Raw genomic sequence first — 64,278 nt, forward strand, 5'->3', positions numbered from 1 at the left:
AACCACCCCACGTATGGTTTTTACTAACAATGTAACCACCCCACGTACGGTTTTTACTAACAATGTAACCATCCTACGTATGGTTTTTACTAACAATGTAACCATCCTACGTACGGTTTTTACTAACAATGTAACCACTAACCACCCTACGTACGGTTTTTACTAACAATGTAACCACCCCACGTACGGTTTTTACTAACAATGTAACCACCCCACGTACGGTTTTTACTAACAATGTAACCACTCTACGTACGGTTTTTACTAACAATGTAACCACCCCACGTACGGTTTTTACTAACAATGTAACCACCCCACGTACGGTTTTTACTAACAATGTAACCATCCTACGTACGGTTTTTACTAACAATGTAACCATCCTACGTACGGTTTTTACCAACAATGTAACCACCCTACGTACGGTTTTTACTAACAATGTAACCATCCCACGTACGGTTTTTACTAACAATGTAACCACTAACCATCCCACGTACGGTTTTTACTAACAATGTAACCACTAACCACCCTACGTACGGTTTTTACTAACAATGTAACCACCCCACGTACGGTTTTTACTAACAATGTAACCACCCCACGTACGGTTTTTACTAACAATGTAACCACTCTACGTACGGTTTTTACTAACAATGTAACCACCCTACGTACGGTTTTTACTAACAATGTAACCACCCCACGTACGGTTTTTACTAACAATGTAACCACCCTATGTACGGTTTTTACTAACAATGTAACCACCCCACGTACGGTTTTTACTAACAATGTAACCACCCTATGTACGGTTTTTACTAACAATGTAACCACCCCACGTACGGTTTTTACTAACAATGTAACCACTCTACGTACGGTTTTTACTAACAATGTAACCACCCCACGTACGGTTTTTACTAACAATGTAACCACTCTACGTACGGTTTTTACTAACAATGTAACCACCCTATGTACGGTTTTTACTAACAATGTAACCATCCTACGTACGGTTTTTACTAACAATGTAACCATCCTACGTACGGTTTTTACCAACAATGTAACCACCCTACGTACGGTTTTTACTAACAATGTAACCATCCCACGTACGGTTTTTACTAACAATGTAACCATCCTACGTACGGTTTTTACTAACAATGTAACCACCCTATGTACGGTTTTTACTAACAATGTAACCACCCCACGTACGGTTTTTACTAACAATGTAACCACTCTACGTACGGTTTTTACTAACAATGTAACCATCCTACATACGGTTTTTACATGTTCAAGTTGACTCGTAATTTAAGGTTGATGGGTTTTTTTCCATTATCACGATTTCCGTGACATTTGTCGGTTACTGACGAAACAAAAGCCTACAACACAAGGTTTCGAGAGATGCTGGTTGATGAAGGTCATGAGAAAGTTGTATAGTCGACATCATTATATCGTCGGGAAATATTATATTTCCTTGTGTGATATTAAATCAGACGTGTTTGATGATTGTTGATAAGCCCGGTTTTATCACCACCCTATTTGTCATTTTGAGAATGTGACTTATTTTACCCAGATTTGATTACGAGTGTTGCTGACAAACAGAAGACTTTTACCCATTCCGGAACACCGGATCTTATTCTCGTTGCCCTTTTTTTCGTTCAAATTTTATCCTCGTTTTGTCGATGTTGAGTTAGAATTACAATTTGATTTTAACATCGGTATTCTCTGTTGTGTTTTTTTAGTATCTTAATGGGGATATGGAACACCTGTATACGCAATGAATGACAATGTAACAGTTTGAATGTTGTTTAAAGAGGTCTAAGTTCGTATTTCAATCTTAATGCTCTCACATTAATTCTACAATATTATTGTTCTACATTATCCTGTATAGCCGTCAGTGTTACCACAATAAAATACATAATGTAATATCTATTAACAAGGAGGCAAGGCGGACAAGGCCGCTGAGATTTCACGGGTTTTTTTTCCATTGAATATGCATTTTTAGAAAAGTTTATGATAACAGTAAAAGTAGAAACCGTCAGTGTACGTGACGAGACAATTCAGTCATTGAAGTATTCCACAGCGGTCTGTACTGCTAGTCGAAGCTGACAAACTGACCGCTGTCCACTATCGTAATCAGATAGGAAAGTTAAATGTCCGTAATCTCAATTATAACAACCCCATTCTCTGCATGAAAGATTTTAAAGAATCTCATTTCACCGACATACCCGTCAAAGGAATGACCTGACCGAATACTTTAGCCCTATTTAATACGAGAGTTTAATGTCTGTATTGTGTGGTATGTTACACGACAGAAGTCGTGGCCTTTTTTTTTTTTTTTACAAATGTTCAAAATTAAAGCAACAAGTATTTTATCCCTTTTATTTCGTAACATATCCTTCTTACGGACCTGCTTTATCTTACCAGGTCAATGAATGAAGTAGTTCCCTCATGTATGGAACGAATTTTATGAAGAGCTTGCCGATCGCCATGTTTTCACTTCATTTTGATAAGTTTACAACGTCTCCCTTCACTTTTTCCTTATTCCATCCCATTCATGGTTTTATACAACATTTCTTAATTTCTTATTATTGTAGTCATTTGTATTACAAAGGTATTAAACGTTGTCAAGTTCAAGCAATTAGTCCTAAACTATAAACCGTTACACCTTTCGTGGAAGTGAATCCGATATGAAGTAATTTGTTCTCACCTCCACTTGTACTCACAATTGGTATACCAGATCATACTATCTCCCTCAGAATTGAGCGTTTGCTTTTTCATATTCTTCATAATGAAAGGGGTTTTCCGTTTTTTAGCGAATTATGTGACGCCGTAATTGTATTTCTGTGTCCGATCGCCGCTCTTACACATAACCGCCTTGTCTCAACGGAGGATCAAAGTCCTCATATCATTATTCAATATCACATGAGCGGGAAGTACATTTTTTAAATAAATTTTTAATATTGATATATTTTCTGGAGATCGTGGAACTCGTGTCAGCGTTATTGGTCGAAACTTTACATTTTATCTTCCATTACAATACGGGGGCGTTTGAGGTGTGAGAGTGATTGACTTTTTCACCTGAAATAAATCCTTAAGTGTCAACGAGGAAATCCGTAATTTAATAACCTGGACTGGTAATAGTGGTCTGGCCTCCGGACGTGTGCTTTATAGTCTTAGATTCTACCAGGCCATGACATCAATAAAACTTAGTTATATACAAAATGACATTTAACAGTTTGGCGATGAAATATGCCTTTACATATTAAACATGTCGTGTTCCTGTCGATATTCTTTGTATATAGTGTTCTGCCGTTATTACCTGGTCTGAGGAGTTATAGCATTACCTTACCTGTCGATATTTTACCTGTATTCCAAGCATGTTTGAAGTGTTTTACATGACAATCAAAACAGTGTTGTAATTTCTCACCCTGGTTGGAATGCTGAGCAGTTCAACTTCAGATATATAAAGTCAACAATGTGGAGTCAGCGTGTCATTCTGGTACACCTTTATAAACAATATCTGGTACACCTTTATAAACAATGTCTGATACACCTTTATAAACAATATATGGTACACCTTTATAAACATGTCTGGTACACCTTTATGTGGTACACCTTTATAAACAATGTCTGGTACACCTTTATAAACAATGTCTGGTACACCTTTATAAACAATGTCTGGTACACCTTTATCAACAATGTCTGGTACACCTTTATAAACAATGTCTGGTACACCTTTATAAACAATATCTGGTACACCTTTATAAACAATGTCTGGTACACCTTTATAAACAATGTCTGGTACACCTTTATAAACAATGTCTGCTACACCTTTATCTGGTACACCTTTATAAACAATGTCTGGTACACCTTTATAAACAATGTTTGGTACACCTTTATAAACAATATCTGGTACACCTTTATAAACAATATCTGGTACACCTTTATAAACAATGTCTGGTACACCTTTATAAACAATGTCTGGTACACCTTTATCAACAATGTCTGGTACACCTTTATAAACAATGTCTGGTACACCTTTATAAACAATATCTGGTACACCTTTATAAACAATGTCTGGTACACCTTTATAAACAATGTCTGGTACACCTTTATAAACAATGTCTGGTACACCTTTATCTGGTACACCTTTATAAACAATGCCTGGTACACCTTTATCAACAATGTCTGGTACACCTTTATAAACAATGTCTGGTACACCTTTATCTGGTACACCTTTATAAACAATGTCTGGTACACCTTTATAAACAATGTCTGGTACACCTTTATAAACAATGTCTGGTACACCTTTATGTGGTACACCTATATAAACAATGTCTGGTACACCTTTATAAACAATGTCTGGTACACCTTTATCTGGTACACCTTTATCTGGTACACCTTTATAAACAATGTCTGGTACACCTATATAAACAATGTCTGGTACACCTTTATCAACAATATCTGGTACACCTTTATCTGGTACACCTTTATAAACAATGTCTGGTACACCTTTATAAACAATGTCTGGTACACCTTTATAAACAATGTTTGGTACACCTTTATCAACAATGTCTGGTACACCTTTATCTGGTACACCTTTATCATGTACACCTTTATAAACAATGTCTGCTACACCTTTATAAACATGTCTGGTACACCTTTATAAACAATGTTTGGTACACCTTTATTAACAATATCTGGTACACCTTTATCTGGTACACCTTTATCTGGTAATCTTTATAAACAGTGTCTGGTATACCTTTATAAACAATGTTTGGTACACCTTTATAAACAATGTTTGGTACACCTTTATCTGGTAATCTTTATAAACAATATCTGGTACACCTTTATAAACAATGTCTGGTACACCTTTATAAACAATGTCTGGTACACCTTTATAAACAATGTCTGGTACACCTTTATAAACAATGTCTGGTACACCTTTATAAACAATGTCTGGTACACCTTTATCTGGAACACCTTTATAAACAATGTCTGGTACACCTTTATCTGGTACACCTTTATAAACAATGTCTGGTACACCTATATAAACAATGTCTGGTACACCTTTATAAACAATGTTTGGTACACCTTTATAAACAATGTCTGGTACACCTTTATAAACAATATCTGGTACACCTTTATAAACAATGTCTGGTACACCTTTATAAACAATGTCTGGTACACCTTTATAAACAATGTCTGGTACACCTTTATAAACAATATCTGGCACACCTTCATAAACAATATATGGTACACCTTTATAAACAATGTCTGGTACACCTTTATAAACAATGTCTGGTACACCTTTATAAACAATATCTGGCACACCTTTATAAACAATGTATGATACACCTTTATAAACAATGTCTGGTACACCTTTATCTGGTACACCTTTATCTGGTACACCTTTATCTGGTACACCTTTATCTGGTACACCTTTATAAACAATGTCTGGTACACCTTTATAAACAATATCTGGCACACCTTCATAAACAATGTCTGGTACACCTTTATAAACAATATCTGGTACACCTTTATAAACAATGTCTGATACACCTTTATAAACAATGTCTGGTACACCTTTATCTGGTACACCTTTATCTGGTACACCTTTATCTGGTACACCTTTATCTGGTACACCTTTATAAACAATGTCTGGTACACCTTTATAAACAATATCTGGCACACCTTCATAAACAATGTCTGGTACACCTTTATAAACAATGTCTGGCACACCTTTATAAACAATGTCTGATACACCTTTATAAACAATGTCTGGTACACCTTTATCTGGTACACCTTTATCTGGTACACCTTTATCTGGTACACCTTTATAAACAATGTCTGGTATACCTTTATCTGGTACACCTTTATAAACAATGTCTGGTACACCTTTATCTGGTACACCTTTATAAACAATGTCTGGCACACCTTTATAAACATGTCTGGTACACCTTTATAAACAATATTTGGTACACCTTTATTAACAATATATGGTACACCTTTATAAACAATGTCTGGTACACCTTTATAAACAATGTCTGGCACACCTTTATAAACATGTCTGGTACACCTTTATAAACAATATTTGGTACACCTTTATTAACAATATATGGTACACCTTTATCAACAATGTCTGGTACACCTTTATAAACAATGTTTGGTACACCTTTATCTGGTACACCTTTATAAACAATATCTGGTACACCTTTATAAACAATGTCTGGTACACCTTTATAAACAATGTCTGGTACACCTTTATAAACAATGTCTGGTACACCTTTATAAACAATGTCTGGTACACCTTTATCTGGTACACCTTTATCTGGTACACCTTTATAAACAATGTCTGATACACCTTTATAAACAATGTCTGGTACACCTTTATCTGGTACACCTTTATAAACAATGTCTGGTACACCTTTATAAACAATGTCTGGTACACCTTTATAAACAATGTCTGGTACACCTTTATAAACAATGTCTGGTACACCTTTATCTGGTACACCTTTATCTGGTACACCTTTATAAACAATGTCTGGTACACCTTTATAAACAATGTCTGGTACACCTTTATAAACAATGTCTGGTACACCTTTATAAACATGTCTGGTACACCTTTATAAACAATGTCTGGTACACCTTTATAAACAATGTCTGGTACACCTTTATAAACAATGTCTGGTACACCTTTATAAACATGTCTGGTACACCTTTATAAACAATGTCTGGTACACCTTTATAAACAATGTCTGGTACACCTTTATAAACAATGTCTGGTACACCTTTATAAACAATGTCTGGTACACCTTTATAAACAATGCCTGGTACACCTTTATCTGGTACACCTTTATAAACAATGTCTGGTACACCTTTATAAACAATGTCTGGTACACCTTTATCTGGTACACCTTTATAAACAATATCTGGTACACCTTTATAAACAATGTCTGGTACACCTTTATAAACAATATCTGGTACACCTTCATAAACAATGTCTGGTACACCTTTATAAACAATGTCTGGTACACCTTTATAAACAATGTCTGGTACACCTTTATAAACAATGTCTGGTACACCTTTATAAACAATATCTGGTACACCTTTATAAACAATGTCTGGTACACCTTTATAAACAATATCTGGTACACCTTCATAAACAATGTCTGGTACACCTTTATAAACAATGTCTGGTACACCTTTATAAACAATGTCTGGTACACCTTTATAAACAATGTCTGGTACACCTTTATCTGGTACACCTTTATAAACAATGTCTGGTACACCTTTATCTGGTACACCTTTATAAACAATGTCTGGTACACCTTTATAAACAATATCTGGTACACCTTTATAAACAATATCTGGTACACATTTATCTGGTACACCTTCATAAACAATGTCTGGTACACCTTTATAAACAATGTCTGGCACACCTTTATCTGGTACACCTTCATAAACAATGTCTGGTACACCTTTATAAACAATATCTGGTACACCTTTATAAACAATGTCTGGTACACCTTTATCTGGTACACCTTTATAAACAATATCTGGTACACCTTTATAAACAATGTCTGCTACACCTTTATAAACAATGTCTTGTACACCTTTATAAACAATGTCTGGTACACCTTTATCTGGTACACCTTTATAAACAATGTCTGGTACACCTTTATAAACAATGTCTGGTACACCTTTATAAATAATGTCTGGTACACCTTTATAAACAATGTCTGGTACACCTTTATCTGGTACACCTTTATAAACAATGTCTGGTACACCTTTATAAACAATGTCTGGTACACCTTTATAAACAATGTCTGGTACACCTTTATAAACAATATCTGGTACACCTTTATAAACATGTCTGGTACACCTTTATAAACAATGTCTGGTACACCTTTATAAACAATGTCTGGTACACCTTTATAAACAATGTCTGGTACACCTTTATAAACAATGTCTGGTACACCTTTATCTGGTACACCTTTATAAACAATGTCTGGTACACCTTTATAAACAATATCTGGTACACCTTTATAAACAATGTCTGGTACACCTTTATAAACAATGTCTGGTACACCTTTATTAACAATATCTGGTACACCTTTATCTGGTACACCTTTATAAACAATGTCTGGTACACCTTTATAAACAATGTCTGGTACACCTTTATAAACAATATCTGGTACACCTTTATAAACAATGTCTGGTACACCTTTATAAACAATGTCTGGTACACCTTTATAAACAATGTCTGGTACACCTTTATAAACAATGTCTGGTACACCTTTATAAACAATATCTGGTACACCTTTATAAACAATGTCTGGTACACCTTTATCTGGTACACCTTTATAAACAATATCTGGTACACCTTTATAAACAGTGTCTGGTACACCTTTATAAACAGTGTCTGGTACACCTTTATAAACAATGTTTGGTACACCTTTATAAACAATGTCTGGTACACCTTTATCTGGTACACCTTTATCTGGTACACCTTTATAAACAATGTCTGGTACACCTTTATAAACAATATATGGTACACCTTTATAAACAATGTCTGGTACACCTTTATCTGGTACACCTTTATCTGGTACACCTTTATCTGGTACACCTTTATCTGGTACACCTTTATAAACAATGTCTGGTACACCTTTATAAACAATATATGGTACACCTATATAAACAATGTCTGGTACACCTTTATAAACAATGTCTGGTACACCTTTATAAACAATGTCTGATACACCTTTATAAACAATGTATGGTACACCTTTATCTGGTACACCTTTATAAACAATATCTGGTACACCTTTATAAACAATATCTGGTACACCTTTATAAACAATGTCTGGTACACCTTTATAAACAATATATGGTACACCTTTATAAACAATGTCTGATACACCTTTATAAACAATGTCTGGTACACCTTTATCTGGTACACCTTTATAAACAATGTCTGGTACACCTTTATAAACAATGTCTGGTACACCTTTATAAACAATGTCTGGTACACCTTTATAAACAATGTCTGGTACACCTTTATAAACAATGTCTGGTACACCTTTATAAACAATATCTGATACACCTTTATAAACAATATCTGGTACACATTTATCTGGTACACCTTTATAAACAATGTCTGGTACACCTTTATCTGGTACACCTTTATAAACAATATTTGGTACACCTTTATAAACAATATCTGGTACACCTTTATAAATAATGTCTGGTACACCTTTATAAACAATGTCTGGTACACCTTTATCTGGTACACCTTTATAAACAATATCTGGTACACCTTTATAAACAATGTCTGGTACACCTTTATAAACAATGTCTGGTACACCTTTATAAACAATGTCTGGTACACCTTTATAAACAATGTCTGGTACACCTTTATAAACAATGTCTGGTACACCTTTATAAACAATGTCTGGTACACCTTTATCTGGTACATCTTTATAAACAATATCTGGTACACCTTTATCTGGTACACCTTTATAAACAATGTCTGGTACACCTTTATAAACAATGTCTGGTACATCTTTATAAACAATGTCTGGTACACCTTTATAAACAATGTCTGGTACACCTTTATAAACAATGTCTGGTACACCTTTATAAACAATGTCTGGTACACCTTTATAAACAATGTCTGGTACACCTTTATAAACAATGTCTGGTACACCTTTATAAATAATGTCTGGTACACCTTTATGTGGTACACTTTTATAAACAATGTCTGGTACACCTTTATCTGGTACACCTTTATAAACAATGTCTGGTACACCTTTATAAACAATGTCTGGTACACCTTTATAAACAATGTCTGGTACACCTTTATAAATAATGTCTGGTACACCTTTATGTGGTACACCTTTATAAACAATGTCTGGTATACCTTTATAAACAATATCTGGTACACCTTTATCTGGTACACCTTTATAAACAATGTCTGGTACACCTTTATAAACAATGTCTAAAACTGTTGTTAAGGTGTGCATAGTCATTTCTTCTGTAAATAAGGATTCTTCAAACCGTCATTCTATGAACTCCTGATGTTGATATGTTATCAGAAATGTTAGGACGTCAAGCAAAACGAAGAATAAGCATATATATCTAAACAATACGTGAATAGCAAATGCCGAGCAAAACTGATATTACATGTACTTCACTTTATACTCTGGTTGAGGAACCTTGAAAACGAACAGGGTATCGTTTCGCAAAGCTTCGTAACTTACCATATTTGCGTTAGCCAGATTTACGAATTACGTACTTTTTACCTCCAAGTTAGAGAGTGGTATATTTTTGACCGGGAGTACGTACGATTTTGACATAAGATACGAAAAAAGTTACGAACACCTTTGTGAAACGCACTAACGAACTTTGCGTAACTGTTTAGTAAATATTTACGAACGTTCGTAAGTAACGAAACTTTGTGAAACGATACCCAGGTATTTCTGAAGGGCAAGCGTTCGCTGCTTCATCGGCGACTCATTTTCAGATAAATCTAGATCATATCCTCAAACTAGGAACTATGGGTGTGACAATTGAGCCACAAGGACATACCAGTGAGACATAGCGAAATAAAATGTTTACCGATGATATCATGATGTCGACCATGCTTTTTTCAGATAGATATATTGCCAATGCAAATGACTTTGGTTTAATTCTTTTAAGATTGAATATATATTGCTAGTGTCAATATGGTCTAATTGTTCTGCAAGTAACTATACCCTATATTGCCACTGCGTCTATTGTTCAGCAATTGTACTAAAATTTAGTGTATATTGCCGGTGTCTATGGTTAAATTGTACTAAAATTTAGTGTATATTGCCAGTGTCTATGGTTAAATTGTACTAAAATTTAGTGTATATTGCCAGTGTCTATGGTTAAATTGTACTAAAATTTAGTGTATATTGCCAGTGTCTATGGTTAAATTGTACTAAAATTTAGTGTATATTGCCAGTGTCTATGGTTAAATTGTACTAAAATTTATTGTATATTGCCGGTGTCTATGGTTAAATTGTAAGAAAACTGACTACAGTGTATCTGTATATTGTGTGTCGGTGTCTATGGTTAAATTGTACGAAAACTGACTACAGTGTATCTGTATATGCCATTTAATGTGTCATTTAAACGTCATTGGAATATAACAATATTCGTGACCTCAATTTCTTCTTAAAGTAAAGATGTTGACATTACTCTACTCTGTGTCCTGGGCCGCGATAGCTCAGTGGGTTGGAGTGCTGACCATGTAACCTCGAGTGAAGATCCGATGTGTGTGATTCGACGCTCCCTACCCCTGTCGGTTTGTGTTTCTCGGGAAGCTGAGAAACGGGTCAGTATTGTGTCCTTGGGCAAGACACTTTACCCTAATGCTCTGAATGGAAGGGGACAGGTTTCCCGAATGTTGTTGAGTGTGGTAGTCACTAACTACTACAAGGAGACCCCGCCTCAAAATGGCCCTAGCTGTTCATGTGGTGATAAACTAAGCAAACAAACAAACTACATGCGTTGTGTCCTGAAAGCTAGATTATAATGTTATAGTGTTCATGTCCTCAATTACTGTTATAATCCACCGTACAGTTGTAGTAACAGCGAAGTAAAGGGGTTAGGTATACACAGCTGTCTACTACGATTTAGGCCGCTCAATTGAATTTGACGTTTGAAATACACTTGTGTAGTATTTATTTAATTATTAGTTGATACTCTTTGTACTGAAGTATGTAATGTGTGTTTGTGCTGGGTAAACTCCTGGAATGGTCAGGGCGTTCAATATTGTGTTAAATACAACACATTCTGTCTAAAATCACATTGTATTAATCAGAAGTAAAACATTGACACAGGGTTAGGGGCACTTGAGTTTTCTTTCATTCTATTTATAGTGAAGCCATGTATCTACAGCGAAGAATTCATATCACACAAAAAACGCCTTCTTTTTAGTCAGTTTCCATTTACTACACTATACTTCATTCATTTATATCGAGTCATAAGTCTCTCACAACAGGACAGATCACTGTGTCCTTAGATGATGTCGTCCATACAAGCGCCATTTACCTTGACACATTTTGGCTATATGACGTCGCAAGACCTATAAATACATCAGGAGACAGAAAGATAAATATTATTAGTGTCAAATGATAAAATAAGGACAAGCAGGTCGAATAAAACTAAAGAAATATCCTTTAAAAATGCATTAAGACAGGCATGGACGAAATGAAGCAGAATTGGCAGATGGAGAATAATTTCTCCTTAATTAATACGTATTTAAAACACAGCTGTGATTCCCTCCATTTGTATTTGGACGCTTAACAGACAGTTTTAGGCTTATATGCAACAACTTTTGTCTAATCCTAAGTTGTACGAAAATGTTTTAATTAAGACATCCCCGCCACGATTGAAACTTTTGTTAGCCTGGGTTTTTTTTCTCACAATACATTAAATAAACTTTGAACTTTAGTAAAAGAAATACCTTATTAATCTATCCATAAAAGAACATTATACACTGCATTGGTTATCATAAACAACGAGAATGGATTCAGAAACAAGTTGTGAAACCTTGTCAATCTGTTTCCTTAACTTGCACTTTGATAAGGAAATAAATGAGTTTATTTGCAGTAAGTGTTATATGAATAATGAATGTTGTGGATTGGATAGGGGTGAGGTATTTTTTATTGTGTCTAATCTTACTTTGCTTCGCCAGTTTCATTATAGTTATCACAGGGCCAAGAACCGGACCCTTTGTCATTGATCTTCCTCTTCTATACAGAAGAAACAAACTTTGTTGACTTTGCGTCCTTTACGATCACCAACTTTCCTGTTATGTGGTTATATTGGCATTTGTAGGACGTAGAACGTTGATATTTAAAGCTCGGACCTTTGTATTTAAGACCGTAAAGCACGGCTATAAGTGGGTTATAAGGGGTTGTTCCTCGGTCGTAGGCCGCCCCCTATCTAAACACAACAGCAGTTGACCGTAATTGACGACTTTTGTTGCTTATTGTTCCTGTCTACTGACATGACGTCATCAACCACACCCCGACTGACAGTAAAGGAGGGCGTTGGCTAAATACCGCTATATAGAAACTTCCTGATACCTGTGAAAGTATGCAGCCTTAAAAATTACACGAGTGATGTCTTGTGTCGGTGAAGCATTAAAGTGGGGGATAACAAGCTCCACAAAAACAGAAAAAGACGTCTGGTCTGTCAAGCCAAAAGTTTGTCATATACATGTATTTTTTTTCATGACAAAACGGCGTCTTGTCTCAACTCTGTTAGGGACGTGTGCATTACGCGAAAAAAGGCGGGAAACTTTTAGGCATTGATTATAGGTCATTTCTGTCTGTTATTTGGACGTTTTCTCAATCACCTATAGTCATTTGAGTTAATTTTTATGAGGCGAAGTTAAAAAAAAAGTTCCATCGGACGGACCGATGCTCTTTTAACAATTTGCTTCCCTTTTTTATTATTAAGCTCAAATCTCACTTCTGCTCGTACTAAATATGTCTTAGTAATTAAAGTTGTAACATTGACTTTGTGAACACATGCATCAGAGTATCCTCTATCAAAGCATTTCATTCTTCCTCTGTACATTGTCATGTTCTCTTCCAGGTAAGCATCCATTCTCTTGTTGATTTTTTTCCAAAAAAAAGTAAATAGCCATACGAGCTGTTCTGAGGCATATTTCGTGAAAAACACGACTAAAACTAGTTTGAAATACACCGAGGATGAAATCGTTATAGAATGTTGTCTTGATAGGTTTATTAGTAAACTGTCCAGAGACTCTTCCCAAACATGTAGGAGAAGGCGTGTGGTATCGGTGGTTTATTAAATGAATTATTTGTAGCATGCAAAGATACTTTGGCTCCTTGTTTAAAAGAGCTATTTAACGGGGTTTTTAGCTCTGGTTTCTTTCCGGATAATTGGAATATTGGAACCATTATACCATTATTTAAAAAGGGAGATGTAAATATAACGGATAATTATAGGGGAATTACACTGGTAAGTTGTCTTGGGAAAATTTTCACATCTATTCTTAATGAGAGATTAATTAAAATTGATAAAGCTTACTCCATGATTACAGATGCTCAGTTTGGTTTTAGAAAAGACCTTTCGACAGTGGATGCTATTCTTGTTTTACAATCTTTGATTAATAGAACTTTAAGAAAACTATATTGTTGTTTTATCGACTACAAGAAAGCCTTTGACTTTGTTAATTGCCAAGACTTGTGGTATAAAATGATTAAGGAAGGGATTTAGGGGAAATTTTTAAAAATTACAAGAAGTCTGCATGACAATGTAAGAAGCTGTATTAAATTCAAAGGTACCAGTGATTTCTTCAAATGTGATTGTGGATTGTTTCAAGGTGAAATTTTGTCACCTCTTCTCTGTTTACCTTTTTCGTTAATGATTTAGAAATTGAATTTATAAAAAGTAACTGTTCGTCGATAGAACTTCAAACTATTAATCTTTTCCTACTTATGTATGCAGATGACATGGTGATTCTATCTGAAACACCGGAAGATTTTCAGAAATCGTTAAATTCATTAGAAGAGTATAGTAGAAAATGGAACTTAACTGTTAATGTTAGTAAAACGAAAATTATCATCTTCAGGAATGGTGGATTAATACGTAATAACGAGAAATGGGTCTATGCGAATGAGGAAATTGAAATTGTTGATGAATTTAATTACCTTGGTCTTACATTAAATTTCAACGGTAAATTTACAAAAGCTCAAAATAAACTTGCAGAACAAGGACGAAAAGCTTTATATTCCGTTAATAATATTTGCAGAAAAAACTTTTTTAATGTTGAATCTCGCCTTTTTGTTTTTGACACTTATGTAAATAGTATTTTGATGTATGGTTCTGAAATCTGGGGACATCATAAAGTCCCTGCTATTGAGAAACTTCATATTTCATTTCTCAAGTCATTACTTGGACTCAGAAAATCAACAAATAATGTTTTTTTGTACATTGAATTTGGAAGATTTCCCTTGTATATATTAAGAAAAATAAGAATTTTTAAATATTGGTTGAAATTAAAGCGTTCAGATAATTGTGTACTCAAAGCTTGTTATGATGAGATGTTGGAAAATAATGACCAATGGATTCTTAATTTAAAACAGGAACTTTTCTCTGTCGGTCTTGGGTATATGTTTGAAGAAACCAGTAACGGTTCAGATCCATTTTATAGTAATGTATTTAAACAGCGTCTCTTCGATAATTTCCAGCAAGAATGTTTGATGAAAGTAAATTTGTCGTCAAAAGGAATTTTATACAAAAATCTAGTTGTTGATATTAAACTTCAGTCGTATCTTTATAAACCAGTTAATTCTAATTACCAAAAACTTATTTCAAAGATTCGTTTGTCTGCACATGATCTAGCTATTGAACGTGGAAGATATATTAATATTCCAAGGCATGAAAGAAAATGCATTTTATGTGATGAAAATGATATAGAAGACGAATACCATTTTATTTTTAAATGCAAGTGTTACGCAGACATTCGTCTTAATTTGATTAAACCATATTATTTCAAAAACCCTAGTATGTTTAAACTTATTCAATTACTCAAAGTAGAAAATACAAAAGAACTAAACAATTTAGGAAAATACCTATCACTAGCAAATAAACGCAGGAAAGATTTGTTATCAAATCTTAATTAAAATATGTTCATTTTCAACTTATTTGATTAATGATATATTTTTGTTTTGTTCTTTAAAATTGTTGTAAGATTTATTGTTGTTGACTGTAGATGTATGTGAAGAGAGTAAGAAGAATTTTGTAGAATGAATGATGAATTAAGTGGGTGCCTTTGTCCTTAAATGTGCATTGTATGTACAAATTATATTATGTTATCCAATAAGTTGTAAAACTTAAGGAATAAATTTGAATTGAAAAAAAAAGTTCGAACGTGATTTCTTGGTTGTATTGTTTTCCTCCGTCAAAAGGCTGCATTCATCAAAGAGCTTAAACTGTTTAGCGGATTCCTTCATTTTCACCATCGGATCTTCTAATGATTTAACGATGTGTCGTCTAAAGATAACAATAAATCTATTGACCATGACTCTCTCGGTATACCTTATAGAACGTGAAATCGATGACACTGCAGACTTACAAGTCAGCTGCTTTTCCATCTTTACTTTCAACGTTGCCAACAAGGACAGCTTATAATTAACACTGAATTTAATTTAATTTTGATAAATTCTATTGCATAAATAATGCACAGAAGGATTGGACACAAGCTTTCACAACTTATCAAGGTCCTCTCATAACAATAATACAATTATACGATATGCAAAACTTAGCAAAGCTTAGTGATACGCATATAATAATTCTAACATAGTAACTTAAACAGTGTAAAAATGAACAGGCAAAAAGGGGAAATAAAAGACAGAAGGATAGGGAAAGAGAGTTTGATTTTATATCTATGGAATTATCACCGTACATAAGGCTTCATGTGGTGTAGTATTTCTATACTATACTCAATGTCTAAGTATTGTATTTCTTACCAATATTAATTACAACTAATCCGTATGTATGTGATTTAGTTTTCCCATTGAAATGTAAATTTTCCATTTCTAGATAATAGCTTCCCTGCGTTCCCCAGATCGACTGAGCTTACATGGTACAAATGATTCGGAACACGTTGATTTGTTTCCAGTTTTAGGAATTCTGAAGTAGATATCAATTGCCGAATAGAAACTTACAACACAGGATTTCGAGATAATTATAGCATGGTCGACATCGACGCCTCATGAAATTTTAGTTTTGTGCGATAGCTAATTTTATTTTCATTTTGAGAACTGGTATTACCTAGATTTTACCTTGATTATGAAATAACGCTTACTGTTCATTGTTTAAATCTATATTTAGTGCGTATTTTATATTCATTTTATCGATTATCAGTCAGTATTACGATTTCATAACACGTCCTCTCTTGATGTTTTTGTCTATAGTGGACTGGTTTCAAATTTTGTGATTGTTGTGCATGAAGGGAGATAACTCGTACAGTAATATATATACGGCTAAGTTTGTATAAGCCACTCAGTGTAACAAAACATAACTGTTATATATTTTTTTATATTAAACGGTATCATGTGGCGTGTACTATCTCATAGAACGAAGGTAAAGATGTCTTAAGGACGATTAGACGGACGAGTAACCGACTGGACAAAACCTTCTTGACTCAGTGAGTGGAATAGGGGCGACAACCTCTAATGAATGGAGAGTAGAGACAAGACAGTGAATGCATAATTAATAAAAAAGATAGAATATTTTAGAGGAGATACAAAATCGTATTTAGCAAATGACACAACATTAATAAATGATGCACGTGTACGTACATGTAGTGTATCCAACGTTGTACAATGAAAAAAATATATATCATTCGAACAATATTCGTTAAATGTTAACTAGATATGCCATGAACTTTGTGAGACATTGTCAAAACCTTGCCCAAGAGCACAAAAAGTTTATTTTTTATCGGTGAAATGTTATGTAACGGGATTGGGCATGGTCGATGATGGCGTATATTCGGAGAGTAACGTGTTCGATTCTCGACCTGCACTTGATGCGATATAACCGTGTTTTTTGGGACGTGGTTTGTAAGGTATCCAGACGTTTCGCTCCCAACACGTTTCGCACCAAGTCGGTTCGCACCCAACAGGGACGGTTCGCACCACAAAAATAAAATAAAAAGGACGGTTCGCCCCAGTGTAACATTTTTATTGAAATAAAAATGAAATAAAGTGATACCTTATTGTTAACGTTATATTTTGTTTTAACGTGTTTTTATTGTTTTTGTACCTTCGTTATTGGTGTAAATACTTTGCTATGTTTGTGTTGTAGCCTCCCTTTGTATAGTCGTTAATGTTTGTGCGAAGCCACATCCAGTTGTTATTAGACCTGTACCTTACATACACTGCTTGTCAATAATTGATGGACATAACATTTAATTGTTTTGATTGCTTAAAAAAAATCACTTTATAACGCCGTGCCTTTTGTTTACACAGCAGCGATCTTCTGTAAACTTTCCACACGCGTTTCCACGCTCGCCGTAACGATTGTTGTAATAGCAATTATTGGGGGAAAAACGTTTTGGTAATGATCTTCTCCATAACAGAGTATTATTGTTTTAAGTTAAACAACTTTGCTATAAATCATGGCCAGTTCAATACTGAAATCATTCACTTCCAACGATGTCTTGCATCACGTGTGGCCTTACCGTTGGGGCGAGACAGCATGCTATCGCCTGCGATACGTGCCATGGATGGAACCACCGGACTTGCAACACTGGTAAGTACTTATGATTTTATAAATGTATTAATCCATCAAATTTTATGACAGATTATAATATAGTCTAGCTGTATATACTTTTTAGTAGATCTAGCATCTTGGAACTTATTTTTATTTTCCTTAATTTTAATTAAATAGAAAAAAAAATCTTAAATCATTCATCACCTTAATTTGGGTTATTATAGTAATTAAACAACCTAACTATTTACTTTAATTAATATACCATATTATAGATAACTACTTGACAATATTATATATATGTATATTTATACATGTATTGGTACTTTAATTTGGGTTACTAACTTATTATAGTAATTAAACAACCTAATTATTTACTTTAATTAATATACCATATTATAGATAACTACTTGACAATTATATATATATATATTTATACATGTATTGGTACTTTAATTTGGGTTATTAACTTATTATAGTAATTAAACAACCTAATTATTTACTTTAATTAATATACCATATAATAGATAACTTCTTGACAATATTATATATATATCTTTATACATGTATTGGTACTGCAAAATTCATTTCTTTTTTTTACAATTATAATTAACCTGAGGTAGGTTGATCACTAGTTATTTTTGTCTTGTATATATGTTATTGGACTCTGTATGTTTTGTAGGGATATCTATTCATCAGTACAGATTGATGGTGAAAGATGAATTGGAAATTACGTGGCATTGTGGTACATGTGAGACAGACAAAGGTATGAACTATGTTATGTACTATGTTATGTACTAATTATATTCTCTTTAGTAATTGTCCTAGTACTATTATATGATTATAATCTTTCACATTTCAAGAAAGGGAACAAAAGATATTATACATAACATTACATTACAGTATACAAATATTTTCAAATCAGATATCTACATAATTAAAATAGTATAGGGACATATATATGCTTGTTATTATTAAAAATGTATATTTCATGCTTCTCGTTTTTACTTCAGCGCACCAGAAAGGACAAGGTTAACTGGCAGTGTACTGACCGAGGGAAGATAGACCCATGTAGAGCCAGTGTCGTTCTGCAAGGAGATACGTTTACCCCAGGACAAACAGCCCACAACCATGCACCGAAGCCAGGGATTTCCATTGCTGTCGAAATACAGGCTAAGGTACTTAAAAAAAATGGTCACATTAAGTCATTTCATCGACTAAATTCTTGAAAAAAGTTTTTTTTACTTGGAAAAAATGTATATTTACAAGTTTTATTTTGAAGAGCTAAACTCTATTTCCTGTTTTAGATTCTACGAGCCGTTGCCCGTGCCTTGCCATCAATGAGACTGGAGAAGGTTGTTGTTGATTTCGAACCTGCAATGTGGATGGCCATCGAGGCTGTGTTCCCAGAGGTCCACATCCAGAGGTGTGTGTTTCACTGGGCACAGGCAGTGAATCGCAAAGGAAGTGAGATCGGGTTACAGATACTTAGCATAATATGATTTGTTGATATATATATATATATACATAAACAGGATATTCACATTACACAAGAGGATAAGATTTGAATTGATATATGTTACTCTTGTCAATATATCTTACATTAATTGATATTAAATGTATTCATGTTTTTTATTTTCTTCTTATTTTTAATTTTTCTATGTTTTTGAATTGCAGACAGCGTACAGACAAGAGAGAGTCGTCCACGACTTTGTGAGGCAGTTGATAGCTTTGCCCTTCTTGCCAGCTATGGACATCCCAGCCGCATTTCGCATGCTGCAACGACGTGCCTGGTGTCCTCTTCTTGCCCAGCTATGTGATTACATCGAGGGTACTTGGCTGAAACACTCCATCTGGGGCCCCGAGAATTGGAGTGTCTTTGGCCAAGTGGTTCGGACGAACAATGACCTTGAAGGCTGGCATCGTAGACTAAACCTGAAGGCCAATGACTCCAAGGTACAGTGTATGCATTGAGTTTCCAAAAAATATTAAATGATATTTTAAAATAATTAAGTGGATTTTCAATAATATCAAATTGGTCATTAGTAGATGAGCAAATACATAGTATTTAAAATCATATAATATAAATTAATGTGCATTTATACTAACTTTATATTTTCTTACTTGCAGCCATCCATGTATGTGCTCATCCGTATCCTACAGAAGGAAGCTTCCCTCCTACCACTACACATACAGATGGTTTCCGAGGCCAAACTGATGAGGAGACATAGGGAGGAAACAAAGACAACACAGGCCCAGCTGTTCTCTTTGTGGGACCAGTGGGAGAAGGATGAGTTGACCGCCTCCCAGTTTCTGAAGCTTGTTGGGAAAAGCTACGGCTTTTAGTGTAAACTGTGTTGTGTTAGTGTAGTGTTGGTTCTGGAGCACATGTTTATGGAGGACTGGTACCACTTTCAGTGGGGCCGCGGTGGCCGAGTGGTTAAGGTGTCCCGACACTTTATCACTAACCCTCCACCTCCGGGTTGCGAGTTCGAAACCTACGTGGGGCAGTTGCCAGGTACTGACCGTAGGTCGGTGGTTTTTCTCCGGGTACTCCGGCTTTCCTCCACCTCTTAACCTGGCACGTCCTTAAATGACCCTGGCTGTTAATAGGACGTTAAACAAAAACAAACCAAACAAACCAAACCACTTTCAGTGACATGTGTAAAAGTTTTTAAACATTTAGCTTTTATAAGTGAATTAAAATGTGTGTTGTGTAGATCGAGATTTAGTGCTTCAAAAATTGTGTTGATTAGTGCTGTTTTATGTTATAACTCAGTTTTAATAGTGACTTGTGTTATATATAATATGTTAATTCATATTCTGGTTTGTTTAGGGTGTAGCTTTAAGCTGAGGCTTTGTAAACCTAACAAAATTGTAGCTATCAATCTTTTGTTCGAAAATGTTAGTCATGTTAAATGTTTTGTGTTTATTTGATGCTAATGATAAATAGTGACTTATGTTATATATAATATTTATAATATGTTAATTCATATTCTGGTTTGTTTAGGGTGTAGCTTTAAGCGGAGGCTTTGTAAACCTTACAAAATTGTAGCTATTAATCTTTTGTTCGAAAATGTTAGTCATGTTAAATGATTTGTGTGTTCTTTGATCCTTATGGTATTTATAAAATAAAACATTGAAAATATTTCTCATCTTTGGGTTATTTTTATGCAAATTTGAGATATTCACTGCATAAAAAACAGTAAAAACAAATCAACGAGAAAGTGGAGTATATGTATATCTCCAAGATATATTAATATGCATATATCAGTTATCAGAGAAACAAAGCTCAACAAGGTTATTATGGTCTGCACAAAAATACGAAATTATTTATATGTAGTAAGAGAGATAACTCCTACACACAATACGCAGCAACTCGCCCAATTTTCCTGTAAAAAGAAAATCCCACAATAAAAGGATAACAATATTTACGACTATAGTATCAAACAAACACAACATTAACTATTATTAAGGTTTATAACAAGTGAAAAAAATAGGGTGCGAAACGTCTTTTCATAGGGTGCGAAACGACGTGGTGCGAAACGTTGGTATCATGAACTGTTCACATCTGGTTAAATGGCTAATGTTTAATCAAACATAAATACCAGTTTATTTATTTATTTATTTATTTTCAAATGAGTGTCTCGTACAATGCGTATTTATAAACAAGACTCTTCCGAGTAAACATCCGGATGTTGAAACGACCGACAACCCACCGGAAGTTATAGAACACCAATTGTGAAGAAAAATGGCGGATGGCGTGGACATAGATTTGTATGATAATTTAGAAGACGGTTTTGATCCAGTAGTAAGTTGATATGCCACCAAACTGTTCAGATTTTTGCTTCATTTTTATTCGTTTACGACGATTTGCTCTAATGTGGCATCTCTTTCCTTTATGCAATGCCTTGATTTTTTCTTTGCTTGCGTTCGTCCATGAGCCGCCATTTTTGTTTGGGACTCAAAAGCAAATGTTGATGCCGTCGAAATCACTATTGGTTTAAGTCATTTTATTGTTGTTTTTCTCTCTTATATGTATAATTTAGGTTTCGATATAGATGTTTATAAGAGTTGTCACGGAAACGGTCGTAAAATACGTTGGATCTAGACATATGATTATCGGGATAAGAGCACAATTTGCTTCGCGTGCACATGTGCAACCTTTATCACTGATGAATATTCAAATAACACGCAAAATAAGCTTGAGTTTGATGGTTTATAATATCTATATGTTTTATACTCGCAAAAATAGAAACCGCGTGTTCGTACTGTTTTATTTATCATAGGAAATTATATATAATACCTCGAAAACTGATCGATGAGATTTCGTTGTAAAGGGAGGTAACTCTTTTTCAGCACCAGTGTCCATTTAGGGCGAATTAGTGATTGCTCTTCCTTTTTTTCCGTATGAATTCGACATATATTTTTGTGTGATAATTACTGTCACATGTCTATTTGATTTTTACATAAACTATGACACCTGAAATGGATGATATCTTTTTCAACTTCACTCGTACAAATCTATATTAGTAATTTATATATAATGATCCCCACTTCTTTTCAGGACAATGATGCTGTGCCAGATGATGACCTGTACAATGATGTGATAACAGCATCTTCCAGTTCAGAAAGAATAGATTTACCAGTAAGATTGTGTTAGATATATATTCTTATTAAGTTAGTGTTGGGGACTTGATCATCCATCTCTGTATAATACAAGACATATTTCTCTTAAACCATTTAACATTTCTTCTTGAAATTGCAAGTGAAAATTAAATTAATCATATGTATTTTACCCAAATTGATAAAATGTGTATATTGGTGAGACTTAAAAAAATAAGAATTTCTGATGGTGTAAATTCTCAAATAACACTGATTTATCCATACAGACACTTTTGCTCTCTGATAAACTCACAGCAGTGACTGTAAGTTATTCCTTTATTTGAATCTTCAATATATATTCTCTTTAAACAGCAAAATGATGGGGATAGCAAAACCCTGTCAAATATATCCGTCCCTCATGGGTACACAGGGAGAAGAATCAGTCTGTATGTTGGAAATCTAACTTGGGTGAGTACAGGTCTTCCAGATTTTCCCCAAAAAGGTGAATCGATCTTAATGAGGCCTAATAAGTACCTGTGTTTACACTAACCTACTGACCAAATGCTTTAGTGTCTAACCTAAAGATGCCAATCTGTATCTACCTGAATTAATTTATCAGTCTATATTAAAAGCCAGTTTGTTTCTGTACATGTTTCTGACAGTTGTAGACATGATAATTGGTCAAGTTAATGAAATCAGATTTTACAACCACAGGTGGTTTACATCAGTTAAACACAAATACAAATAATATCTTCAAGATGAATCAAACAGGCATGCCATTGACGGAATTACTAATTTAAGTGCACAAGTAACCTGATGCAAACACAGGTTTAACGACAAGTCAGCATACTTGCAGAGATAATTTAGATAAGAATTTAATTATGAAATGACAGTTAGTGATCATGATCATATCACTTAGAATGCTAGAATATATCGATCTTATTATGAATTGAGGTAATCTTCTGTCATTGAGATTGAAACAAAGTCATTGGTGAGTAGTATCAGTTTTGATTGGTATTATGTATATTCACTTATCAGACGTGATCACACCAAACTTGGTTTTCTGTATAAAATAGGAATATCTTGTATATAAATAGATATATACTTGACAGATGTTCAGACAATGAAGTTGAATTGAACAACCATTTGTGAACATTATGGAGGTATCTATGTTGGTGCCAGTATGGCCAATACCAGTTTTTCTAACTGACTTTGCCAGAAGTCTAGTACCTCACATGTACAGAATGTCATTAAAATGATGATTGTTATTTTTAGTGGACAACAGACCAGGATCTCACAGATGCTGTAGCTTCCATTGGTGTCACTGACCTAGTGGAGATCAAATTTTATGAAAACAGAGCCAATGGGCAGTCAAAAGGGTAAGATCAATTTTAGACTCGCTTACATCACCACATTAATAGGGACTTTCCTGGTTACTTGAGAAATTGCCACTTGGGTCCAAATTTGGAAACTTTCATGGAGTTTTTGGTCAAATTCAGAAAATATGTGTAACACATGAAAAAAAGTTTACACATGGGCCTGTTGTTATAGTCATTATGTCCAAGGCATCCAGACCCTTGGGATTTAGCAATTTCAGAAGTCAAATCACTATATCTCAGAAATGTGAAGGGTCAAAACATATGTCAAATAGACATGTACTTTCAAACCAAAGAGTCAAATCTGATTTTGGGGAGTCAAAAACATACTCTTAAAAGTTTATTAAATGCCCAGATATCCCTGTGGTCACTGTCAATTGTTTTTGTACTCAAAGAGAATTCATATATTGAAGGATGTTACAATTACCTAATCGAGGATTATAGACTATTTTTTTTCTCGGCTGATAAGAAAAGAACAGAAACGAAAGCTGAACACAATAACTAAGTCCCTCATTTACAAAGAAGTAAGCATGTGATAGGAATCCTTTTTGCAAGTGAACAAGCCATTAGCAAATTCTATACTATATTTCAAAATTATGTAAAATTTCAGTTAATATATTCGGGGACAAGAACGCTAAGTCTTCTAGAATTGTCACAATCTGACTTTGAGACTGTTAGAGAGGGCTTTAGTCTTTCTTTAGCTAGGAGTGCTTGTAACGTTTTATTTAATTTGAACATTCACATGAGTTAGTATGTATACCTACCTTACAAAGTTAGAGACTCGGTCAATGCTTTTACTTCATGTTGTGTCATAAACTTCTACTTCTCCATTTTTCGAGAAAATGTTCTGAATTTAAATTGGTTTAAATGATATTGTTGTTTGCTCATGTAATGGAGTGAGAGTGAGGATCTAGATTTTAATTAGATTGCATTTATACAGACAGGAAAGTCTCTGAATAATTATTGAATATCATCTCTTTCTGAAATGTCTGATGCTAATAAATAAAGCTATGTGTGTAACCCAATCTTACTGTAATATTAGCAGGGATCAATCTAGGGATTTTTTACTACCGTTTATGGGTAGTTTCCCCTTAGGATTTTGTTCCATTTCCCCCCTCAGACTTCTGTTAAATTCACTGAAATATTGTATTTTCCCTCATTTTTATGCAATAATGTTCCCAAATACTCCAGATTTGCTTTCCTAATTAACCATTTGCTGTTTTTACTTGAGAAATGTTGTTTTAAAGCAAAAAACTGAAACTTTGTGATGTTTAATTTTCCCCTTTTCAGAACGGATTTTCCCCTATGGTCCAAAAAGGGTAGTTTCCCCTAAGTTCTATATTAATCCCTGATTAGTCTTAAGAGCATTGGGGAAAATATCCTGTTGGTCAATTTCTTGTGTGTTTTTGATTAAAGCTTTGCAGTGGTAGTTGTGGGCTCAGACAATTCATCACGTCACATCTTTGACAAACTCCAAAGGAAGGAGATCCATGGCCAGGTACCAGCTGTCACACACTGCAATAAACAAGCCCTAAGTCAGTTTGAGGCTCAAGCACGCAAGGGCGACGCCTCCCCACAGAACGGAGAAACATCAAACAAGTTTCCCAGAGATGGTAAGCATCCTCAAAGATGTATTGAAGTTTACATTATAATATAGACTGCTTATTTATGAACCTCATTAATAGTACCTTTCAAGATATCCGATTGGATTTTGACGTTACATTTACTCGTTGTGTCAAACAGGAAACAAGCCCCCTCGTGGACCCCCTCACAACTCGCCTCACCAGGGTGGTCCCCCACCACAGAGAATGCAGTCCAATAAGCCGCCAAACATGATGCCACAAAGACATCAGCACCCACCAAATCAAGGACAGAGACCACCTCTGGGGCCCCCTCCATCAGGTCCAATGCCACCCCATGGTGGACCTCCATTTCCAGGTAATCTAGCAATATATTTTGATGATTTTTAATTTTATTATGGCACATACTTACTGGAGAAACATGTTAAAAATATCAATTTATTATGTTTTCACTGTTGCAAACATGATATATAATTAAATTTCGCAAACTGATAGCTGAACATCTCCATTCTGTAAAGTTGTAAGCAAGGGAGCTATATAGTTGCAATAATGAATTTGCTTATTGCAGGTGGTCCCCCACGACATGGTGGACCTCCACAGATGGGAGGACCACCAAACATGAACATGCCCCCAGGCCCTATGCATCCTGGCGGTCCTATGCCCCCAAGAAATATTGGACCTCCACCAGGAATGGTATGTATATATATATAGTATTCCATCTGTTCAGACTTTGTTTATTGCCTCAAGTTATTGTAAACTGATGACGTCAGCACAATTGATGACGTCATGCATATCTAAGCAACATACAAATAAACAAAAGTTCAGTCCGCCTGAAGAAGCCTGAGAGGGCAGAAAGGCCTTGCGGCAAAGTCTTGTTTTTTTGTTATTTTTTATATATATACATATATTTATATATAGGGAAAACTGTAAAAAAAAGAACAGTTTCTTGATTCATAGTGACAGGAGTCTTAAATTGAAATTTCTTCCATTCATTTTGATCAATAGGCTCTCACACTTTTGTTATAGCCAATGAGAGGCCCTCCACCCCCAGGGATGAGAGGACCCCCACCCCCAGGTCACGATCCCAGAGGACCACCCCCAAGGCCAGAATGGGACAGGCCGCCAGGTATTTTTTATTTTCAGTTTTAGTAAATGTTCAAGCATTTCTTTGTATAGTCACATTTAAAGTAAATCATTGTTTTAGTTGTCATTGTCCATTAAAATTAAAAAAAATATATAGCTTGTTGATTAAAACACTACTCATTGAACTTTCAGTTAACAGTATTTTGTTTAAAAAATATGTTTCTTGTTGCCTTAAATATTAAAAAAGAAAGAATTTACTGAACTAATCAGAATTGTTTGCACTAATATTGAAAACCATATTTTATTTAAGTCACTAAACGGAAAACATGGCACATGTTAATATAATATGGCTAAGCTTTTTTTGCAATATGCACCTCCTTCAGTAACCACACATCCATGACTTATTGACAAATATGAAAGTTTTGTCACACTCATTTGTTTATACCATCATGGCTGTTCCAGAAAAAATAAATATGATTTGACTTCTGAAATTGCTAATAGTCAAAGGTCAACTGGGTGGACTGCTTAATAGTTCTCTTGAACCTCACCAAAGATACTCTCTTTAAAAATGGTTTTCAAGGCAACATAACACTTGTAGTCAAAGAAAATTTACTTCAAGTACATTTCAGAGTATTTTCAAGTGATAGTTGAATTGCAATGCATTCTCTTTCATGATATTTCATTGGAAGGTTATATTAGAGATGCAACACACAACAACAGTTTTTCATTTCAGGTATATTGTTTTGTATAGACACACATATTAGAAATATTTGGCATATTTTAGACATTGTAAGGTTCAAATGTGAAGAGTGTACTCATTTTTTCTGGTATGTGCTATTTTTTTTTTTTTGCTTTTTGTTTGATTTGCACAGAGTTTTTACCAGTGTCACATACAGTGGCCATGGTCTTTCTTAATTTGTATGTTCTACTTCAGGTATTTGAAGTTTAGAATGATTGACACATTTGGAAAAGAAAGTTTTGAACATTTAATGTATAAAGTGCTTTTTTCTTAAGTCTTTGATATTTCTGCTATTTTCTGTTATGATTTTATGGTAAGATACTAATGTTGGCATTCCATTTTCAATTATTCAGGTTATCTGTTTAACCCCTAATAATCAACAATATCTTAAATTAATTTGGAGCAGATTTTGCCAATTGTAGAGTGAAATATAGAAAGAAATATTTTGTCAGAAACGAAGATGTACATACTTTTTTTTTTTCATTTCAAATGAATTTGAAATACTGTATCAAACTGAGTAAAGCTTTTTCTTTCTCTTTTTTTTTTTTTTTTTTGACTTTTTGTTAGTTTGTATTTAATCTAACATGCTGTAGACAATAGATTGTAAAATAAATGAAATACCAAGGTTTGGACACAGAAATACTGACGGTTTTATGTCACAAGGATTTTAACTCTATTACAGTCACTTGTGATGGTATATAAGAATGTTCACTTCATTTTGTCATCAACACTTTGTACATTTAGAAAATGATTTTAATAAGTTCTTGTCCCTCGGAGCACTTTTTCCACCTGTGACAAATAGAAAAGAAAATGTGTGTATGTACCATAAGTGTCGTGTATAGTCGGTGTTTTGAGGACATTTCTTTTAGTCTCGCATTGTCTGTATTTTAATTTTAATTTTAGATTGATGTTTTTGTTCTGCAACAAAAAACTATTTTCACAGTTTTATTATAAAGTTGTATGCTGTGACTGTTAATCTGGTTACTTGTTGTGTTCAGAAGTCTGAATTGTGTAAACTGATGTGTTGTTAATATGTTTATTTATAAATATATATTATTGGGGTGTCATTTTCACTGTACATAATTAAACTTTTTGCAGAATGAATATCTGTAAACCTTCTTGGATGCAAAACCTCAGATTTTCTGACATCTTGACCTAGTAGTATATTTAGATAATAACTGCTGTAAAAATCACTTCCCACGATGTGTATAATATTAGCGAAGTGTTGATTCTGTACTGTTGAAGTTAAGGTATTTTATTCAGTGAGAGTTGATTTCCATACTGTTGTCTTAATTTATAGCTGTTTTCAACCGTCCTGGCCAACCTCCACCTCCGGGAAGTAAGTCTGCAAATATTACCCCTGACCTCTCCACAGCTACACAGGGTTTAGACCTGGCTACACCATGTTCATTTCTTTCCTGTTTTAATCTTGTTTTCAAGTTAAGATTTTGTTAACCTTGAAGTGGTTGATAAAGAGCCCAGATAATGATTAATCTTGGTTTACTTGATAAAGGTCAGGCAAAGATTAGGAGTTGTGAGACAGAAATTAATTTAGGTAATTAAATTGTGAAGAGATTTAGATAGATCTTCTTTAAGTAACAGAATTATAAAATTAATACATCTCCTTTAATACATTTCCAGGTGTAAATGTAAACTGGTAAATTTAATACTAGCACAAAATGACCACAAACTTATAGTACTTGCTAGTCTAGGTGTGTAAATCAAATGTTATTTATGTTTAAATAGATTTGTATACTTTTCATTACATATGAAATTTGCAAAAGAAAAAAAGGAAAAAAATCCTTAAGATATACTGTGTTGTGGTTGGAAGGAAAGTCTGGATGTTTTTGTGGAGAGGTCATGTATTAATTATGATTAGTTCTGTTTGTTATAATGAGAATTAGGTTTATATATGTTACTACAAACCTGGATGAATACTTGAACCATCTCACATTGTAATTTATTTTTGTCTGTCAGTATGTACATTGTGTATTTCTGTCCAATTATTCACTTTCGGGAATTTCAAGTCTTTATCATCACGTAAAAAGGGTCAAGCTGTGATACCGTCATGAAATATTTTTTTGAGAGCCATGTATTGATAGTAATAGAATGCTATGCCTCTAATATCTTTTACTGAATATCTGTATGATTCACAGCAAATTGCAAAATGCCATTTATTTCTGTTAGATATGCAGGATTGTATTGGTTATAAAATGCTTGTAGTAGCATAAAAATTGACATAGTATTGATATGAGAACCAGTGTATGGGATATCGACAGGTTTATTTGTCAATACATGTACTGGTGTTTAATGCAGTACAGCACCTTGTTAGGTTCAGGAAAAAATGTCTGAAGAGTATTGATGTTACAGTTAATTGATAAAGTGTATCATTAACGTTGCTTGATTAATCAAGGGAATTAGTTTTAAAGACTGTACCATGCTGAGGTGGTGGAGCAGTGTGCGAATATAACGATAGACCGATAGACCGAGTCTAGTAGATTTGCTGTCGGTCTATGAAAAATAAATACACTGAAGACCGAATGTCTATGCACAAGAATCTGGTGCATATACAACAAAATCGGGAGTGACATAACACCTACCTTACATGTATGGATAAATGAGATATTTATTTAACACAGAACACCCATTTAGTCTCACCTAGGTATTTAATTCCGTCCGTATAGACCCTCGCTTTACGCTAGTCAAAATCTCATACTTGACTCGACGCCATATTGCTAACTATGTAGGTCGTGGTCGGCCTAATTACCCTAAGTGCGCGATGGAGCGAAAAGAAAAAAAACACAACATTTATTTTTACATATTTTACCGCTTATAGTTTATAAATAATAAAATTTTGAATTGAATATAACAGTTTCTGGGAAGAATAAGCTTAGTTTTCTTAATTTTTACTATGTTAGAAGAAAAACACAATTATTGATATGTTGTCTTTTCGGTCCATGGCGTTCCGATTCGGGTAGTTAGTCGTACCGTCACTTTCAAAATGGCGGGTCGACAGTATGAAATTTTGACTAGCGTAAAGCGAGGGTCTATACGAACGGAATAAAACATCTAGGTGGGACTGAATGGGTGTTCTGGGGTAAATAAATATCTCATTTATCCATATATGTAAGGTAGGTGTTATGTTACGCCCGATTTCATTGTATATGCACCAGATTCTTAGCGACACCAAACGGTGTCGGATAATTCCATGTTTTCATATGGTAGTGTTCGGATCGATTCTGTCAACATGTAATTTTGGTAAAAAATCTAGGTCTATGAAGTTTTTAGCAGGTCTATGACATTTTGAAATCCCATAGACCGATTGTCTATGAAGATAAAAATCTTAAGTTCATTGACTGGTGGAGGTGTACAGCTAGCATGGGGACAAACAATGGTTGATGTTTGTACAGCTAGCATGGGGACAAACAATGGTTGATGTCTACAGCTAGCCTGGGGACAAACAATGGTTGATGTCTGTACAGCTAGCCTGGGGACAAACAATGGTTGATGTCTGTACAGCTAGCATGGGGACAAACAATGGTCGATGTCTATGTGGTAATAACTCTAAGATCTAGCTTTATTTAACATAGTGTAGGAGGTCATGTTTGCTCAGTTCACTGGTACACCTAAAACATGCTCTCCTATATGATGTGACTAGATCTACAGTGAATTATTGACAAATAGACAGCTGGATGCTGGGTGAAGTCATCAGCATGCTTCCTTTGGACGGTTTTTATGGCTCTATATATATTATATGATTTCACATTGTATTTGTTATGTTGTCACTTTGCTTTGACATAAGGTCATGTTTATTCTCAATTATGCCCTGTTCTAAGTATCACATCCCAGTCATTTACACATTAAGCTAAATATGCAGGTTTTTGTTAAATTAGAATCAAACTCTTCCCACATCAGTGTAGAATGGTCAGATTGTGCTCACATGCACTTTCTTTGAAATCTGAACTCAAATATTGTAGTTTAAAAGGCTTTTGCACCTGTTTGTTTAAAAATTTATTTAAGAAAATACAAATGGTAAATATCTCACAGATCAGCAAAAGACATAACATCCCTGATGTCCTATATCCACTTGTGATAAGCAGAATCCAGCTCTTCTTCACCAATTCTACACATATTACATGTATATTAGAATATAAGATTGTATTTAGATGCTTTAAGGCATTAAGTATACATGTTTACATGTTTGTAATTAAATGTTGGTCATTTTATTGTATTACAAGACTTGAATGATAGTAAATGAAATAAGACTAATTATCAAATAATAATAACTTTGTCTAGTAAAAGTGAGGGAATGATATAGATCCCAATGTCTAGGACAGATGTGAGGGAGTAAAGGTGAGGGAATGATATAGATCCCAATGTCTAGGACAGATGTGAGGGAAAAAAAGTAGGATACCTAATAAGGTCCTCAACCAGTAATTATTTCATATAAGCATTCTAACATCATCAACTTAAATTAGATTTGGATGGTCATATTAGGGGAGAAAGGGTGATCACACTTTTCAACGTTTGAAATAAGACATTTTTTATGACATATCTTGAGAATGCAACAACATATTTAATCCATACTCACACAAAAGATATGGTAGCATCAAATTTCGCACCTGATGAATAGATCAGGTGATGCCTGATGAATAGATCAGGTGATGATAACAGGGCAATATTTACATTTCAGGAAACATCAAATCAAGGAGTCATTCTTTTGTTTTCTTTTGTGACACGATTTAACATTTGTCAATCACGGTGCCGTGGTACTGCTACACGATATCAGTATTCATTATTGTTGCAGTAAACTGTATACCAACACCTTTCTTTATTATGTTCTATTGATGTTTCAGTTCCATACAACCCCGCCCTTGGACCCCCTCCCCCACAGCCTGTCCCACCCCCCGGAGCAAGACACCCCCATCCAGGGGGACCAGGTATTGGGCCAGGTAAGAGTATCACTATTTCTATCAAGTTCTGAAAAAATTTCCTCTGTAGAGCTTTTGACATATCTTTGACAAGTTTGATCGTGTTCTTTTATGAGTTGCTCACTAAAAGAAAAAACAAAATGTGTTGTGAAATTCATGTATTACTTTATTTAGTTTGAAATAAAAAAATATGCAAAATTTCAGTGATAATTAATACTACTTGTTTTGAAAGTAAATGGTGTGAGATAAAGACTGTTTTCTGTCTAGGTATGCCACCCAGTGGCCAGCCCCCGATGTCTTTGCCACCCCCAGGACATCCAGGGGGACACCCACCTGCTCCTGCCCCTCATGTGAATCCAGCGTTTTTCCCCCCTCAGCATGGACCTCCACCAGCAGGGCCATTGGTATGTACATCTGGGCAGAGTGTATTTCAGGTAAAAGCTGAAAATACATAAAGCATGATAAATAAACTGACTTACATAAAAATATTTCATAAATAACATGTTCGATGTCTTTAACACCTTATCCATATCTTGGAATAAGATCCTTACCTTTAAGATCATTCATGTGTTGCCTATATACATTTTACAGTCCAGTAGGCTGTAGACATTTCTTTCCTTACTTTGAAATCAACTGCCCATGTATGGCATGGATTGCATATTAGTAAAGATGTTTAGTGAGATTATTTTTGTGTGTTACAGCCGGTTCACTCTGCCCCCATACACGGGTTGCATATTAGTAAAGATGTTTAGCGAGATTTTTTTGTGTGTGTTACAGCCAGTTCACTCTGCCCCAGATCCGTATAACAGGCCACCCCCAGGAGCCCCAGTGTCCTCGTATCCAGGTGACCACTACAACAGACCCCCTCCAGAAAGGTGTGTACAGCAGTGATATCATACTTAGTCTGAATTAAAATCCAGTAAGAGAAAATTGTCACTTAAGGAATATAATGATGCTATGCGATACATTCAGTGGCACTATCATGTGTTAAATATTTGCGTAAACAGTCATAATCTTGTTCAACAAAAACCTTTTTACCATCTGAGTAGTGAAGGTCTATAGATCATTGGATATAAGGTAAGATGCATGCTCATGTTGCTTGCATTATCTTTCTATATTAAACTTGTATTATTTTAAAGGGACAATTTAGTCAATTAACATTTGTATGCCCCCGCCATGACATTGGGAGGCTTATAGTGTTACCAATGTCTGTCCTGCTCCATCCCATCATGTACCGTTCCGTTCTGCAATGTAACTAGCTAATCTCAGGAACTGCTGATGCGATCCTCACCAAACTGTATTTCTGAGTGTCAGGTGGCAGCAGGGGCATTTATGTTTTACAGACATTTTCTAGTTTTAATACATCTGGAAAAAATACCCTCAGTTGTTAAAATGTAAAATCTTAGCTAAATAGTCCCTTTAAAGATGATTAAAAGCAAGCAGAATCAAGGTTTTAAATCTGTTGCACAGCACAATAAGTGGTTAACAGTTGATGTAAATTGCCTGCCATAACGTGGTTATTCCTGGTTTGTTATAGTATGTATTCCAACAGCAGGGTTGAGCCTGTGTCACCCGCACTCAGTGAGCAAGAGTTTGAGGAGATATTCCAAAGGAACAAAACAGTGTCTAGCAGTGCCATTTCTCGGGCCGTACAGGATGCCAGTGCAGGTACACACTAGCTAGCTTTATCCCCCAATTCACTTCGGCCCAGTCTGAAGTACCAAGTCCTAAAGTGCATAATACAGAAATATATTGTTAAACATTTATCAAAAGTACATTTACACTGAAAGTTTAAGGGGGGAAAATAAAAATAAATGATATTCTTACACTATTTTGATTCACTTTAGTTATAGAATTAACTTAGAATACTGAATAACATAATATTTTTACTTGTAAAATCCATAAATATAATTTGTTAAAGGTTGTGGGAAGAATTATGATATTATTGTTGCTTGTAACCAACCACAAAATTATTGTTTCAAAGAAAAAAACAACTGTGAAAGTAATATCTGTTTCAGAGCTGACTTTAAAAGATGGTTAAATCCTACTTTGTTATAAGAACATAACTTTGTGTTATAATAACATAACTTATTGTATGTGTATCTTTGTAGGTGAATTTGCAAGTGCTATAGAGACATTGGTGACAGCCATTTCCCTGATCAAGCAATCAAAGATTGCTAGTGATGACCGCTGTAAGATTCTAATCAGCTCCCTTCAGGACACACTCCACGGGATTGAGGAGAAATCATATGGGTCCAAGTAAGTGTTTGTTGGAATACAGTCATTGACAGTTATATTTGTTTTTCATATCTGTATATAGATATATATATATATTTTTTTTTTTTTTAATCACAACACACATTTGTGTTTTTCTGAGCACCATTTTTATTTAGTTAATTTTTGAATGAGTTATTTGCCTTTGTTCAGTTTGAAATGTTCTATACAGGGTTGTGAAATCTTCGAAATTTTGTACTTCTGAGATCAAACATTAAATACATGTTTTTCAGGAGTACATCAAGAAGATCACGTTCAAGGGAGAGAGAGAGGGATACTCGTGACCGTGAAAAGAGAAGTCGTCATCGAACACGTAGTAGGGAAAGGGAATATCGTGAGAGGAGTCGGGACCGTGAACGTCACTATGAGGAGTCGCGGTCCTCTCACAGGGGAGAGCGTGACCGCGACCGTGACAGGGAGCGAGAACGTGAGAGAGAGTATAGCAGCAGTCGTCGACACTAAATACTGACCGGCCAGGTAACCATGTCATATTCAACATACTCATCCTACTCACCATGTAGTCTGTAAACATTGTAAAGGCCCTTTGGTGTACACATCAAACCAGTGCTAGCTGTATCATAATTATTGGACATTCTTCACTTCGCTTCAAAAAAATGGTTTTTGCTGAGGTTGCTTAATTGAAGAAAAAATTGAATTGATATATAAGCAATTAGGAAGACCTGTTTCGACTGTTTGCCATTACTTGGGTATAACACCAGAGTGGGGTTAGCTGCACAGTAAGGTTTGGACATCATTTGAGGTGAGCTATTGTTTCTAAGTCTAAAGCACAAGTTTACTACTCCAGGGAATTGGCAGGTAAGTTGAAGGTCCTTCTCATCACAGGTAAGTGTTCCCCTAGTTTGTTGTCCCACAGATACCTCCCTATTTCTTATTGAAAGTTAATGAAGATTTTCATCAAGGGAGAATATTCCCGATATTAAAAAGATTGTCCTTGGGTTGTCTGGTGTTTATTACTCATTTTAAGTGACGGCTATAATGAAAGGTGAAATAGGCATGTGTTCCTAAAATGCTTACATTTCTTTTGCAGATTTTATTCGGAAAATGATTCTACCTCGGGCAGTTTCCTATACTACTAGAAAATTGGCTCAATACATCTGTTCAGTTTATGGACAAGAAGTTGTGTTCTATAAATTTTGTGCCAAATCATTTATTTGAATTCCGATGCAATACGAGAGAGGCAGCTAAATATATTTTATATAAAATGCTATTGTTTTATGAGGTTTATATTTTTTACATGTGATAATATTACCAAAACATCTTCTTGCGTCATTCCAATGTCCATTTTATTCATATTGTACAAAATATCTACAGACATTTGTAATCCACAAGTATGAGGATGAGGGAGTGAGATGGTGAAGAAGAGAGTAATATTTCTGACAAACTGATATCATTATTTAGATTTTTTGTATGAAACTAGATTTATTAGGAATGACAATCAGAAGTCATTTTGGGTTACACTTTTCCATATTTACTTAATTTTGTGATCAACATTAGAAATGATTTTAAACAATGTCCATAGAGGATCCATATGGCATTTTGTTTGGTAATTTCAATGGTTTTATTTTCCTTATTACTAAATTAATTACATTTGTCATTACATATGAATTGTAGAATGTCGCATGATTTTTAAGACAAAGTAAAACATAATGAGGTATAAGAAATATTCTTTGTTCTGCAAATTCTCCGAATAATATGAGATCTGCTGCATGCAGGTATTGTTTATTCAGAAATACTTTTCTAATTTTTTACGGTTAAAAGTAGAGTTATATGTGAATTTTTTACCCTGGTCCTCAAGAACAAATTGTTTTTGTATACGATCCGCTTGATTCATATCTACAAAATTGAGTTCCATTTGCTTTCTCTGATGAGGATGTCGTTCCTGGATATTTTTCCATATTCCTGTTAAAGTTCAGTGTGTTTGTTATTACATATTTTTTAAAATCTTGCTCACTTCGTTTGATCAGATGGAAAGTGTGTGATAGATTATTTTGTAAAAAGAAAATATGAATTAGACTTTCAGTTCACTTTCATGTACCATATATATATCGTGTCATGGGTTGTCATTACTTGCAACTTCAATTTAATGCTTTCAGAAAATAAAACTTGAGAGAGTGGAATCGGATTTGTTTAGAACAAGATTTTAATAGAAAATCTTTCAGCAGTACGATTGTAACAAAATTGATGTGTGTGGACTGTGAAAGCTTCCAGCTGTGAGAGTATTTAAACCTTATCTGTGTATGAGTGTGAGTTTATATTAACTAATCCTTGTATTTGTGTACCAGTATATGTGAATGTGTGGACATTAAGCCCTGTAAGTGTTTGTCAACTGCTGTACAATTGTGTGGATGCTATTTATGGAGAAGAGAAATTGTGGACAATTGCAAATGTTTGTAGATATTTGATTTATTTGAACATACACAAATGTCTCGTGCTGCTCAGCAATTAGCCGTTGAAGTATTTATTTTGTTATTGCTTTTGATACTTATATACTGCATTTAATTTGGATATTATACCCCATACCGACAGTGTTCATTAAAGCGTCAGTATCACATCAGATGGTGTGACTGATTGGTAACTTGTGATATGTCATTTCATAAATCTCTCATTCAAATTTATCTTGTGCCATAGTAACGCATGTAGTTAACTTGTTTTTATTGGAAACTTTTGTTTTCATGTTACATATGGTGTAACATTCATACCTTCTATACATATATATTATATATATACACACATGTGGAAACATCTTTGTCATAATACTTTGTATGAGTTGCAGCTATAAGTAATATGATCCGATATGATATGCATTATGATACCAAATGATTAGAATTTCTTGTCTGTTATGGTAAATATTGAAAAGGGAAGTATATACAATTTCATAATCAGACCAAGAATTCCATGTGTTGGGCTATTGTTGGTAGCTAGAGTTATATGATGTTATACTTTTGTCATTTTCTTGAATTGGTGTCAAAGTGTTTCATGTCCAGATTTGTTTTTAGCGATCTTTTCAGGTACAAATTTGAACTATAAATGGTCTCCTGTGGTTTTGGATGAAAATCAAGTTCTATTTGGACAAGGTTTTCATTGTCTTTACATCTGAGACTTTTGTAAAGTTCAAATGTGTATCAAATTGAGGTAGATTTTAAATGTGTTGTCACATGCTTACATTTTACAATGAAATGTATAAAGGTTGAAGGGAAAAAAACCAGAAAATACTAATTATATCCACAATTCAACTAGATAATTCTCGGGAAGAATAATTTCACAAGATAGCTAAACTTACTTGCATCATTTGGTAAGACCGAATAATATTCTAAAAACACTTGACTTAAAAATGTTTAGTAAAGGAAGAAAAACCTGTGAGTTTAAGGTTATTAAGGTCTTTTTTTATTGATTTTGAAAGAGTTGAGTGAGGAAAAGATTAAATATTTATTTTTTGAAGTTTTAGTGTCTTGTATGTATAGTGTGGTTATAATGTTATGCTGTCCTTGGGCATATGTTGGAATGGTTGGAGTGTTTCTTGTTTTGGATGTTGCATTCTGTTTTAGAATACAAGTATTCAGAATTAAACCTGGGTTTTAAGGAAGTGTTTAAACATCAAAATGTGTGAGAGTGAAAAGTATATAACGTTTTAACCATGCTATATGAATGAAAAAAACCTTTCAAACCATATTTTGTTGAAAAGCAGGTTACCTTTAAAACATATGTATTTTTAGAATGGAGAGAAATATTTAGATCTTTAAAACCATTCAATAAAAGAGGGAAGATAACATATAAACTATATCGACTCAGAAAGGAGAAAAATTCTGTCGAGAGAGAAAATATTTTGGTGAGTGCCACGGCTACAAAACTGCATGCAGTGTTTGAGAGAAAGAGAGAGCACATAAGCTATATTTATTGTTCTGAAAAAGTAAAACAGATTGAAATTCAAACAAATATTCTGTATGAGAGAGAGGGAGAGAGCGAGCAATAAATGGGGAGTAAACTATGAGAGGAAAAGGTGTACTCCACTGTAAATTTTTCACACAAAATTGAAATCTAAATATAAACATTTCTGTCCATATTAAGAAAACTCAATATTTTGGTAATTGACATGTTTTTTAAAGAACAAGTAAAGGTACTGTGTATGTTAGATAATGACGACTGTGAAGGTAACTCCAGTAATTTGTCGAGTTGTACAGTATTTAGACAAAGAAACTAGGAGTACTCGGTAGCATGGTAATGTCAAGATCACGAACAGTAAGTACAGAAATAATCAAGAAATTAATTTCCCTGCATGTACAATAGTAAATGTGGTTCCTTATTTTTTGTCTTCAAGAAAATCTGTGAGAGAGAGATTACAAATTCATAACATATCAATCTATTTTAATTAAAGCCGATTCAAAGTTTGCTTGGTTCACTAAAATGAATCGGTCCAAAAAATGTTTCCTTTTCCAGCCGAAACTGATGGCAGAGTTGGTCAGTATTATCAGAATAATTTTTAGGTAAATATGAGTTGTAAATATAATTGACATTTGACCTTTTTTCTATTGTAGGTTTTGTAACCATAGCGATGACCTTGAGTGGTGTTAACGTCCTTATGATGTATTCAGCCTCTTCAATCCATATGTTAGCTTTTTGTACAAAAAAGAGAGAAGTACTTTGTTTTGTGAAATCAGTGTGTAAATAGTTAGTCAAAGGATCCTTATTTTTTGGATTCACTTCATCACTGTAAAAAGACTTCAACACAAAGACACTGGCGGACTGGATGGACTTGCAGCAGAAAGGAAGGAGGACCGAGGGAGCATCATTCAACTGGAAAAGAAAAGTGTGCATCATTTTCATCTTATATTATTCAAAGGACTTCTTCATCTAAGTGGACAGCTAAGGAACACAAATATGATTTTATCCGAGATTTTAAACCACTTTTTATGTTGTTAAAATTTCTCCCAATAAAAGAATATGTGTTGTAATATCGGCGACTTTATTTTTCATTGTACTTGTGAGTTTGTGAAAGTGTGTGTGATTGTGTATTTCTCAGTAATGGAGCACTACTGTAATCATTAGAAATATTATTTAAGGACCTATTTAAACAAAAAGTGAGTGTAAAGCTGAGCTAAGTATTATTTGTATATGACAGATTGTACAGAGTGATGATATTAAAAATAAGCTGATCTCCTGCTCATGTTAGAATTTTAGAATTATCTATTTGACTGTTTTTCTGTATTGAAGATGTAAGTTTTCCAAAACTTAATTTCCAGAAACTGTTCTCTTTAGTATCAATTGTAGTATATCTTTTGGATATTTTTAGGGAATTTTAATTTGTTAAGTGGTGTTTCAATGCATGAATATTTTTTTCAGATTCACTTTTTTGTGTACATTTAATATTTACAGTAAGTTTGCATAGAAATTTTATAGAACATCTTTAGTAAGCATTTCTCACTTCTATTGGTATTTTATCATTTGTACTCCAGTTTTAGTGAAATGTTCTATTGGTAGAAACCCGTATACTGATTTGTCCCATGGAGCCACTTGCGTCTGTATCTGGTTAGTATTAATTGAAAAAAATATTGGCCCTTACTCATTGATATTTTTTTCTATAATTACCAGCCAGATGCAGATGCCTGTGCTTAAGTAGATCATTGTGTGCCATTTGCCAAAAAAAAGGGCTCCTAAAACTGGAAAAAGTTTTATTATTAAACCTTAATTTCAACATTACAAATTAATTGGTTTCATAAAATGTTATTGTATAACAAATCAGAATTGGGTATATATGACACGATGAAAATGCCTTTGTCTTATATTTTAAGGTTACACAACTCATTTAATGTGTATGATATTTTGTTATTTCGGAAAGATATCTTCAAAATTGAGATTTAAAGTTAAAGAAATATTTAAAAATTGATATTTAAACTTATCAAATATGTTTGAAAGTCAATTATTTTATAATTGCAAACAATCCATCAAAAAATATGCTGAAATTAAAATTCGTTTTAATGATTAAACAATTATTTTAGTCAATTTGAAATGTCTTGACAAATTACGATTTATTGAGTGCACAATTTTTGTTAATTTCATGTCTAGCTTCAATGTTCTGTTGGTATTTACAAGATAACAAGAAGTTGCAAATTACTTTTATTTTAGGTTGTCAAATTTTGTTCATTTTGAATTTGAGAATTTCGAACTGATAGCATTAAGTTACTGTAAAGGCATTTAACGTTCAAGACTATGTGTACTTGATAAATTAAAATATGGAATTATACTTGTAGTTAGCTTTTGAGGTGCATGCCTGATCTCGGAGAATGATAATGAGGTTTTATTAAGGTACAAAGATATTAACTAGTCGAGGGGACTGCGTGTACATTATCTTCGAAAATAAAGCAATAAATTTATCAATTTGTAAACTAGTGTGCATGAGGCGAGAGATTGATATGATATTGGTGAATTTGGAGACTATATGCAAATATCTTGGAGGATAATGAAGTGATGGCATTAGTCAATTTGGAGACTAATTTTGTTTGAAACGAGAATAATAAAACGATACTATTAGTCAATTTGAGGACTGCCTGTGTCCGGCAGGTGGGTATTGTTGGTAAGATAGAAAAGATATTTGCGGCTGTTTGTACATGGAGCCTAGAAAATTGTCATGTGATCACATGCCCCTGTATCCAGTGAGCGAATAGTAGGAACAATATCACACCCTACTATATTAAATATATGTTTGATGATCTTTTTTCTGAATAGTTACTAACTGGATACAGGCGCCTGTGATATGATAGAAGTGTTTTTAATTCTATTATTCTGCGATGTAAAATATATTATTACCTGTACATTAAAAAAAAACAAGGCAAAGGTTTTGTTCAGGGTCGCGACACAGAATACCAACCTCACAGTTCATATGTCTGAACATGGTTTTTAAAATACACATATAAGAACCTTGCGGTCTGGATTTGGTGTGGATACATTTTAAATGTACTACTCAGAAAACATCCAAATACAATTTTTAAATGCTGCACATTTAATGATTTGTCTCTTTAAGATATGATTCCGTAAAGGATATTCTGCACAAGTTGCAAAATTCCTGATTGTACTGTACTTTTTTAAGAACACTTTCTTGTGATATTTTAAACTGTCATCAGCTTCAATGGTCAGTTTGGACAAGCAAAATAATTGGACTAAATATAGCCCAATTGGAAATGTGGAACTGAAGGCTCAACAGATGATACATTTTATACAAGTATTGGCTAAATACAAAACTCGGTATACTGTTCTCTGTTAATTTTTGCTGGAACCGCAATTTGTTTGCTCTGTAAGGCTTATTTCCTGTAGATTTTTTTATTTAGACAAATATTTGATACTGTTGGGCTAATGCAAAGCAAACCTGTTGTGAAGTTTGACGTTTGTAATTTGATTTAGCTAGACTAGAAGTTCTGGAATACGGTATGTTTGTTTATATGGTACGATCATAGATAGATGCTTTTGTGCATTTATTTTTATAAAAAGAATCAAATGAAACCCTAACTTATGTTAAATTGGAACGGTAAACATTTAAGATGAAGAGGTTTCTAAACTCTTAATATTAAATAATCATTAAGGCAGTGCTAGACAATTGGATTAGGAATTGAAGCACTCGCATAAGAAAACACATACCCTAATTCTGGTGTTTTGATATTCTAGAAAAAAGAAAATTGACTTTTAAATTTGGAAATGCTAAGGAGACCTGTTCAACCTTAAAAACTTGAAATCGATGTTGTATGTAATATTAGGAAACTTATGTAAAAAAAATTCCCCCACAACGACACATCTTTTATTTGTGCTTATTGGCCGAGCTTTGCTGATGTAAAATTATGCAGGTATTATAATCAAGTTTACCTGAACAGGTGTTTTTTTGATGGGTACGAAATGTTGTGTTTCATTTTTCAAACTATGATTAGTGTTATGTTACTTAGATTCACAGAAATTATAATTGTGGTGATATCTAAGTAACAAATGTTAGGGTAATTAAACCAGGTAGGGTGTTAGGGTAATTAAACCAGGTAGGGGATTCATTTTTGGGGGGTTTTCAGTTTCATTCAGAATTTTTTTTCTCTCTCTCTCAACGAAATCTATTTCAAACAAGAAATTATTAACAGTAAAATCACATAACATATACAACCAAAATACTGTACGTCACGCAACATAGTAGAGCTTCATAGTTGTTTTACTTCAATAATTATCAACAGGAAATAGCCACAACTTATCGAGAGTGAGAAAAGGTAAATGAAGCAGACAATGATACAGTGGATTTATTAACAGTGGGATCGAAGAGTTGGATTGTATCTTGTAATATCTTGGTTTTAAAAAGATTATCACTTTGTTTAAGTAAGTAACAACCTCAATTTATCCATGTCAGAAAATTGCTGCCATGTATTCGTATCTTCTTAATGATGTTTTAACACCCGAGGTTATCAGTTTGTGTTGCTGAACTTTGTACTGGTATGGTTCATTGGTTTACATTGATGATGTGCGTCAATCAAAATGATTATTCTGCTTACAACACTTCGTGCACCTTAATTATGTATTTGATTTATGTGGTCCTTGATGTAAAAATAACTCTTGTCATACTTTTTATTAAGTCAAGTCTCAGGTGAACAATTCTAATCACCTTTTGTCTGTTCGTAAAAAAAAATACATTTTCTATTTCTCATTAAGCAAGAGGCCCATAGACCTGATATTAAACCCACAGCAAGCTGGGATAAAGGGCTATCTATTGTTTAAATCAATGACCTTGACCTTCATTCAAGGTCACAGGGGTCAAATAAGCTAAAATCTTTCTACAACTTCTTAACCAAGTGGCCCAGAGACGTGATATTAGGCCATATTATGCTGGAGTAAAGGGCTATCAAGATTTTCATATCAATGACCTTGACCTTCATTCATGATCACAGTGTCAAATATGCTAAAACATTTAAACAGCTTATTCTCATTAAGCAAGAGGCCCAGAAACCTGATATTAGGTGAGTGGGATGAAGGGCTATCAAGATTGTTCAAATGAATGACCTTGACCTTCATTCAAGGCCACCGGGCTCAAATATGCTAAAATCCTTAAAAATTTTCGAGAACCAGCACACTTAGAAACTTGATGTTTGGCCGGAAGGATGCAGGGGTGAACATATTAACCTCAAATTCAAGTCAACGGAATCAAAACTGCCAAAATATATCAAAACTCAGGTGACCCTAAGGCCCATGGGCCTCTTGTTTGTAATTTGATTGTAGTTTAGAGTTTTATTTAAACCACATAAGCTTATATATTTAAGTAAATCGAAAGGGTTGTTGCGGTAGAGATCGAGTTCTATGTAGTTGTTATCGTTTGTTAACTTGTCTGTACAAATGAAGTAGTATTCTTGACATTCAGTTTAATAAGTGAAGTTACCGTTGGTAATGAGAAATCTACCTAGACTAGCATACAGTTTTATGTCGTGACTTGACTGTGTGTTTCTATGCTTTTCACTTTTGGGTCTATTTAAACAATCCATGAACATTGTACGATGAATGTTAGCACGATCAATTGAATATTAAGGTTTTACGTAAAAGTAGATGAGTGTAAGATCAACATTTAAGTTACGTATGTTATGTAAGAGAGGAGCTGCACAGGTATGTTAAAATGTTGACGATATATCATTTTTATGTCGTAGATATTGTCATAGATAACTTACATTCCTTCACTGAACAACAAATAAGATATTTGCTTTCTGGGATTATCAGTCGGATCTTCTAATCTGAAGATGTTCTTGCAATTGATAATATTGCTTCCGCTAGTCAACACAAATATAGGAGTTAAAACTCATTACGTTTAATTTACATAACGATAGTTAAATTGTGTGACGCTAGCTAATATTGGTTGTACAGATATTTTAAACTGTCCATACTTAAGAGTTCAATAACAATTCTGTTACACGTTGCATAGAACCGACTGGTGCTTGCAAGCTTACGTCGACAAATCGCCTGAATGGTTGTTCGAATTGTGACGAAGCCTAGTAAGTGTTTATTGTATGTGAATAAAAAGTTATTGTTTTGATTATCACAAAGGTTACAAGAGATGTGAAATAAAAAGGTGATGTTTTGATAGTACACGAGACATTAAAAGGTAGCTTATAAATGTCTGTCTTTATCACAGGTGCCTGACTCGTTTTATAAAATAATAACATAAGAGTATATATAAATGAGTCTCATTTATATGTACTCTTATATGTTATTATTTTATAAAACGAGTCGGGGCACCTGTGGTCTTTGTAATGTATCGGGAATGAATTTGAGATTTCCTTTAACTTGAAAGTGGAAATATCTCCTTAAACTGAATTTCAGTTTGGCGTGTGTGACAGTTTCAAGCACAAGTACTCTTGTCTGTCGATACACCCAATATACAGTATGATATGTAATCGTATATATTGTAATGTATATTGATAGACGGGACGAGCACGTGACCATCGGGTTTGTCTAGCGTGTGAGATGTGATGGTTTACACTCGTATGTTCATTGTATTTAGTGACAAGTTTTGAATTGACAATACGTAAGAGTGGAGTATTACCCAACGTCGCCACGTCGAATGTGCAACTCAGGTAAGTATAAAACAACGAAGAAATGGCAACATTTTGAATAAATCTTCACTATACCTTAAATGTTTTTTTTATTTTATTTTATTTTTCTTATTTTCTTATGGTTTCATGTCGGCTGTCGCTATGCATTTAGGGCCGAGTGGTTAAGATGTCCCGACACTTTACATTTAACACTAGCCCTCCATCACTGGGTTGCGAGTTCGAAACCTACGTGGGGCAGTTGCCAGGTACTGACCGTTGGCCGGTGGTTTTTCTCCTGGTACTCCGGCTTTCCTCCACCTCCAAAACCTGGCACGTCCTTAAATGACCCTGGCTGTTAATAGGACGTTAAACAAAAACAAACAAATCGCTATGCATTTTACATAATTTTATATGTGAAGTCTTGGACCATTAGGGTTGTACACTCGCGATACATACACGAAGGACGTAACTGGTCGGTCAGAATGGGGTAATAGCGACTGAACCTTACAGGGACTGTTCTTACTGAAAGCGAATTTTGATCGCGTGTACAGATTTATGCTGATTTATTATTTGTCATTAACGTCAATGTATCTTAACTACATGCTATTTATGTAGTTCAGTCATTTTGTGGTTTTAACTCGAAATAATTGAAATAACTTTCAGGAAAACGTTTTCCCCCGTTCGAAACAGGAATGGGAAATCATTTAAATGTTTACTAAACTTGTATCAACCTCTTGTTAAACACCGAATAGAAAAAAAAGGTGTACTGCAAGATGAATTTGTCTACAATACAGCCAAAAGGCATGCAATAGTAACAAAAATGGACTTTCAAATCGTTTTCAGACAATTTAATTCTTAACTGAACAAAAACAATCGTCGGAGACCCACGGTTGATTGCACTACGCCACGCTACACTAACTTTTCTGACGATGAAAAGCAACAGGATTAATAGAATCGTCGATGTAACTTGCAGAGTTACGGCTATTTTTATAATCCTTGATGAAATTTTGTTAAGTATAATACAAGAAACTAAAGTTCTTCCTCTGGGAAAACTAACATATTCCATTGTTGGTAAATTCAACATATCTTTAGGAACAAAACAAGAAAATGTACCATCAATTTAGATGCCGATCTCTACGACACAAAGAAGACCATAACTGTTCAATGAATTGTGACTCGTCTGTTATGGCGTGTCCACCATTCGGAGCTATTTCAAACGTACATACAATTACAACCGTACGCTGTGAGTTTTTTACTAACTGTATTACGAATTAGTAGTGCTTGTGTTTTTACTATAATTAGAACAATATGAGGTTTGTCAACGGTAGTCGCTTACTGGATAATTAAATGTCTGAAAACTGGCTTCTCGTGCGTTTATAGGGTACATCAATTACGACCAAGTACAGTCTAGGTAAGTGCAAACTATGACGGGTATTTCTTCTGTCACTAATAGAATTTTAGATTAATGGATTTTAAAAAAACTTTTGATTTTGTCCCCAGACAAGCTGATATCCAATCACTATTTTGCGTACAGTCAAGTCGACAAGGAGGGTAGGTTATGGTAAAGACACCTTAATTCTGAATAAACATTGGTATTTTCATATTAACTATCCGATAATTATTTGAAAATTACTGCGGTCATTATCTTAACGGCGTATTATCACAGAAGATAGATGTCATAAGAACCAAAAAGGGTTAGAAAGTGTGTAAGACAAATGTGAACATAATCACAAAGACGTTTACATTCAATAGAATATATAAAATAGCCGTTAATTACAGGTTTACGTTCTCCGTATCAAATATAGTTTTATTAGCTCACCTGGACCGAAGGTCCGGTGAGCTTATGTCATGGCGCAGCGTCCGTCGTTCGTCCGTCGTCCGTCAACATTTGCTTCAAATCGCTACTAGTCAAAAAGTTCTTATTGGATTTTGACCAAATTTGGCCAGAAACATCCTTGGCAGAAGGGGAACAAATTTTGCTTAAATGGTGACTCTGACCGAATTAGAGACACCTCGGCCCCGTACCGTCCTCGGCCTAAGACACCTCGGCCCCAATACTTTCTCGGCCTGGACACCTCGGCCTCTATTTATAATATATAATAGTGTGACGGGCTATACTGTAACATGTAATGAATGTTATTAATAATGGAGGTAATATTTTATAATTTTATTGTTTTGAAATCATTTCCTGCTTTATTAATAGGGGAGGTAACTAGCAAGAACTAAAATGTATATTGTATTGCGGTTACTTCCCCTGCCATAACAATTTATTGCATATAAGTTATAAGAGGATGTCAGCCGGTATATATCATTTCGTCGCATGTATATGCATGCATTTAAACGATGTATACCGTTACCAGTTCTTGCCACGTGGAGGCCTCCTCTTTCAAGAACCAAAATGTTTTTTTGTTGTTTTTTTTTGTGTGTGTGTGACCTGCCTCCTGGGTGTGGCATGGCCTTGTTCGACTGTGAACTGGTCGGCGCGGAGATGTTGGTATACTCCTGAAATGGAAACGAATTAAATTAAAATAACAGTCAAATGATAATGGTATATTTCCAATTTAATGTCATTATACGAGGAAACATTCGCATGGCGGTATTTTGACCGATATGTATAACTTAAGTATTGTTTTATATGTATAACTTTAGTATTGTTTTATGTATATCGTTGATATCTATCCTTACCTCATTCGTCGTCTGGTGTTGGTCGGACCGTCGCTGGGCAGTAGATCTTGCCGACGGTCTTCAGGAAGGTCGAGCTCGAGATCTCCTGCTCAGCATACTAAAAAAAAAGACACAGAAGTGATTACATTTAAAAAAAAATTACATTTAAAAAAAACATATTGATAGGCCTAATAAATGTACAATGTACGCATTTCCTTTTATATATTCTTTTATATATTATGGAAGTATATGCTTATCTTAAGTGAATAACAATGATTCTGATTTCAATTCAATAAGTTTTACATACCTGGTCCCACAACGTCTGGATCTTCCCCTGGATCCGGCGGTACAGGACAGGGGGCTCCTCGTCGAAACGGTCGGGTGTGGCCTCCGGAACAGACATCTCCAGAACGGGGGGCATGCTCTAAAAAGGAAACAGAAAACATTGGTCAAATGATAATGGTAATAGTTATGATAATAATAATAGACTTTGATAAAATGTTGAGCTTAAAATGGTTACACAGGGATATTTTGTTATAATTTTGATGGACATGCTTTTCCAACTTACCAAGTCAACAGTCACCGACGCCTCGAGTAGGGGAGGGGTGTCGCTAGGGCACAGCAAAGGGGCTACGGGCACGGCGGATAGCTCCAGGACAGGTGGGGTATCCTCGGCGTACACCATCGTCGATTCCAATGCAGTATCGGTGGACTCGTCAAGCGAAATCGTCTGTAACACAAATGAGAATGAATATCCATGCAATTAATGTACCATTGAATTTTTTACTTTCTTCAGAGACTGATATTTTTTAAATTGATGTATAGTTTTTATTGACGTTACTTAACAAAACTTTTTCATGTTTCTTAAATACCTATGTGGCATTGTGATGACTTTACAATGTAATGTTCTTGCTTAAACTTACCGGAATGTCGCATCCACTACAGCACCATGCGATGATGGCACCTTCCTCACCACGTAACGTCGCGCGATACATCTCCCGTGTGATTGCTGAAAATAAGCACAAAATAAAACTTATTAACACGTATACTTTAAATTTACATATATATATAATACACTTTGTACGGACAGGGTTCTGTCTTAAAGCAACTTGGGCCAGACGTATATATATTAAAGTAGGAAATTGGGATATTGTTCTAGAATCATTATTAGATAAACAGAAATTAGCAAATTTTGGAATTGAATATTTAAAGAAGGAATCAAAACATTTATATTGTAAGAATATATTTTGGACAGATATACAAAACAAACATTCTTGAAAATCCAATATGGTATAATAGTGAAATCAAAATAGATAAAAAAAAATAATTTTCATTAAAGCATGGTTAAAAAAAGGTATATACTTAATTCATAACATCATAACATTCCTATAAATTTTTTAAACTATCAGAGTATAAAAACTGCCATTTAACAATTTATCAGAAAAAAAAACCATCAAACTTTAAACTTAGAGAAAAATATTATACTACCCAATATACCCATAAACCTGAAATTAATTTTAAGATGTAAAAAAGGTGCTCAAGACATATAGAATACTTTAATAAAAAAATAACTTATGTACATTTTGTAAATGTCATCCTGAAACAATTACACTATTATCACTAAAAAAACCCGAGTCTTAGATTTGATAAACAGGAATTCATCTTTGGCAGACAAACTAATATTTTTACTTACTAAGTTTAATCTAGATAACCTGATACTACTCGTAACAAAACAATATATTTACAAATACCAATGCCTGGAATTAGGACTTAATATAAACAGTCTAAAAAATCATATTAAGTTTCAATTAAAAACGAATAAAATTGTAATATCTAAAAGTAACATTAAAAACAAAATACATATGGACACACGGTTACAACAGTGGCTACAAATCTAAAACAATAATACAAATATACAACATCTCTGACCTTTTGTTTTTTCCCTATTGTCGTTACTCATTTTGTTTATTTGTTCATTTTATTTATTTTGTATATGACATGTATTGTAAACTAATTTGAAAATGAACAAAAAAATAAATAAAAAAAAAGCAAACCAATAATCATGATTAGATAATAAAGAAACATGATTTCATTTAATGTCATGTCCGTTATAGTTTTATTACTTCAAAAGGAAAATATAAGATTATATTTTTTATTTAATACGGACTTAACCATTAATATGAAACAATATTTCTTTATCATTGTAAATGTACTACTTACCGGGAGTGCAGATGCGATGCTGCCATCCTCTACAACCGTGGCACTGCAAGGCTTCCTGACGTGGTCGAACGGACTTGGCACAGGCGAGGCACAGACGAGACATCATTAAAGATAATAATTTGATCGAAAATGATCAAGTGATTTGTTCTATACTTTCACTAACTAATATACCTCATGTGCCTTTCACTGATTGGTTAATCGATTTGCGGTAATTGACTGAGCTACTCTTATAAGAGGTACTCTATTAAAACAACAACCCCTGCGTCCTTAGCTCCAACCGCCCGGATAAAGATAATTCATATTAATTAATTAATTGATTAACCATTTGAATTGATGTCATTTCAAATTATAAATAATTAAAACAGCACTTAAGGATAAAATAAGAATAACACAATATATCGGAAACGTATAAACATAAGACATTATACGTCTCATAAAAAATCAAACAAAGGCAATACATATTTCAAAATTGATATTTAATAACATTTTCCCCTGTAAAATGAACCTTTTTAACATATTTAATACATATATACGTACATGGATACTTATACAGTACACTGTATATTATAGAGTAGGGCCGATTTTTACAGAGGCCGAAATTGTCTAGTCACCTCGGCCCCGACCGACATGCGCAAGGGCCGAGGTGTCCAAGTACCACTCTGACCCCCGAAGGGCCAAAGGGACGGGGCCCAATAGGGGAAATAGAGGTAATTCCTTTAAATCGCTACTAGGCATAAAGTTATGAATGGATTTGAACCCAATTTGGTCAGAAACATCCTTGGGGGAAGAAAAACAGATTTTGCATAAATGGTGACTCTGACCCCAGAGGGGCCAAAAGGGCGAGGCCCAATAGGGGAAATAGAGGTAATTCCTTTAAATCGCTACTAGTTGTTAAGTTATGAAGGGATTTGAACCCAATTTGGTCAGAAACATTCTTGGGGAAGGGGAACAGATTTTGCATAAATGGTGACTCTGACCCCCGAGGGGCCAAAGGGGCGGGGCCCAATAGGGGAAATAGAGGTAATTCCTTTAAATCGCTACTAGTTGTTAAGTTATGAAGGGATTTGAACCCAATTTGGTCAGAAACATCCTTGGGGGAAGGGAAACAAATTTTGCATAAATGGTGACTCTGACCCCAAAGGGGCCAAAGTGGCGGGGCCCAATAGGGGAAATAGAGGTAATTCGTTTAAATCGCTACTTGTCATAAAGTTATGAATGGATTTGAACCCAATTTAGTCAGAAACATCCTTGGGGGAAGGGGAACAAATTTTGCATAAATGGTGACTCTGACCCCAGAGGGGCCAAAAGGGCGAGGCCCAATAGGGGAAATAGAGGTAATTCCTTTAAATCGCTACTAGTTGTTAAGTTATGAAGGGATTTGAACCCAATTTGGTCAGAAACATTCTTGGGGAAGGGGAACAGATTTTGCATAAATGGTGACTCTGACCCCAGAGGGGCCAAAGGGCGAGGCCCAATAGGGGAAATAGAGGTAATTCCTTTAAATCGCTACTAGTTGTTAAGTTATGAAGGGATTTGAACCCGATTTGGTCAGAAACATTCTTGGGGGAAGGGGAACAGATTTTGCATAAATGGTGACTCTGACCCCAAAGGGGCCAAAGTGGCGGGGCCCAATAGGGGAAATAGAGGTAATTCCTTTAAATCGCTACTTGTCATAAAGTTATGAATGGATTTGAACCCAATTTGGTCAGAAACATCCTTGGGGGAAGGGGAACAAATTTTGCATAAATGGTGACTCTGACCCCCGAGGGACCAAAGGGGCGGGGCCCAATAGGGGAAATAGAGGCAATTCCTTTGAATCGCTACTAGTCATAAAGTTATGAATGGATTTGAACCCAATTTAGTCAGAAACATCCTTGGGGGAAGGGGAACAGATTTTGCATAAATGGTGACTCTGACCCCCGAGGGGCCAAAGGGGCGGGGCAGAATAGGTGAAATAGAGGTAATTCCTTTAAATCGCTACTAGTCATAAAGTGATGAATGCATGTTCTAAAAGCAATTCTTGAGGTCTTTCAGACCTTAGAGAGTCTGGACTTCATTAACCTTTAAAGCAGTTCGGATTACCAGACTATAACCATATATAGCATTGTTAGAGATTTACAAATAAAACAAATTGAATATGAACTTTATTTTGACATTTGGCCTAATCCAACCAGGTGAGCGATGCAGGCCCCATGGGCCTCTTGTTCAAGAGTATTACGGTCCAAACTAATGCCAATAATTCCATGATTACTAAATGACGGTATATCAAGGGATAGGGTTGGTTTTACAGAAATGTGTTGCTCAATTCTCATTGACTCATATCCGTCACAAAATCAGAAATAATGGAGCTTATAATTTGGATGGGTATTGAAACAACGGGATAAGGCGTCTAGATATTAAAATAATGGTTTAAGTTTCAGGTTTGTTGATATTTAGTATTGATGTTGGTAATTAAAAAATAAAAATAAAAACAAAAAAACAGGAGTACTAGTGATGTTCTTCAACTTTGGTGTTTATATATATATATATATATATTTCAAGATGCCGCCAAATACTAAATGAACACATTAGACAAACGTTATGATTGTTGAGACTTTGATCATGTACATAGATTATTGTATGCGTGTAAAACAATCAAATACTGCATGTTTGATACACATGTTCCATGACCTAGATAAAACAATACCCAATCAGCTGACACATCTCAACGCAGTACTGAGTCCTGCCAAACATTGTGTATACACATACCCTCAACCACAAAACTTATCAACATTTATTCTTTCCCTCATAACAAACGAGAAGGGCGGACTATCCATTACACTATAATGTTAAGTAATACCCTTAAAATATCTCATCAGGTGATGCTTGGATATATGTACTGTACTGCCGCTCAACTAAACAAGAGGCGAAGGTAAGATGCTAGTGTACCATATTAAACATAATGTCAAATGTAAACTTCTAACGTATTGCACGAAACGTACTACACGTAATAAAGTGTCGAATATGAGCTTATAATGTACTACACGTAATAATGTGTCGAATGTGAGCTTACAATGTACTACATGTAATAATGTGTCGAATGTGAGCTTCTAACGATTTTCTAACGTCCCATACGAAATAATCTATAGAAGGTAAGTTTCTAACGTACCATACGAAATAATCTATAGAAGGGGAGTTTTTAACGTACCATACGAAATAATTTATAGAAAGTAAGTTTCTAACGTACCATCGAAATAATCTATAGAAGGTAAGTTTCTAAAGTACCATGCGAAATAATCTATGGAAGGTAAGCTTCTAATGTACCATACGAAATAATCTATAGAAGGTAAGCTTCTAACGTACCATACGAAATCATCTTTAGAAGGTAAGTTTCTAAAGTACCATGCGAAATAATCTATATCGTCTAACGTACCATGCAAAATAATCTATAGAAGGTAAGTTTCTAAAGTACCATACGAAATAATCTATAGAAGGTAAGTTTCTAATGTACCATACGAAATAATCTATAGAATGTAAGCTTCTAATGTACCATACGAAATAATCTATATCTTCTAACGTACCATGCGAAATAATCTATGGAAGGTAAGCTTCTAATGTACCATACGAAATAATCTATATCTTCTAACGTACCATACGAAATAATCTATAGAAGGTAAGCTTCTAACGTACCATACGAAATCATCTTTAGAAGGTATAAGTTTCTAACGTACCATGCGAAATAATCTATATCGTCTAACGTACCATGCAAAATAATCTATAGAAGGTAAGTTTCTAACGTACCATACGAAATAATCTATATCGTCTAACGTACCAGGCAAAATAATCTATAGAAGGTAACTTTCTAACGTACCATACGAAATAATCTATAGAAGGTAAGTTTCTAACGTACCATGCAAAATAATCTATATCGTCTAACGTACCAGGCAAAATAATCTATAGAAGGTAACTTTCTAACGTACCATACGAAATAATCTATAGAAGGTAAGTTTCTAACGTACCATGCAAAATAATCTATAGAAGGTAAGTTTCTAACGCACCATACGAAATAATCTATAGAAGGTAAGCTTCTAATGTACCATAAGAAATAATCTATAGAAGGTAATTTTTAACGTACCATACGAAATAATCTATAGAAGTTAAGTTTCTAACGCACCATACGAAATAATCTATAGAAGGTTAGCTTCTAATGTACCATACGAAATAATCTATAGAAGGTAAGTTTCTAACGTACCATACGAAATAATCTATAGCTTCTAATGTACCATACGAAATAATCTATATCGTCTAACGTACCATGCAAAATAATGTATAGAAGGTAAGTTTCTAACGTACCATACGAAATAATCTATAGAAGGTAAGTTTCTAAAGTACCATGCGAAATAATCTATGGAAGGTAAGCTTCTAATGTACCATACGAAATAATCTATATATTCTAACGTACCATACGAAATAATCTATAGAAGGTAAGCTTCTAACGTACCATACGAAATCATCTTTAGAAGGTATAAGTTTCTAACGTACCATGCGAAATAATCTATATCGTCTAACGTACCATGCAAAATAATCTATAGAAGGTAAGTTTCTAACGTACCATACGAAATCATCTATAGAAGGTAAGTTTCTAACGTACCATGCAAAATAATCTATAGAAGGTAAGTTTCTAACGTACCATACGAAATAATCTATAGCTTCTAACGTCCCATACGAAATAATCTATAGAAGGTAAGCTTCTAACGTACCATACGAAATAATCTATAACTTCTAACGTTCCATTCGAAATAATCTATAGAAGGTAAGTTTCTAACGTATATGAAATAATTTATAGAAGGTAAGTTTCTTACGTACCATACCAAATAATCTATAGCTTCTAACGTACCATACGAAATAATCTATATCTTCTAGCGTACCATACGAAATAATCTATAGAAGGTAAGCTTCTAACGTACCATACGAAATCATCTATAGAAGGTATAAGTTTCTAACGTACCATGCGAAATAATCTATATCGTCTAACGTACCAGGCAAAATAATCTATAGAAGGTAACTTTCTAACGTACCATACGAAATAATCTATAGAAGGTAAGTTTCTAACGTACCATGCAAAATAATCTATAGAAGGTAAGTTTCTAACGCACCATACGAAATAATCTATAGAAGGTAAGCTTCTAATGTACCATAAGAAATAATCTATAGAAGGTAATTTTTAACGTACCATACGAAATAATCTATAGAAGTTAAGTTTCTAACGCACCATACGAAATAATCTATAGAAGGTTAGCTTCTAATATACCATACGAAATAATCTATAGAAGGTAAGTTTCTAACGTATCATACGAAATAATCTATAGCTTCTAATGTACCATACGAAATAATCTATATCGTCTAACGTACCATGCAAAATAATGTATAGAAGGTAAGTTTCTAAAGTACCATGCGAAATAATCTATGGAAGGTAAGCTTCTAATGTACCATACGAAATAATCTATATCTTCTAACGTACCATACGAAATAATCTATAGAAGGTAAGCTTCTAACGTACCATACGAAATCATCTTTAGAAGGTATAAGTTTCTAACGTACAATGCGAAATAATCTATATCGTCTAACGTACCATGCAAAATAATCTATAGAAGGTAAGTTTCTAACGTACCATACGAAATAATCTATAGAAGGTAAGTTTCTAACGTACCATACGAAATAATCTATAGAATGTAAGCTTCTAATGTACCATAAGAAATAATCTATAGAAGTTAAGTTTCTAACGTACCATACGAAATAATCTATAGCTTCTAACGTACCATACGAAATAATCTATAGAAGGTAAGCTTCTAACGTACCATACGAAATAATCTATATCTTCTAACGTACCATACGAAATAATCTATAGAAGGTAAGCTTCTAACGTACCATACGAAATCATCTATAGAAGGTATAAGCTTCTAACGTACCATACGAAATAATCTATAGCTTCTAACGTACTATACGAAATAATCTATAGAAGTTAAGTTTCTAACGTACCATACGAAATAATCTATAGAAGGTAAGCTTCTAACGTACCATACGAAATAATCTATAGCTTCTAACGTACCATACGAAATAATCTATAGAAAGTAAGTTTCTAACGTACCATACGAAATAATTTATAGAAGGTAAGTTTCTTACGTACCATACCAAATAATCTATAGCTTCTAACGTACCATACGAAATAATCTATAGAAGGTAAGCTTCTAACGTACCATACGAAATCATCTATGGAAGGTATAAGTTTCTAACGTACCATGCGAAATAATTTATATCGTCCAACGTACCATGCAAAATAATCTGTAGAGGGTAAGTTTCTAACGTACCATGCAAAATAATCTATAGAAGGTAAGTTTCTAACGCACCATACGAAATAATCTATAGAAGGTAAGCTTCTAATGTACCATAAGAAATAATCTATAGAAGGTAATTGTTTAACGTACCATACGAAATAATCTATAGAAGTTAAGTTTCTAACGCACCATACGAAATCATCTATAGAAGGTAAGCTTCTAATGTACCATACGAAATAATCTATAGAAGGTAAGTTTCTAACGTACCATACGAAATAATCTATAGCTTCTAACGTACCATACGAAATAATCTATAGCTTTTAACGTCCCATACGAAATAATCTATAGAAAGTAAGCTTCTAACGTACCATACGAAATAATCTATATCTTCTAACGTACCATACGAAATAATCTATAGAAGGTAAGTTTCTAACGTACCATACGAAATAATCTATAGCTTTTAACGTACCATACGAAATAATTTATAGAAGGTAAGTTTCTTACGTACCATACGAAATAATCTATAGCTTCTAACGTACCATACGAAATAATCTATAGAAGGTTAGTTTCTAACGTACCATGCGAAATAATCTATAGAAGGTAAGTTTCTAACGTACCATACGAAATAATCTATAGAAGATAAGTTTCTTACGTACCATACCAAATAATGTATAGCTTTTAACGTACCATACGAAATAATTTATAGAAGATAAGTTTCTTACGTACCATACGAAATAATCTATAGCTTCTAACGTACCATACGAAATAATCTATAGAAGTTAAGTTTCTAACGTACCATACGAAATAATCTATAGAAGGTAAGCTTCTAACGTACCATAAGAAATAATCTATAGCTTCTAACGTACCATACGAAATAATCTATAGAAAGTAAGTTTCTAACGTACCATACGAAATAATTTATAGAAGGTAAGTTTCTTACGTACCATACCAAATAATCTATAGCTTCTAACGTACCATACGAAATAATCTATAGAAGGTAAGCTTCTAACGTACCATACGAAATCATCTATAGAAGGTATAAGTTTCTAACGTACCATGCGAAATAATTGATATCGTCTAACGTACCATGCAAAATAATCTGTAGAGGGTAAGTTTCTAACGTATCATACGAAATAATCTATAGAAGGTAAGTTTCTAACGTACCATGCAAAATAATCTATAGCTTCTAACGTACCATACGAAATAATCTATAGCTTTTAACGTCCCATACGAAATAATCTATAGAAAGTAAGCTTCTAACGTACCATACGAAATAATCTATATCTTCTAACGTACCATACGAAATAATCTATAGAAGGTAAGTTTCTAACGTACCATACGAAATAATCTATAGCTTTTAACGTACCATACGAAATAATTTATAGAAGGTAAGTTTCTTACGTACCATACGAAATAATCTATAGCTTCTAACGTACCATACGAAATAATCTATAGAAGGTTAGTTTCTAACGTACCATGCGAAATAATCTATAGAAGGTAAGTTTCTAACGTACCATACGAAATAATCTATAGAAGATAAGTTTCTTACGTACCATACCAAATAATGTATAGCTTTTAACGTACCATACGAAATAATTTATAGAAGATAAGTTTCTTACGTACCATACGAAATAATCTATAGCTTCTAACGTACCATACGAAATAATCTATAGAAGTTAAGTTTCTAACGTACCATACGAAATAATCTATAGAAGGTAAGCTTCTAACGTACCATACGAAATAATCTATAGCTTCTAACGTACCATACGAAATAATCTATAGAAAGTAAGTTTCTAACGTACCATACGAAATAATTTATAGAAGGTAAGTTTCTTACGTACCATACCAAATAATCTATAGCTTCTAACGTACCATACGAAATAATCTATAGAAGGTAAGCTTCTAACGTACCATACGAAATCATCTATAGAAGGTATAAGTTTCTAACGTACCATGCGAAATAATTGATATCGTCTAACGTACCATGCAAAATAATCTGTAGAGGGTAAGTTTCTAACGTATCATACGAAATAATCTATAGAAGGTAAGTTTCTAACGTACCATGCAAAATAATCTATAGAAGGTAAGTTTCTAACGCACCATACGAAATAATCTATAGAAGGTAAGCTTCTAATGTACCATAAGAAATAATCTATAGAAGGTAATTGTTTAACGTACCATACGAAATAATCTATAGAAGTTAAGTTTCTAACGCACCATACGAAATAATCTATAGAAGGTAAGCTTCTAATGTACCATACGAAATAATCTATAGAAGGTAAGTTTCTAACGTACCATACGAAATAATCTATAGCTTCTAACGTACCATACGAAATAATCTATAGCTTTTAACGTCCCATACGAAATAATCTATAGAAGGTAAGCTTCTAACGTACCATACGAAATAATCTATATCTTCTAACGTACCATACGAAATAATCTATAGAAGGTAAGCTTCTAACGTACCATACGAAATAATCTATAGAAGGTAAGTTTCTAACGTACCATACGAAATAATCTATAGAAGGTTAGTTTCTAACGTACCATGCGAAATAATCTATAGAAGGTAAGTTTCTAACGTACCATACGAAATAATCTATAGAAGATAAGTTTCTTACGTACCATACCAAATAATGTATAGAAGGTAAGTTTCTTACGTACCAAACCAAATAATCTGTAGATAGTAATAATTTATAGAAGGTAAGCTTCTAACGTACCATACGAAATAATCTACAGAAGGTAAGTTTCTTACGTACCATACGAAATAATTTATAGAAGGTAAGTTTCTTACGTACCATACCAAATAATTTATAGAAGGTAAGTTTCTTACGTACCATACGAAATAATCTATAGAAGGTAAGTTTCTTACGTACCATACCAAATAATCTAAAGAAGGTAAGTTTCTTACGTACTACACGAAATAATCTATAACTTCTAACGTACTACACGAAATAAAGTGACGAAGGTAAGCTTCTTACTCATTTGGGTTAATAACACATGTATCAAAGTATTTGGAGAAATATACATATATTATGCCGTTTTACAAACTATTTCAGGGTCGTATTATCACTAAGCGAATGAATGCTTGCTTGCAAAGTACAGACCTCTATGATTGTTGTCAATAGTGGATTGAACATATTTTGTGATTACTTGTTTAACGTAAATTTATTGATTAGACGGAATTTCATTTCATATTTTAAGGATTTTTGGTGGAAAAAAAGCTATTTACCTTTTGATAAAATAAGACTTCAGTTCTGATTTCAATTACTTGAGTACTTAAGTAAATCAACATTTCTTGATTTGTGTATTCAGTTTAATACAAAGATATATTTATATTGAGTTTGTGCAGAAATATAAAATGTACCTCCGGAGTCATAGGGCCAGGCTTTCTCATACATAGTCTGTGGGTCGCCCCATGTATAGACACATGTATCTGGTAATTAACGCCGGAGTTAAATTATCCTCGATATCCACTATATATATATCGAGGAAAATTTTCACTCTGGTGTTAATTACCAGATACAAGTGCCTATACCCCATTTCAATTCTATATGGCTCTTTTTATGGAGAAAGAATAAAGAAATGAATTATCCATTTAGGCTCAAAACATGACTATGTTTTTGATAAACAGCTACATACACACTGTGTGTTTGGTATCCCCATACATATACTACTGCAGTGATCAATCGAGGATATGAAGTGGTATATAAAGCAGAAGACCTTGGGCTGGATAGCATTGCTGACTGGCTTGGTGCTCTGGGTACAACTAAACCGCTGGTCATGTGTCACAGAGACTGTTGGACAAGGTTCCTCTATTTGGGATAAGGTTACCCGGACCTCGGAATCTGTAGCGAACATCACAAATCGTACCAAAAGGATCTCGGAAACATTTCTCTACATGGGGGATCGTGTTACAAAGAGTCCGACACCCGTAAACGGTTAGTTAAATATCAAAACAGACTAGCAGAATATTTCAAGTAGTCCTGTTAGATAAAGAAAACCACTCCTCGCCTCCTCCTCCTCCTCCTCCTCCTCCTCCCACTCTCTCACTGCAAGATTTTAACCTGTCATTTGAATGTTGAGAGTATTTTCAGCATTTTCTGATAAAAGAATGTGATAAGAAAAAACAATAATAATACTTATTGATGAAACATTTTTATTCTAAAACATAGCACAAGTTGAGTAAATGTAGTACCGCTTAATTTGTCAATATTGTTTTACTTCAATGTAATGTAAGATTAATTAATGCCATGATAAACGTAACGAGCAATGGAACCGGAACTTATCTTTTCGCTGTCGACACGAAAGCATTTAGAGCAATTAATAATGAACAGGATTGTAAAATTCTTCAGATGTATTTTCGTTGAACAAATGATCAGAAACCTGGAAACTACGATTCCATCCAGAAAAATACAAAATGATGCGTGTCGGATATACAAATATGGATCCATATAACTACAAACTGAAAGAAAGTGCTCAACACTTAACATTTGTTGACTCAGAAAAGGATATCGGTGTCACCATAGATAAAAAAAAACTTACATTCGATAAACATATCTGCGAAAAGGTTAACAAAGCAAATTCTATCATGGGAGTATTACGGAGGACAATGGAGTACATGAACCCCTACAGCTTTATAATGTTATACACGGCTTTAGTAAGACCTCACATCGAGTATGCTGTTCTCATCTGGCGAAACATATAGAAACAATAGAGAATGTTCAACGTTTAGCAACAAAACAAGTACCTGGTCTGTCTAATCTGTCATAATCTGAACGTCTGCAAAAACTGTCACTACCAACGTTAGCATATAGACGGTCTCGTGGAGACTTGATTGAGGTCTATAAAATTATCTCCGGAAAATATGACGGGGAAGTCGCAAAATTGTTTTCTGTAAATGTAGGGCCAATCACTCGCGGGCATAACTTTAAAATACATAAAGGATTCTCAAGATTAGATGTCAGAAAATATTCTTTCACGCAGAGAATTGTGGATATGTGGAATAGTCTCCAATCTGACGCTGTAAATGCCATATCAATTAACGATTCGAATATAAACTTGATCAACATTGGATAAATCAGCCACAAAAGTACTGTTTCAAAGAGAAAATCAACCTGTGAGCTAAACAATTATTTATTATTTCAATAACTTTATTACGAGCTGACAATCAAAGGATGTAAATCCTGTAATATTTTATGTATGCTGTCAGAATTAATCTGTGTATCTATGTATAACATCTGAAACTTTTGTTATCTGAAGTGAAAAGAGGCATATATCCAAGCGCTCAATGTCAATCAGGTCGAATCCATACCCAAATGAATAAACGAAACAATACAGGTTGTCATTAGTTGGTAAATACTTGATTGCGGAACGTCAATGGTTTTCTACGGTCATGTAATATATTGTTATTATGTTATATTGCATGTGTCATCTTGGGCCGTCACAGAGTCAGCTTCACGCCGACTTCCAAAATTTCCTAAAGAGTCGGAGTCAGAGTCGGATACGGTGAGTTACATCAGCTTTCTATCATCAACAACAGCCGTTGTCGGATACGGTGAGTTATAATAGTCCTCTATCATCACCACCACATGACATTGAAGGTCAGTTAAAGTGGGCTTGATACATATATTATGATGATACGTTTTCATATAGTAGATCTAGTGCGCCCTCGCCCTACACATGAAACTCGGGCTAAATACACACGTCACTCGCCACGATCGTAAAATCGTAAAAATTGAATATTTCGTAAAATCGTAAAAATTGAATATTTCGTAACTCTGTCAATTTTTCAAATATCAAAACTGTTAAGTGTATTATAGTCATATGAACAACATGTTATCTGCAGGCACACTTTTTTTCGTTAACTTTAATGATTTTATCTTCGGACGCCTGCGGACTCTTTTAAGCGTGACCTCCATCTACAACTCCACCTAACCGTTGCTAGAAACACTGAAAGCGTGTTGCTCTGTGTCAGACCCATTTTGACCAACATGTCAAGACAACATGTAAGAAATTTAATATGAAGGAAAATCATGTAATTACCACCTACTAATTTGCATACCACGATACAATGGGAGCTCTTTTTTGGAAGTGAAAACAGGGCTCTGAACGGCTTTGCTGGTTTTATTTGTTGTTCATTTTCATCGTTCTTTTTAAAATTTGTTATTGATTCTTCACTTCTTTAAGTCAACAACCACATATGATACTACTCCAATAATAATATTAGAGGTTTAACACGAGAAAATTTTGATATGCGCCATGGTCAGCCAACGTCCGATTATAAAAAGGCTGACCAGTGGCTCCCGTGTTATGGGATCGGAGTAATATAATACACGAAGTGGGTGTCTCTTTTTGTTTTAGAATAATAAATACATGTACATTAACCAGCACGACAAAATGAGATACCAGGTTACTCACTGCACAGTAGGCCTCTTAGGCCTATTTGTTCTGGCCCTACCAAACGTCAAGGCGGCAACACATTTCTACCTCCTTTTGAAGAGCTCGAAAGGGGAGGCAAATTCGGAAGTTGCGTTTTTTAAGGTTAAATGTTAGTGTAAATAAGAATAAAAAAATATCTAGAATATCAAGTTTACAATAAAATGTGTTTACAAACTGTACACACGCAACACCTTCTTGACAGTGATGTGCACATGGCGAGTGACATGACATGCATGCAAGCTATTTTTTTTTTTCTATCTCACCGATGCTTTTTATATCGACCATGTAGAAGTTGACTGATCCTGGTGATCAAACTACTGACCTATGTTTAAGACACTACATACGACAATGTGTTATTTCTGACTTACATACAGCTCTCTTCCACCTTCATAAATATTCATTATAAACCCCTTTGACATACGTTTCATCGCCGCAACTTCCCAGCTATGACTGCATGTTAAAGCGCCAGGATGATTTTCTCATCAGATGAGGTCACAGATATGCTATCCCACAATCCAAATTATCGCACATATATAAATTTTATTGCACATATATGGTTTTTTTTCTAACAAATATATATTTTATTGCACATAAATATTTGTTATTGCATATATATATATGTATTTTTATTGCATATATATTTGTAACTATTTAACACAAATATAAATATTGCACATAAGTAGATCTTATTGCATATAAATATTTTTATTGCATATAAATATTTTTATTGCATATAAATATTTTTATTGTATATATATTGTTTTATTGCACATATATTTAAAATTATTGCACATAAATATTTTCATTGCATATATACATATATATTGATGCACATATATTAACAAGTATTGAATATTGCAACGTTTGACACGCCATAGAGAGGTTGAACATAAATATTTTATGAGTCGAATCGTGAAATACTCCACAAATATAAGGGACATTGTTTACCTAACTTGAAAATGTCGCACATATATATATATATTAATTTCCATTAAATTGATTTTGCAGGTGGAAGTCAGGGGCAGGTTGAGAGTTAATCGTAGAAAAGCCCTTCTGTATGGAAAGCCAAGAACAAATAAAAGTAAGCACAGATATACACCACAACAAAAACAAATCACAATGTCGATTTTAAAACCTGAAAACCTAGCAAGGAAAGGATATCGAATGGTTCCCCATGGGAAATTATAAGATTTTCACGAATATGACAAAATATCGGTATTTTTCAAGCGTACGAAGC

The 64,278-nt window shown here is 34.2% G+C and overlaps 2 protein-coding genes and 1 long non-coding RNA gene across 7 annotated transcripts; 2 read left to right on the forward strand and 1 right to left on the reverse strand.

The window, feature by feature from the left end:
* Window positions 1-18,252: 18,252 nt before the first annotated feature.
* On the forward strand, window positions 18,253-20,780 carry LOC117336522. The gene is made up of 5 exons (XM_033897134.1): window positions 18,253-18,306; window positions 19,278-19,442; window positions 19,572-19,731; window positions 19,942-20,220; window positions 20,395-20,780. Exons 1-4 carry the CDS (start codon window positions 18,253-18,255, stop codon window positions 20,082-20,084), a joined length of 522 nt encoding a protein of 173 aa, XP_033753025.1. The 3' UTR covers window positions 20,085-20,220; window positions 20,395-20,780.
* Window positions 20,781-21,982: 1,202 nt separating this feature from the next.
* Window positions 21,983-39,824, forward strand: LOC117336463 (cleavage and polyadenylation specificity factor subunit 6-like). Of its 5 annotated transcripts, none has more exons than XM_033896991.1 (16): window positions 21,983-22,075; window positions 22,832-22,912; window positions 23,242-23,337; window positions 24,145-24,248; window positions 25,662-25,858; window positions 25,989-26,183; window positions 26,394-26,518; window positions 26,852-26,951; window positions 28,948-28,986; window positions 32,504-32,599; window positions 32,846-32,982; window positions 33,356-33,453; window positions 34,116-34,246; window positions 34,690-34,837; window positions 35,086-35,329; window positions 35,901-39,824. In XM_033896991.1, exons 1-15 carry the CDS (start codon window positions 22,016-22,018, stop codon window positions 35,312-35,314), a joined length of 1,836 nt encoding a protein of 611 aa, XP_033752882.1. In that variant the 5' UTR covers window positions 21,983-22,015; the 3' UTR covers window positions 35,315-35,329; window positions 35,901-39,824. The 5 variants fall into 5 exon arrangements, with proteins under 5 accessions (XP_033752882.1, XP_033752880.1, XP_033752883.1 ...); XM_033896989.1 differs by having other exon boundaries at window positions 39,406-39,824; XM_033896992.1 differs by having other exon boundaries at window positions 34,131-34,246; window positions 39,406-39,824.
* A 7,999-nt stretch (window positions 39,825-47,823) lies between these two features.
* On the reverse strand, window positions 47,824-48,416 carry LOC117335331. The gene is made up of 3 exons (XR_004534324.1): window positions 48,377-48,416; window positions 48,091-48,187; window positions 47,824-47,907 (listed from the first exon to the last, which is right to left on the reverse strand). It is a non-coding gene; the product is annotated as an uncharacterized LOC117335331 (long non-coding RNA).
* Between the last annotated feature and the right edge of the window lie 15,862 nt (window positions 48,417-64,278).

The sequence above is a fragment of the Pecten maximus genome, chromosome 10, assembly GCF_902652985.1.
Source record: "Pecten maximus chromosome 10, xPecMax1.1, whole genome shotgun sequence".
Lineage (NCBI taxonomy): Eukaryota > Metazoa > Mollusca > Bivalvia > Pectinida > Pectinidae > Pecten > Pecten maximus.

Coding starts and splice junctions, on each gene's coding strand:
- LOC117336463 (XM_033896991.1), top strand. CDS start 22,016: ATGGCGGATGGCGTGGACATAGATTTGTATGATAATTTAGAAGACGGT. Junction 25,859..25,988: donor AAACAAGTTTCCCAGAGATG/GTAAGCATCCTC, acceptor TGTGTCAAACAG/GAAACAAGCCCCCTCGTGGA. Junction 28,987..32,503: donor CCAACCTCCACCTCCGGGAA/GTAAGTCTGCAA, acceptor TTGATGTTTCAG/TTCCATACAACCCCGCCCTT.
- LOC117336522 (XM_033897134.1), top strand. CDS start 18,253: ATGCTATCGCCTGCGATACGTGCCATGGATGGAACCACCGGACTTGCA. Junction 18,307..19,277: donor CCACCGGACTTGCAACACTG/GTAAGTACTTAT, acceptor TTTTTACTTCAG/CGCACCAGAAAGGACAAGGT. Junction 19,443..19,571: donor CTGTCGAAATACAGGCTAAG/GTACTTAAAAAA, acceptor TTCCTGTTTTAG/ATTCTACGAGCCGTTGCCCG.